This window comes from Eretmochelys imbricata, chromosome 1 (genome assembly GCF_965152235.1).
Source record: "Eretmochelys imbricata isolate rEreImb1 chromosome 1, rEreImb1.hap1, whole genome shotgun sequence".
Lineage (NCBI taxonomy): Eukaryota > Metazoa > Chordata > Testudines > Cheloniidae > Eretmochelys > Eretmochelys imbricata.
The window spans coordinates 88,259,803-88,331,891 of record NC_135572.1 but is presented as its reverse complement, the minus strand read 5'-3'; positions in this window follow the sequence as shown (position 1 = coordinate 88,331,891).

Below are 72,089 nucleotides of genomic sequence, written 5' to 3'. Positions count from 1 at the left end.
GTACTATGTTGGCGGGAGAGCATCTCCCGCCAACATAGCTTCCACCTCTCGTTCACGTGGAGTAATTATGCTGATAGGAGAGCACTCTGCCATCAGCATAGTGCGTCTTCATCAGATGAACTACAGCGGCCCAGCTGCATCAATGCGGTAGTGAAGACAACACCTTAATTATACAGGTGGGGAAATTGACAGGCAGAGAGGCCAAGGGACTTGACTAGACCTTCTGTATGATAAACATGTCTCTGAGCTTATCCTGAATGCTCCTATCTGTGAAATTATATGAGGGAATGGTCCTGCTCTTCTTAGGGTTAATTAAACTGTGTTTTAAAATGCTATATAAATTCAAAATATTATTAAAGCCAGACAGGGCCATGGGAAGGAATAGACTGAAGGACCATCCTTATTTATTTGTTGTGTAGTTTTTTTTTTCATATTGTTAGAACATGTAGCTCTTGGTGGGCACCTTTATCCCCTCCTGACAGCTATTTTAAAAGCCAAAGTGTGAGCTATTGAGTAAAAGGGCCTTTTGGAGGTGGGTTTTTTTCCAGATATCCTGGGAATGAAAACTGTGACAATCATGACATTTGCTGGTAGTAATTTCAGAGGGGGGATAAAAGCTCTCCTATTTTACAAAATATTTCCAAAATTAGAAATAACAATTATTTAAAAAAATGGACACAAATCAGACGTCAAGAATTATAACATTCAAAAACCAGTCGGAGAACACTTCAATCTCTTTGGTCACTCGATTACAGACCTAAAAGTGGCAATTCTTCAACAAAAAAACTTCAAAAACAGTCTCCAAGGAGAGACTGCTGAATTGGAATTAATTTGCAAACTGGATACAATTATCTTAGACTTGAATAAAGACTGGGAGTGGATCGGTCATTACACAAAGTAAAACTATTTCCCCATGCTTATCTCCCCCCCCCACCCCTCACCCCCGTTCCTCAGACATTCTTGTCAACTGCTGGAAATGGCCCATCTTGATTATCTCTACAAAAGGTTCCTCCCCTCCCTCTGCCCCCCCCCCCCCCCCGCTCTCCTGCTGGTAATAGCAAAGCTTACCTGATCACTCTCGTTACAGTGTATATGGTAACACCCATTGTTTCATGTTCTCTGTGTATATAAATCTTCCCACTGTATTTTCCACTGAATGCATCCGATGAAGTGAGCTGTAGCTCACGAAACCTTATGCGTTAATAAATTTGTTAGTCTCTAAGGTGCCACAAGTCCTCCTTTTCTTTTTACGGACACAGACTAACATGGCTGCTACTCTGAAACTTTTCATGGGTTTCACACCACAAAACCAAGCCAGGAGATTCCTTTCTCCTCCCCCCTCACCTCCCTGCTCCAAATCTAAGGCGTGAACTCCAAAGACTGCAAAATCATCATCGTGGTTGAAGTTCTGTTGGAAATTGATAAGTGGTTGTTACAACCATACCACCGGGCAAATGGAAGCTTTTAAAGATATTATATGTGCTTAAAAAGGATGTTTGACACAGAGCAATATGTGATGGGGTTTTTTGATACATTTTTCATCTATGTGATATGGGGGGCACTACTGCTAATGTTAGATTTAAAAGTGTACAAAGAGAAGCAAGTGATAGCTGAGATCCTGATAAAGTTACACTAAAAGAAATGAGAGCATTGTCTTGCTACAGTACTTATAGCTTCTGTGAAAAACAAGTCTATGACTAATGTAACTGAAATGCCTGAAAATCAAATCTTTATAAAAAATATATCAGCCTACTAGAGTGAGCAGAAATTCCATTTTCATTCCCAGAAAACTGAGCCCTCCATGGACTGAATCTCCATATGTTAGATGATTCGATTTCTAAACAGATCTCTGAATCAGCTTTAAAAATACAGGGCCAAATTATCAGCTGGTGTAATCTAGTAACGCTTCGGTGGGAGCGCTACTGATTTACCCTGAGGCTTTCATTCACTGAATCTGGCACTCAAACAGAACCATAATGTTCAAAGTCACAAACTTGCAGGAAATGGAGCTCATCCTGAGCAATGCAAGGAAGTTATTCTACAAAAATGTCACTCTAAGTATCCCTCCCCATCACAGATTTAAGCCTGTGCCTGTATTCGAAACACTGGACTTTCTCTTTAGCTCCTGTCACTGTAAACAAAAAAAGTTTTAAGGATGAGGGGATATACATTTCCATTTAATGCCTGAATAAACTAGGGGTCCATTATTACATTAAGGAATACCTGCTAGGAAAAAAACTCTGCTGTTACTATCACCATCATAATATTAACCTTTTCAATACTGTTGAAAACTGATATGTCCTGAATAAGCATTCAAAAGTAGAATAAGAATCATTATTTCCAGTTCAGCGAAGCTGTTACTTTCTAGTAACTTCCATTAGTACTTTCTAGTTCAGGGAGGCTTTCTAGCACTGTACTTTCATTAATTCTACATCTGGGAGGCTGTTACTTGCCTGACATCACCAAGGAAGTCAGAGGCAAAGCAAGCAATAGAATCTAGGTCTCCCAATTCACAGTCTGTTAGCCAATGGACCATGTTGGCTGCCTAGAAAACTACTGAAGAAAGCACGGTGTATGATTCATTTGACAGAGGTAAATCCTAAAGGACTAAGATCCACTTGATCATATCAAGAGAATTGAGTAAACTTACCTTTTCCTTTTGGTTAGTGTAGAGCTTTCATTATAAATGGCTGCAGTCATCAAAAATGGTTGTAATCAATGTGTCATTAAGTGAAACCAGATTTGGGTGGAAACTATACTTCCCTGTGATCTCCAAATGTAGTGGGGACAGATTTTGATACCATAACTCACGCTGAGTAGCATATTACTCCACCAGTAGTCCCATAATGGTCACTCAGACTACTGGTGGAGTAAAGTTTTGCTTCATAATAAGTAAGGTTATCAGAATCCAGACCTATGCAAGTGATTGGGGTGAAATCCTGACCCCATTGAAGTCAATGGGAGTTTTCCCATGGACTTGAATGGAGCCAGGCTTTTACCCTGAAGGTTTAAACAATATATTTGGCCTTTTTGAGTGGGTGGGTAAGAGTCCTTTTTCTGTGAGGACTCAGTTAATGAGTGTGGCCGTACAAGCTGAGCACAGATATGTGCCAGGCTTGAGGATGATGAAATGTATTATGGAGGTATCATTAATGACATGGAGGGCTAGTTAGGATATTTTGTAATTTGAATTTACAGTGAGAAAAATCATATGTACCAAGACCAAATTTGCAATAAGCACATAAGAGGTTAATGATTCAGGTTTATTAATTTTACAACAAATTCTACAGACTTCCATCTACTTAACTCACTGCATTTTTCTCCAGGCATTTGGTTAGTGCAGCACCTGCAAAATAAAGGTCACTATGACCCACTCTATTTTTAGCACTGGAAAATATTTCTCAAACTACCCTCTCATATCTTGCCGTTATGTCTAGAGAAACATTTTTAGCTTTGTGCATTAGTACATTTTCAGAGGTGCTATTAGAAGAAAGAAAAGGAGTACTAGTGGCACCTTAGAGGCTAACCAATCCATTAGTCTCTAAGGTGCCACAAGTACTCCTTTTCTTTTTGTGAATACAGACTAACACGGCTGCTACTCTGAAACCTGCTATTAGAAGAGTAAATAGAAGTCAACATTCCTTTGTGGTTACATTATTGCAATGATTTTTTTTAAAAACGCAAACAAAAAAGGCAAGTGGCAGAATAATTAACGGCAATTAGTGATTCCTCATGGAAGATCTAAAGAAATAGTGATATTATGATTTATAAAGCACTGACCTTGTGCTCAGTGCTGAGTGATATACAAAATGAGATGGTGCCCTAACTCAGATTTTACTATCTGAAAGGTAAATACAGAGAACATAGGGTATACTGGGGAACCTGGAAGAGGAAGAGATGTAGCTGAGGTGTAGCTCCATTGCAGTCCATGAAGCTACACTAATTTACATCAGCTGAGAACCTGGCCCAATATATATTGCTCACTTCTCGTGAGCATTGGAAAAGAAGTGTTTATAAGGGGAAGCTGAATGATGAAGGGGAGGCAGTTTAGCAACTTTGATGTGGAAAAAGTTCTATAGGAAGTGCTAAGGCCCTTGCCAGAGGGTGAGTGTTTGTTTCCGCTCTTAGACGTGCATTAACATATAACCTATCAACCCGCCAATTCGTAAGATGTGCTAAAATAGGCCCTGATTTATAAGGAAAACATGAAGACTGAGCTCTTTAATGTGACATTTGTCCATATTTTCTATTTGAAATTAAGGTTTTGATCAGACTGGACAGTTTCCCTCCTGATTCCCATGCCTCTTGCAAAACCAAACAAAACAGTGACAAGAGGCCTAGGGACCAACTCCCTGTAGTTCACTTTGAAATACTTTTTTCCCATTGGATGGACATTTTTTTCTGCACATTGGTTGTTTAACCTCCAACTGCAGATCTAGTGGTAGAATATCCAGTTCCTAGTCTCTAGCTAAGGAAGATTAGAAATCATTCATATTAAAATGAGTAATATTTTGAAAAGAGACAGTCTTCTCCCACTCACTTCCAGCTTCTGCTCCCTACTTAACCCTGCAGTGGGAGAAGCTTCTGATATACTTAATATGTGGCATTTCCTTTGTTGGAAAATTCCCGTGTCAAAGGATCTCATGCCAGGGCACCCCTTTTCTTGCCTTCCTAGTTAAAGGAAATGATGAAATGAATGGTTTGTTAAGGGCTAGATTGTAATTGCACAAACATTCACAAGCAAGGGATGATACAGAAGGTGGAGTCCCAAGAGTAACTTCAGGATGCTTTGTGTCTTAGACACCATCTTCAGCACAATTCCGTCTCTGCTTCCCTCTTGCTCTAGGACAAATTATTATACCTTCTCTGTCAGCGCAGCTCTGTTGACTGCTGCTTTTGGGGGTGTTGTGCGAGGGGGGGGGGAACAAGGGGCTCAATTCACAAGAGGGACTTAGTGCCTAATTACAACATTTAGGCACCACTGAGATCCTCAAAACCCCCCTCAACTGCTGTCTAATCCTGGAGATGTCTAAAGTCCCCTAGTGGCCTTATTTCTGCTACTGGGCATGCACACAGCTGCCTAAATTCTGACACCATTCAGCAGCTTGGCATCTAACTCATGACTAAATCCTGCCTCTCTCATCCAATCCATTGTCTCTGCTTAGAGCACCCCTAAACTCCCACAAAAGATGGTTTACCCAATAGCCTAGTGGTTAGAGCACTCACTCTCTGTCTGGGGAAGACATTTGAACCTAGGTCTCCTGCTTTCCAGGTTAGTGCCCTAATTGCTGGGTTATAGGCTATTTTGGTCTTGGTCTTTCCCAGTATCTCTGGTTTGAACTGATTCTTTGTATAAATAATTAAATATTGGCTAGCTTAGGTGACTCCCTGCTCAGTGGGCTGGGTTCTGGGATTCCCTTTTTTGGATGAATAACTGTCTCCAGAAAGGAGCTTGTACATCTAATTGGGCATCCAGTCAATAGCAGGGTGCCTAATAGCTAAGCAGTGTTATGCCTAAATCCCCTTTGTCAATCTAGCTCTAAGACTATATATTCTTTGGAGTTCTCTGCCCATTACCAGCACACCTGCCCTGTAGGAGGATGTGGGAGCAAACAGGCATGGAACACTCGTTTACCCTATAAACCTGGACCAAAGATCCAAGTAGTTTGTGAAAGGTGTAAGTGCTGGTGGGCATGTTGTCCAAATCACCATCTAGTTTATGTTTCCTCACTGCCTACTGAGGACAGTAAGATAAAGCATGATTACTGAAAGCCTGGGCATGACAAAAGAAGTAATATTGAGTGAAAATGTTCATTTCAAGCCTCTTCTTCCTGGCATTTTCATCTTTCATTCCATAATGGCTGATTTTCACCTCTATAGGACCTTCACACATCTAGCTATACAGCATTTATTCTAGAAAGCAGATGTTTATATCCACACACCTGCCTAAAGGAAATATGCTGCTACAACTAGTGACTGAAATGGAGAAGGGAATAATTAAATGTTTTTGTGAACAAGTATCAGTAATTTGCTTAGTCAGTTTTTTATTAAAATGAAACAGTTGAAAACTAAAACATAATTATCTTATAACGCAAGATAAAATCCTCTCCTCCTTTAGTTGTTTTAAAAATATGTTATATTTTTACTAAACTCTGATATTTTACTAATCACTGCTTTAATGTTTACTTCTGGGAAATCCCCACTTTCAAAACCAAAAGAAAAGAAAAGAAAAAGTCAGGGCTTGCTAACTGATGGTTAGACTGGGATCTATTATAGCTCATCGAATAACTATTTTGAACAGAAAAAAAGCAATGGAATAATCATAATCAAAACGATTGTTTAATATATTTATGTTTCAACAGTAATAGGTGCCTACTGTAACCTCTTGGCATATGAACATCAGCTATAAAACCACAAGAATTAAAATATAACTGAAACTGATAAACTGTCAACACAAGGAAGATTCCCAAAGCCAAAACATAACCCTCCCTCGAGTAATTTAATCAGGATAATCCTGAGAGAATACAAAAGAACTTGCCGTGTGCCTGGGCTAATGGCTGAGCAACATCAGTTCCAGGGGCTCTGTGGTTATATTACAGTGCACTACCACACAAAGACTTGAGTTTGGGAACAGTTTCTGGATGCACAGTTTATGCACTGGTTGTAGTGCCTTGGTTTCAGGCTGAATCCATCTGAATGCCAGAATTCCTTGCTGCATAAAGAATATTTAAATGTGACAAAATGCATGAACAACGACAACAACAACAAAAGAGATTGAAAAGGCCGGATCCTCAGCCCCAGTATGGCTGAATTGCTCTGCTCTGGTGGTGCAAAATAACTGTAATGTTGGTTTGCCTGGACAAAAGATATTTCCCACAGGAAAGGGAAATTCTCAAGTGGTTTAGAGCTGCTGTAGCTGCTCTTTACCCTGTCCCCAAGCCTAAGGAATGTGTAAGAGAAAGGTGGAATGGCTGGGGGATTTCTGAATCCTGACAATCCCTAGCTTCTAGAATGGCCACTTGGGGCCAGAGGCAGCTGGCATAAATGAGAAGCTATTTGAACTGGTACCAGGGACCAGCTTGGTCTCCAGCCAACCATGGGCTGGGATGGGTATAAAGGTGTTATAAAACCACATTCCCTTGCCCTGAAACCAAGCTACACAAGTTGGGGCCACGTAATAGGGGATGGACAATAAAAGCTATTATAACTGATATTTTAAAACTGTGATATACAACTGTAATGCAAATGTAACCTTTTAGTATATAATGCCAATTTTTAGGCATGTCTCCAGACAGGAATACAATTTAATAATCATCTATTGCAATATAAAGCCAAAGAAAGTATCTTAAAATAGTAAATTGTTGCTTTTCATTTCTCCTTTTCATGTACTTTATCTGGAGGGCAACCAGATCAGTAAGCTTAATACTTGTTATTAAATATAAATATCATTACTGCAAGTCAAAGTATTGGGAGACTAGAATATTCTCTTTATCTGTACAGAATGAAGAAGCAAACAAAAAACAATGAAAATAGAGTACTAGTTTTTTAAATGACTCTAAAATCTGTCAAATTTAATGCCTTTATGGTTATTTTGAAAGTAAAAGAATATTATTGTGATAATAATTCACATTGCAAAAAGCTGAAAACAGTATTTTGATATATGTTCTGGCTTTGGCATGGAAAGATATCAGATGTAATGATTGTCTGACACAGATTACTTTCAATATAACACACAAATAAGATTGGGGGCGGGGGGGGGTAAAGAAATCTTAGTGGAAATCTTATTTATTACAAAAATGTAGAATGGAGCAAGCAGATCCCAGACTCTAAACTGAAAGGGAATGTCTATGTAAAGTATAGACAGAAACAAACTAGGAAACAGACTTATAGATGGGTCAAAAAAAAAAGAACCATAATCTGGGGAAAACTAAGGGTTTGGGATCTGAATCCCCAGATTCCAACCTATCACTAGGGGTTGGCTATTGGGTCAGATCTAAAAGTAGAAGGGGACTGATAACTGGTTCCAAATTTTCCATGATGGAAATTGTACAAGAACAGACAATCTTATGATCTATGGATACCAAGGAGTAGAAATCTCCTGTGACTGGTTGATCATATGAACGTTCTGACATTGGGGTCCCAAATCTCATGAGAAGAGCTTGCAAGATTTTAATTTTATAGAATCCAAACCTAAATCTTAACCTTAGAATAGAGCTATGTTTCCTTATACCTTCTTACAACTTTGTCTAGATCCTTAACATGTAAATTAAACCAAAAGGAACTCCCTTACTCATGGGTAGATATCCCTTACTCATGGTAATAGGTCAAAGACAGCCTGACTGAGCTAATATTTATAGCCTTTTGTCTCACTTCAGAATGTGTCCCCTTGGGCACTCCCATTGTTTCTGGGATGTTTCTTTAATACATAATTTCCTGCCCACTGGAAAATATAAACTTGATAATGATAAGGAGGATCTTTCGCTAGGTTAACAATTAACACAGCTTGCATCAGCTCCTTGAGCCATTAGGTCATAGAATCATAGAATCATAGAATATCAGGGTTGGAAGGGACCCCTGAAGGTCATCTAGTCCAACCCCCTGCTCGAAGCAGGACCAATTCCCAGTTAAATCATAGGTCACATGACTGTGATTTCCTGCTAATAGTCTACTAAAAATACTCTCAGGTTTTGACCTAATGCTGGCTCCTGGATAACAGTCTTGTCCCTTTCTCCCTTCCTATTGCAAAATGGAGAACAGTTTAATTGTTAGAGTACATTTAACTTATGATAAACCTGACCTAAATTCGAATACATTTTATACAACCATTAGAAAAATTGTTGTTGTTCATTCAGTAGGGTTGATTCCAAGTACACAAACAAAAAAAAGGAGAACACATTAATAAACATTTTAGCAATTGAAGATAAGAGTATTGTTATCTTCTACTTTGCCTAGCATTTTTGCAAAAAAATATACAGAAGGCCAAATTCTACTCTTGGCTACATTGATATATGTTCAGAGTAACTCAACTGAAATCAGTATTTCACACGGAAATCTGTTACACTACGGTAACCAAGAACAGAATCTGGAGTGGCCTAGAGTATCCAAATTCAGGTCCTGTTTATAGTAAGTTAAGTATAGTAAATTAATTAATTATAATATTATATATGTGCTGAAAAGATTACTTGTTAAAGTAAATGTAACTCACTAAAAAAAAACCATTAAAAATATATGGATACATATACTGTCACACAGAGGTAATAAAAAAGTGTACAGTCTAAAAGTAGAAGAAAGCTTCCATAATTCATGGTTGCATAATTTGCCTAGATAAACCATATTGTGGTTTAAAAGCTAAGGCTATATGAAGTCTGGAGCAAAATAAGGAACTTGGGAAACCTAGCTTCTTCTCATGCTCTTCCAGTTTACAGCTGTTCTGAAGTCATCATAATGACAAAACCCTGGGAACAGAGTTGGGGAACATTGTAGATTCTCAGAGCTATTTTTGGTATTCTGTGAATTACCTCAGAGTTTAGGTTTTTAGGGAAAGCAGAAAATTCAGGCCTCAACAATGATTTAGTTCCTTATCCCTGAGGTTTAATCTAATCAGAATTCATGCTTTCTGTAGCAAAGTTGTTTCATTAAAATATGCTCTATTTTTAATGCTGAGCCCCATGGCACTATATAGAGGTCATTATATTTCAGACTTATAGGAGCGGGAATTGGAGTCAGCATTTGTGTTATTTAATAAAAAGTTCTTGTGGCAGTTCAAAAGTCATATTTCATTGAACACTTACACTGCATTAACATGTTGAACTAGCTACATAATTTATTTTACAAGCCTTTTTGCTAACCAAATATGACAAGAAGAAAAAGATACTATATGATATTTTTCCCCCTTGGGTTTCTGGGAGAAATACTAATTTATATCGTGTTTCAACAGATGATTTTTTTTTCCCTGAAGAGCCAATGCTTCTATTGTAAGTCATTTCATTAGTCTATTTTGTCCTCTTCCACAGTGGAATCTGCATCGCATGGTGTCTAGTTATCTCAGGCAGGTCCTTGAAACTTGATTTCATCCTGGCTTGATGAGAACAATTTTGTTTCTAGGTAGTTTCTAGTCCAAGGCAATTATGACCCCCTCCCCAACCCCTTCTTCTGATTATCCATCTTCCCTTGTTCCTTTAGGAAACCAAAGTATCTTATTTTCAGGGGACTCATTATGAGCACAAGTTCACAGTTAAAAGTCAAAGGAATTTACCTGCTTGTTAGTGCTCTATATTACCGGGTCCAATAGACCCCAGTTAGATTCCTGATCCCAAGTTCTTGCTCTCTGGGCTAGTAGAGGATTTATAATAACCAGCCTATCTGATTTAGGAACACTGACAGTTTCCAGGGTGTGTCACATGCAACGCTCAGCAGAAAGGATGGCATCTGCATTGTGACAAAAATGGAGAGGTAAAATGGAGTAAAATTGGAGTGATGCTATTTACTGAATATTCCAGGATCCAAAACAGACACCTCTCATCTCATGAGAGTGGCATGTTATGAGCAAAAGACTGGGAAAAATAGACTGTTGAATTAAAACCTGGCTTTGACAGGAACTCTTTTGGCAGCTGAGAGCAAATCAATCTCTCTGCCTCAATTTTCCTGCCTGTAAAATTGGCATAATAAGACGCCTGACAATAATGCTGGGAGGACTAATTAGTTAATGGACTCGTTTCATCCTTAATAGAACCCCATCAACAACAGTAAGGAAGAATCCAGGGATGAATTTGGCCCAATGTCTGTAATCACTTTGAATTGGGGCGGGGATTATTATTTACTATCTATTTGCATGGTATCTAGCACAATCAATCCCCAGTTTATTTGCACAATATCAATATATACACATGAAAAGTATCATATACTGATCAGTATTTTAGCCCACTATACTTTGAAGTGATTTTAGAGTTTTAAATGTATATTTTGAAATTAAACCAGAAGAGTGTGTGTTCTTTATATGGGGGAAAAAAAGGTTCAGAATGTAACTGGTGATGTGGCAAAGTCTGCTTTCATGAAAAAAATATATATATTTTTTGTAATTAGTCAATATTTCCATTGATGTTAACTTTGAATTGATTTTTATTAGACAATACATCTTCATGATAATACTTTGCGGATAAATATTTTTCCCCATTTCTAGCAGTACCACTTCCATTGTCTTGCACAGCCTCTTCATTTCATTATTTGGTTCTATTTTTGTTTTCTAAATGAAATATCACATTTTACAAGATTTGTGCTTCCTTCTTAACTCCCTGAAAATCCCAGAGGGACTTGTCACATTATCTGTCCTTGCTGACATAGTAACAGAGGTACTGGAGTCCTTATGGGAAGTTAGTGACTCAGCATTGCCCTGGTCCTTATTGAGCCCAAGCATGGACATTCTAGGGAATATAATCTGGAGGATCAATGGGGGCTTTAGTCATGGCAGTAATGTATGGTGGGGAAAGGGAAGGGATACAAAGAGAAGCTGCCTTCCTTTTTTTAATAGAGAGATTGGGGAGAAACCAGACCTGTAGTGGGGCTTTCCACTGAGGAAGAAGAGATTAGGAAAAGGCAAGAGCTCTATTGGTTGATAAGGCCTAAGAGGAGTGGCCTGTAAATGGCCAGGGAGCAGGATGCTGGAAGAGACTGGAGAAGAAGGAATCCCCAGGGATGTGTGGTTCAATAGAGGGAAATACTGCTTCTGACCCCTGCACAAAGGGGGGAAGATTTAGATCTGCACCTTAAAGCAAATGGACATGCTCTGCTGTGAGAGAAGAAATGTGCACTTTAGGCCTGCCGTGGACACCTGCTCTTGCTCAGGTGACCTGGGTTGGAGTTTTCAGAGAGGACTGGAGCAAAAGCCCTCTGTGATAGAGGTCAGCCAAGTGTGGCACCACAGCGGAGCCCTGCCTCACTTCCCTTTACTCGGGTTATAAACAAGTCCAGACAAACCTTTTTAATCAAAGAGCACAGTTTCTAGTTTCCTGTATATCATCTATATATTCTAGTACATCCTTCCAGGTACTTATATGACCCCCATTGCCATCAGACTTTTATTCTCACATTACCCTCAGGAAGTAGAGAAATATCATCTAATGATAATCTTGTGGCAAATGGGATTTTCCTTGCCATGGTGGAAACCTCAGGAGACAAATCTATGCCAGCATTATGTCACCTCCTCCTCCTGTTCTGTGCCTCCCTTGCATAGAGGACAGTCTATGATGAGGCAGGAGGAGACAGGGCTGTAGTAAATTGCACTCTGGCAAACCTGGGCAGCATGGGTCCTTAAGGTAGTGTTCTAGCCTGCACAAGTTAGACTAGCCCTATAGGTGTTTGAATTTGTGCTGAAGCTGGGGGAAGGCAGTTTAGTTCTCAGACTGCTCCAGGCTTAGATGCAGTAGGAAGGAGGTTTAAAAAGCACCTTTTCCTCTCCCTTTCTGAGCTATATGTCAGGCAAAAATTTCACACAGCTGCAAGTCATGTCCTTAGATTTATCCTTGATTCAGTTGGTCACTTAGTGGCTTTATTTGCTCTGGCATTTCTGCCTGTTGATTGTCTGTCTGTGTTGATTCAACTTTGAGGGTAGTGATCCATCCTTACATTTCTGAGACAGCTTCTTGAACGTCTACTATTTTAGTGCTCAGCTTTTCTAATGAATTGTCTATTTTCGTTTCAAGCTTTACAAATGCTATGTGTAAAACAGTTGTACGGTTGGCGACCGTTTTGTGGTACAATGCTCCTGACCATCTATCTGTAAATTAGCTGTTACACAATAGTGATCTCTTGCTCTTGAGAAAGATTTTTTCTCTGCAGTTTTCTACAATCTTTCTGAATAAGTCAGCTAACATTAGGGTGCCCCAGATAATGAACTCCCCCTCAAATCATTAGCCAAGCCCTGTGATAATGTTGGATAGCATTGTGGATATCGACACTGCTCCATCTACATGGCCTAGTCTGTACCATGATTCTCCCCCCATCCTCTTTGAGATGGCTATTTCTGTCAGCAGCACTAGCCTCAAGAAGTGTTTGCAATGATCCTCCACAGTATGGCTGGTCCCTGTAACCTTCTTGTCACCCTTCCTTTCACCTTATGCATGTGTTCAGGACAAGTTATAATCTGGCCCCAAGTGGGTAACATTATAAATCATTAATAGGCTTGTAGAATCCTCTGCTACCAGGGTATGTCTACACTAAGAAATTAGGTCGAATTTATAGAAGTCGATTTTTAGAAATCGATTTTATACAGTCGATTGTGTGTGTCCCCACTTAAGACCATTAAGACCATTAAGTCGGCAGAGTGCATCCACAGTACCAATGCTAGCATCGACTTCCAGAGTGTTGCACTGTGGGTAGCTATCCCACAGTTCCCGCAGTCTCCGCCACCTATTGGAATTCTGGGTTGAAATCCCAATGCCTGATGGGGCAAAAACATTGTCGTGGGTGGTTCTGGGTACATGTCGTCAGGCCGCCCCTCCCTCACTCCCTCCATGAAAGCAATGGAAGACAATCATTTTGCGCCTTTTTTCCTGGGTTGCTTGTGCAGATGCCATACCACGGACCCCGCTCAGCTCACCGTCATCGTATGTGTCCTGGGTGCTGGCAGACGGGTACTGCATTGCTACACAGTAGCATCTCATTGCCTTGTGGCAGCAGACGGTGCAGTACAACTGGTAGCTGTCATCGTCTTCGTCTCCTGGGTGCTCTTGGCCAACCTCGGTGAGGTCTGTCAGGGGCGCCTGGGCAGACATGGGTGCTCCTAACAGACCTTGGTGAGGTCTGTCAGGGAGCTCCTGCACATAAATGGAGTGACACCAGGTCATTCTCTTCTTAAGTTTCGTCTCATGGAGATTCAGTCTGCCTGGAAACGATGATGGCTACAATCGTACTGTACCGTCTGCTGGCGAGCAACCAGGAGATGATGACAGCTACCAGTCATACTGCACCATCTGCTGCCAGCCTACCCCTTTCTCCCCCCTCCCTCCCTCTGTGAAAGCAACGGCCGACAATAGTTTTGTGCCTTTTCCCGTGCAGGCGCAATATTGCTGTCAGCATCATCATCCACCCATCGCTTCTGCTGCCACTCCGCTCTCCTGCTCTCCTGCAGACGCGATACCACGGAAAGCATGGAGCCCGCTCAGATCACCACAGCAGTTATGAGCATTGTAAACACCACGCGCGTTATCCAGCAGTATATGCAGAACTAGAACCTGCAAAAGCAGGCGAGGAGGTGATGGCCGCGCAGTGACAAGAGTGATGAGGACATGGACACAGACTTCTCTCAAAGTACAGGCCCCTGCAATTTGGACATCATGGTGGTAATGGGGCAGGTTCATGCTGTGGAACGCCGATTCTGGACCTGGGAAACAAGTACGGACTGATGGGACTGCATAGTGTTGCAGGTCTGGGACGATTCCCAGTCACTGCAAAACTTTCGCATGCGAAAGGGTACTTTCATGGAACTTTGTGACTTGCTTTCCCCTGCCCTGAAGTGCCAGAATACCAAGATGAGAGCAGCCCTTACAGTTCACAAATGAGTGGCAATAGCCCTGTGGAAGTTTGCAACGCCAGACAGCTACCGGTCAATCGGGAATCAATTTGGAGTGGGCAAATCTACTGTGGGGGCTGCTGTGATCCAAGTAGCCAATGCAATCACTGAGCTGCTGCTATTAAGGGTAGTGACTCTGGGAAACATGCAGGTCATAGAGGATGGTTTTGCTGCAATGGGATTCCCTAACTGTGGTGGGGCGATAGACAGAAACCATATCCTTATCTTGGCACCAGAGCAGCAAGGCAGTGAGTACATAAACTGCAAGGGGTACTTTTCAATGGTGCTGCAAGCACTGGTGGATCACAAGGGACGTTTCAGCAACATCAATGTGGGATCGCCGGGAAAGGTACATGACACTTACTTCTTCAGGAACTCTGGTCTGTTTCAACAGCTGCATCAAGGAACTTTCTTCCCAGACCAGAAAATAACCATTGGGGATGTTGAAATGCCTATAGTTATCCTTGGGGACCCAGCCTACCCCTTGCTCCCATGGCTCATGAAGCCATACACAGGCAGCCTGGACAGTAGTCAGGAGCTGTTCAGCTACATGCTGAGCAAGTGCAGAGTGGTGGGAGAATGTGCATTTGGACATTTAAAAGTGTGCTGGCACAGTTTACTGACTCGGTTAGACTCAACAAAAACAATATTCCCATTGTTATTACTTCTTGCTGTGCGCTCCACAATATCTGTGAGAGTAAGGGGGAGACCTTTATGGTGGGGTGGGAGGTTGAGGCAAATCGCCTGGCCACTGATTACGCGCAGCCAGACACCAGAAAGGTTAGAAGAGTACAGGAGGGTGTGGTGCACATCACAGATACTTTGAAAACCAGTTTCATGACTGGCCAGGCTATGTTGTGAAAATTCTGTTTGTTTCTCCTTGACGAACCCCCCCCCCCTTGATTCACTCTACGTCCCTGTAAGCCTACTGTCCTCCCCTACCCACTTCGATCACCACTTGCAGAGGCAATAAAGTCATTGTTGTTTCAATTCATGCATTCTTTATTAATTCATCACACAAATAGGGGAATAACTGCCGAGGTAGCCCGGGACAGGTGGGGGAGGAGGGAAGCACCGGGTGGGGTGGGGGAGGAGGGAAGGACAAGGCCACACTGCACTTCAAAACTTATTGAATGCCAGCTTTCTGTTGCTTGGGCAGTCCTCTGGGGTGGAGTGCTTGGGTGCCTGGAGCCCCCCCCCACATTCTTGGGCATCTGGGTGAGGAGGCAATGGAACTTGGGGAGGAGGGTGGTTGGTCACACAGGGGCTGTAGCAGCGGTCTGTTCTTTTGCCTTTCCTGCATCTCAACCATATGCCGGAGCATATCAGTTTGATCCTCCAGTAGCCTCAGCATTGCCTCCTGCCTTCTGTCAGCAAGCTGACACCACCTATCATCTTCAACCCACCACTTATTATCTTCAATTCATCACCTGTCCTCATGTTCATATTGTGCTTTCCTGGACTCTGACATTGCTCGCCTCCACGCATTCTGCTGGGATCTTTCAGTGTGGGAGGACTGCATGAGCTCAGAGAACATTTCATCGCGAGTGCATTTTTTTTTGCCTTCTAATCTTCGCTAGCCTCTGGGATGGAGAAGATAATGTGAGCATTGAACATTTACAGCTGCTGGAGGGGAAAATAGGGAGAGTAGTAGTTAAAAAGACACATTTTAGAGAACAATGGGTAGACTCTTTCATGGTGAACCAACCTGTTAACATTATATAGCACATGTGCTTTCAGTACAAGATCGCATTTTGCCTCTTATATTGATGGTTTGCCAATTTGGTGTGAGAGATCACACAGGCAGAGCCGGTGGGCAACAGAATTCTGCTTGCAGGCAGCCATTGTAAGCCACAGTTTTTTGGCTTCTTTAACGTTCATAACATGTGGGAATGGTTTCAAACAACAGCGCCCTCATTCCCATACCAAGCAGCTGTTGGATTGGCCATTTAAAATGGGTTGGCAATTTAAAAGGAGGGGCTGCGGTTTTCGGGTTAACGTGCAGTACAAACCCAACTAACCCCCCCGCCCCCCCCACACACCGAATTCTCTGGGATGATCGCTCCACCCCTCTCCCCACCATGTGGCTAACGGCAGGAAGATTTCTGTTCAGCCACAGGCACACAGCCCAGCAGGAACGCCCACCTCTCCCCATCCCCCCCCCCCCACAATTCTCTGGGATGATTGCTTCACCCCTCCCCCCACCGCGTGGATAACAGTGGGGAATATTTCTTTTCAGCCACAGGCACACAGCCCAGCAGGAGCAGCCACCTCTGAATGTCCCCTTAATACAATTACCCTATTTCAACCAGGTGACCATGAGGAGTGACCATTCAGGAGAGCTTTATGGAGATGTCCCTGGAGGATTTCCACTCCATCCCCAGACACATTAATAGACTTTTCCAGTAGCTGTACTGGCCACAAATGCAACCCAAGTCTTCAGAGCAAATTAATCATTAAACACGCTTGCTTTTAAACCATGTATTATATTTACAAGGTACACTCACCAGAAGTCCCTTCTCCACCTGGCGGGTCTGGGAGCTGCCTTGGGTGGGTTTAGGGGGTAGTGGCTCCAGATCCAGGGTGAGAAACTGTACGTGGCTCTCGGGGAAAATGGTTCCTCCGCTTGCTTGTTGTGTACTATCTTCAACCTCCTCCTCCTCTTCATCTTCCTCATCCCCAAAATGCGCATCCCTGTTGCGTGATAATCTATGACAGAGTCAAAGCACAGGGGTGGGTAGTGGTGGCTACACCCCCTAGAATGGCATGCAGCTCATCATAGAAGTGGCATGTCTGGGGCTCTGACCCCAAGCGGCCACTTGCCTCTCTGGTTTTTTGGTAGGCTTGCCTGAGCTCCATAAGATTCACACGGCATTGCTGCAGGTCCCTGTTATAGCCTCTGTCCTTCATGCCCTTGGAGATTTTTTCAAATGTTTGGGCATTTCATCTTTTGGAATGGAGTTCTGATAGCACAGATTAATATCCCCATACAGCGATCAGATCCTGTACCTCCTGTTCGGTCCATGCTGGAGCTCTTTTGAGATTCTGGGACTCCATCATGATCACCTCTGCTGATGAGATCTGCACTCACCTGCGGCTTGCCACACTGGCCAAACAGGAAATAAGATTCAAAAGTTCGCGGGCCTTTTCCTGTCTACCTGGCCAGTGCATCTGAATTGAGAACGCTGTCCAGAGCGGTCACAATGGAGCACTCTGAGATAGCTCCCGGAGGCCAATACCATCGAATTGTGACCACACTACCCACATTACCCCAAATTCGACCCAGCAAGGTCGATTTCAGTGCTAATCCCCTCGTCGGGAGAGGAGTACAGCAATCGATTTTAAGATTCCTTTAAGTCGAAAAAAATGGCTAGGTCATGTGGACGGGTGCAGGATTAAATCGATCTAACACTGCTAAATTTGACCTAAACTCGTAGTGTAGACCAGGGCTGAATGTTCCATTTGGTAATCTGGTTAAAGCACGTGCACATTATCTACTTTTTCCTCAGACCTTACAAAGAGATTCTCATTGTGTTGTTACTGTGCAGGTGCAGGTGCACAAATGAAATTCTCTCTCTGGTACATACTGATATAACAGAGCATCCTGGCTCCAATGAAACAATTACAATGTATCATGACAATTATCTGACACATCAAGGACTCGCCAAGGTCCCACTCACAGAATGGACACCACACACTTTTCTCGCACACGTACATATTCCCTCTGGCTCTCTCAGTGATTCCTTGCAGCCTTAGTGGTAGAACTGTAATGATTTTATTGAAATCACATTGCTATTGGATAGATATTAAGCTACCATTCAAATTAAATCAAGTTTGGACTGGACCCAGTATGATTTCAGTCAGAGTATATTAACCATTATTCTGGTAAATGGGAACATGCTCTGGGTGACATATCTTTCCTTTACAAATAAAGCAAACAGTGAACACTGAAAATTATGTTTAAGTAATGTTAATGGTCTAATTTACACCAATAAAAATATGCACCTTTAGAATTAAAGCTGTCACATTACGCTAAATTCTTCCCTTGTTTCTCTGCTGGCAATTGACTTCTTTAGGGATTCATGAGTTATTTGTCCTTCTGTTCTTAACTGTGATGTACCGTAGGTGTACAGAGGTCTTCCAACAGCATATGATCTTAAGCCAGCTACACCACTGTGGAGATGTGAATGTACACCTTTAAATGGTTATAGAACACCATGCAGTACTGTCAGGTGAAAAACTATCATACTTTGAGATACTGCTAGTTGTACTAGGCAAATCTGGAAATCAAAGTATTCTCTGCTTGGCATTTTTGTGTTCCTCACAGTTACTGATTTATAAATTCCAGCTCATAAGATTCAAACCTTGTGGTAAAATTGCAAGCTGAAGATGATTAAGAGCTTCAAACATCACACATACAGTAACAATTACATTTTAAGACAATCTTAGTGTCATAAATATAAAGGGAAGGGTAAACCCCTTTGAAATCCCTCCTGGCCAGGGGAAAGCTCCTCTCACCTGTAAAGGGTTAAGAAGCTAAAGGTAACCTCGCTGGCACCTGACCAAAATGACCAATGAGGAGACAAGATACTTTCAAAAGCTGGGAGGAGGGAGAGAAACAAAGGGTCTGTGTCTGTCTGTATGCTGGGTCTTGGCCGGGGATAGACCAGGAATGGAGTCTTAGAACTTTTAGTAAGTAATCTAGCTAGGTATGTGTTAGATTATGATTTCTTTAAATGGCTGAGAAAAGAATTGTGCTGAATAGAATAACTATTTCTGTCTGTGTATCTTTTTTGTAACTTAAGGTTTTGCCTAGAGGGGTTCTCTATGTTTTTGAATCTAATTACCCTGTAAGATATCTACCATCCTGATTTTACAAGGGGGATTTCTTTATTTCTATTTACTTCTATTTTTTATTATAAGTCTTCTTGTAAAAAACTGAATGCTTTTTCATTGTTCTCAGATCCAAGGGTTTGGGTCTGTGGTCACCTATGCAAATTGGTGAGGCTTTTTATCCAACATTTCCCAGGAAAGGGGGGGGGTGCAAGTGTTGGGAGGATTATTCATTGTTCTTAAGATCCAAGGGTCTGGGTCTGTAGTCACCTAGGCAAATTGGTGAGGCTTTTTACCAAACCTTGTCCAGGAAGTGGGGTGCAAGGTATTGGGAAGTATTTTGGGGGGAAGGACGCATCCAAACAGCTCTTCCCCAGTAACCAGTATTAGTTTGGTGGTGGTAGCGGCCAGTCCAAGGACAACGGGTGGAATATTTTGTACCTTGGGGAAGTTTTGACCTAAGCTGGTAAAGATAACCTTAGGAGGTTTTTCATGCAGGTCCCCACATCTGTACCCTAGAGTTCAGAGTGGGGGGGGGGAACCTTGACACTTAGTCTAGCTAAATTTAATCTGAATTGAAGTGAATATCTGCTTTCTTGCTCCTGATATATGTAAACTAAATGGTTTTCTTGGCTTTAAGATAAATTGTGGGTATTTTAATACTCCCATTAATTTATTTCTGTATTTAAAGTTCTGTTGTCCAACAGATTTTTAAAGATTTGTGAAAGATGCAAAGTTAGTCATGTGAATAGAATACTGCTGCTCTAAAATGTGTACCAAGATATTCAACAATAACGCAGTAAGACATTATTAAATTAGTTCTATATAATATTGTTATTGAATTAGTACAGCTTAAATACAGCTTTTCTTTAAAAATATAATAAGGCTTCTGTGAAACTAGTGTTTAGTATACATGTTAATTATTCTATGTGGGGGGGAGACTTACAATACACAATTAGGATGGCATATTATTCTTTTGAGTCAGGGCTTTCCCTTTTTTTATGCCAATCTGTTCCCTTTGAGAAGGGGCAATTTTTTTCATAAATGCAAAAAAAAAGAAGACCAAGAAAGCTTGTGGAGATATCTGTGGGAGTTAATTAATACACTTACAATAATGGCATCTGAACTCATATGTTACAAACTAAACTCTGTCCTCTCTTGACTGTGATGTATAAATGAATGTCTGTCCCCTGCAGCTTTTCCTTGTAAATAAGTAAAACTGAATTTACTAGTAATATTTTTCCATATACAACTTCAAGGTTTTCTCAGTAACCTAATAGTGTTATTTACGTGTTTACCTTTACACAGTAAAGAAAATACTACTGTGAACTTTTATCAGAAGTGTTTTTATACACACTGTCTAAACAAAGCTAATATTTTGAGAATCTAATTTTGACCCTAACTCCAGGATCCCATTTCACATGACCATTGATGGAACTCACTAAGGATTCTGGTGCAAAGAAGTGTGGGTTCTCATTGAACCCACCACACTAGATAATGGCTGGTAGGACAAAGGTAGATGCCTGTTCTCTCTGGCATGAGGACTGTAACTAACTGGAAAGAAGATACTGATAGGTTACTTATAGTATCTGCTCACCTGGCAAAAACCGGTGGAGAAACTGCTCTTTTGGCTCCTATGATTGTACCAACATTGGTATCCTAGCAATCAGTGGAGGCATTACTGGCCTGTTTTTATCTGATTATTTTCATAATAGGAAGGAGTCTCTGTTCTGTTACACCTGTAAACAATTTTCCATCACATATGCTCTACACATTATCCCAACTGAATTCAATGGCAAAACTCCCGCTAATGTCAGTGGAGACCACATTTCACCTTAGGTTTTGAGAAGTGTTTATATATGCATAGGCTTATGATCCTGATGTCTTATGAGGGCCACAGTCCTCCCTGGCAGAATGAAGCCTCTATTGATTCCCAAGCTTATATCTATGTTCATTATGATTTTGTTATGTGATATATGATACTCTGTTATGATTATTTTAAATATACAGCTACATTACTTCCTTTAAGATTAGTTGTTCAGTTGCATGTCATTGTGCTTGGACACCATGTACATGTCTCCCATTTTCTGTATCATTAATCATTACATTTGTCATGTAGCCCACTTCTGGAGAACCCATGATCCTTAACTGTGGTCATCTGAATTCCTCCCTACTCATGGCCCTGTATCCTCATGACCACCAGGCTTGGGTTGTCAGTGCTGCTTGGACCGGAGGTGGAAACAGTCCTTAGCTATCTGGTAGCTGGGAATAAACTGAATTCTTGGTGCATGGTGCCTTCACCTAGAGGTCAGGTGAATAAATTAATATGCAGCACCTCTGACCTGTAGAACTTGAATGAAAATCAATCAAGGATCAAGTTTAAAACAGAAAATCCACTTCCTTAAGAGAAATGACAATGTTAATTTAAAAAAAGGGGTAAGGATGGAATCTGGGTACAGGGAAAAGGAAGGAAAATCAAGAGGAAAAAGATAAATTATTGAACAGGTTAAACCCCACAACAATAATCAGACCTCACCTAAAATGAAAATATCCTCTCTAATAACTATGAATAGTCAAAATCCCCCACAGAACATAAAAAGCCAAGGGGTGAAATACGAGAGGCTGCCCACAGGTGCTGGAGTATTGGTTTTCATGCTGCTATGTGTATTGGACATCTATAGGGATGTTTTACTGCACGTACTTATCTGTATTCAGTCAAACACTGGAATGTTGCAAGCCTGAGCATTGCATTGTGGTGTGGTACCACACACCCTTTCAACTCTAGGTGAACCTTCACCTGGCTATGGGCCCAGTGACCAGAACTCTCCTCACCCCAAAGCCCTCTACTTGCTAGTTAAGTGTGGAATGCAATCAAAACTCACTGTTGTGATGTCCAACTGTGGGAAAAGCAGAACCCACATTGTGGGCCTTATGGTGTGAAGCATGTCTATGTGGCTCAAATCTTGACCTTCCCTTCCCTTCTAGGACAAGAGGGGAGAGGACAAGAGAGAGAGGGAGGTTGGCAGATGAACTTCTCCGTCTAGATATGGAGTCTTGAGGCTTCTTTCTCCTCCTGGGCCTGTCTTAAGGCTGGTTATATCTTGGGTGGAAGGCCTGACTTCTGTCCCTGCCTGCTGTGTTCAATAGCCAAGCTGTTTCAGACAGCTAGCTGAATGGGAACATCCCCTGGGAAGCTACAGGCTTCAGTTCAGGTGGACCCCTCTGGTTGAGAGCCAAAATGGGGTTTTAACCCCTACTCTTCAGAGTGTGAGGAGCAGCGTCTCATTCTCTTGCTAGCAGTTGACGTCCAGTTGACTCAGCATATGTCCAAGCAGTCTCAGCCATGTTCAGGCAGTTGGAGCCTGTAGTTGGTTGCCCTCGTATGTTGTTCAGGTTTCTGGCTTGGCAACTCCCCTTTTTGTCCTGTCCCTGGACCCATTTCTGATTGGGATCTCAAGCACAGGCTAAGGCAGTTCCAATTTCTGCAGACTCTGTCTGCATGAGCTGCTGGGAGCTGCATTTCTCAAGTCCCCAAAATAACACAGGTTTCAGAGTAACAGCCGTGTTAGTCTGTATTCGCAAAAAGAAAAGGAGTACTTGTGGCACCTTAGAGACTAACCAATTTATTTGAGCATGAGCTTTCGTGAGCTGTGAGCTGTAGCTCACGAAAGCTCATGCTCAAATAAATTGGTTAGTCTCTAAGGTGCCACAAGTACTCCTTTTCTTTTTGCAAAATAACACAGAATCTACAATCACATCTGTGATTCATTTGTCTTGAGAGTCCCTGGCAATGTGGGAGGGATATGGTGTGAGGTGGAATAATGTATTTGCTTCCCTAAGTACTCATACACTCGTATATACACTAGTGGCTGGGATATGATAAGTACTCTCAACATAATGCACTACCATCTATTTGGATGGCCCAGATTCTCTCATAAAAAGGGGCAACGATTTTTTTAAGGGCTTAACTTTTATTTTTTCAGCATTTTTTGAAAGGTTGACTACATTGTTTCTAATTACTTATCAAGATGACATTTTGTGCAATCTGGTTAATTGGAATGCCTTATAGTGCCAGTTTAGTTAAGAAAAGAACTGCAGAAGGGCGCTGTCGCTTAAGGATGAAAATGAGCTTAATTTTTCTAAACCACGTTCATGTCAGTGGCAAAACATCTGTAAGCCCTGTGGCCTGAAGCTCAAGGGAGTAAGGAGCTCTCTGGTTCCATCTGTTTGTCAACAGGGGGAAGAACTGCCACATAGCTCCTTAATGGCCATAAGCTATTTACCCAGAACTTGTGCTGGACAGAAGCTTGCTGAATGTACAGAGCTTTTTGCCACAACTGTTGGTGAACAGAGGGAAGTATGGCTCCAGAGAGCTTCATCTCCTTAAGATTTCTACCAAGGGTTCCTCCAAAGACACTTTGGGAGTCACCATAACTGACCCCAAACTAAAAATTGATTGAGTAGTGGACCTGAACTAAGGGGGAACAGCACTCCTACCTTGGGGCAAAAAGTGCATCCACAGCAATAGGGTCTTCATTCAATGGTTTTATATGCTACTACTGGTTCCTTTCTCCTGAGAAGCCTGTGCTACTTGAAGAATTCTTTGCTGAAGCTTTACAGGACAGCAGAAGAGATGAGTGAACTTCAATGAGGCCCCTCTTACCTAGCCACTAAATAAAGCTGATATTACTTTAGTTAGACCAGGTGGTAAAGCCTTATGACAGGACCAGATCAGACAAGACAGGACCAACCATCACTTCTCAAGGGACAGGAGTGCCCAAATGTACCTCAGGATTCTGAGACTATGCTACCCTCTCATACCAAACTCTGAGTAAGGTTAACAGATGAGGAAATGTGTTATGATAAAGGGATATTTGCCTCTTGGACACTTACACTAATGAGTGGGCAACTGATCTAATGTTCTGTTGCCAATATTACCATGGGTGAGTGTGTTATTTATCATCCAGATTGGTATAGTGTTGTTGTGTTTTCCAAGTTGATGTTATGTTCCCTTTTCCTCTAACAGCCTCCCTTGTTCCATACAAAGGCACAGTGCTTGTGAGTGGGGAAGAACCGTTTTATTAATGGTGCCCTGGAATGTTATTTAGTGATGGCAGAAATTCTGTGTTGGGGCTCAAGCCCATTGTGTTTGTTAGTTAAAACAAGTTCTCTGAACCCAGCTCTTGCTGCTACCAACAACATCTGGCAGAAGAGTTACACATCAGTCAAATTTTCAACCAATATGCACACAAATCCACAGAATTTCTGTACATCATATCTTGCAGTCTTAAGATTTTAAACAACATAATGAGACTATGGGTACTGTATGTTTGTACATCACATTTGCTTTGTAAGTGGAATAGACTATTCTGATTTCTTCCTTTTCATCTGAGATAGTTTCAAGTGCACTTCCAGACTGTATAAATATTCTCTGCAACATTCCCCCAAATCTTCTCTCACCCACATACACTGTGTATTTCTAATTATTCCTGACAATGTGCAATTAATCTAAATTGTCAAGGAGACCGCAATTTTGCACGGAGGAGATTTAATGTGATAGCTTCTAGGAAGGGTGGCTACAAGTATTCAGGGTCAAAGTGATGGATGAGTAGTGGTGTTATAGTGTCTTTTTTTTAAAAAAAATGTGTAGTACTCTGTAAATATAGTCTTGGCATGTAAGCAAAAAAACAGCATCAGAGTGGAACTAAAAAGCCCTCGCCCAGATTTCAATCTCCTTCTGCCAAAATGATCTCAAAATACAAGAGCAAACTTAATTGTTTACTTTACTTGACTACTGGTTACAGACTGAATAGATGTGACCTATGGAATAAGATTTGACCCGTTCTATCATGTACATCTTCCTATAAGTAATGCCATATTTTGAATTATATTGGAGGTTTTGTGTGAAACAAAATTCTCATGGAATCACTCAGCATCTTAGTACCTTTGTATAATAAAATAATAATTAATAATAATAATAATAAATATAATATAGCTATATCTTCTCATCAGCAGATTTTTATAGGAACATAAGAATGGTAACACTGAGACAGCCCAATGGTCCATCTAGCTTAGTATCCTGTCTTCCAATAGTGGCCAGAGCCAGATGCTTCAACGGGAATGAACAGAACAGGACAATTATCAACTTATTAATTCCCCTTGAACAGTCCCAGCTTCTGGCAGTTAGAGGTTTAGGGACATTGAGGCATGGGGTTGCATGCCTGCCCATATTGGCAAATAGCTATTGATGGATCTATGCTCCATGAACTTATCTAATTCTTTCTTCAACCCAGTTATACTTTTGGCTTTCACAATATCATCTGGCAATGAGTTCCACACATTGACTGTACACTTTGTGAAGGCCTGCTTCCTAATGTTTCTTTTAAACCTGCTGCCTATTAATTTTATTGGGTGACACCTGGTTCTTGTGTTATGTGAAGGGGTAAATAACACTTCCTTGTTCATTTTCTCTGCACCATTCATGATTTTACAGACCTCCGTCATATACTTCCTTAGTCATCTCTTTTCTAAACTGAACAGTCTTAGTCTTTCTAATCTGTCCTCATATGAAACTTCCATACCACTAATCACTTCTGTTTCTCTTCTCTATACCTTTTCCACTTCTAATATATCTTTTTTGAGATGGGGCGACCAGAACTGTACACAAGTATTCAAGGTGTGGGTGTACCATGGATTTATATAGTGGCATTTTGATATTTTCTGTTTTATGACCCATCCCTTTTCTAATGGTTCCTAACATCTCAAAATGTTACACAATCTTTTAATGTATTTTTCCTCACAACACCCCTATTAAATGACATATTTAATTATGAGCTTCATTCCCAGCAGAAACAACATACAACTGGGGGAAACTTATGTTTATTTTTTAAATTAAAAGTAAGGAATGCTCTCCCCTTCTCTGAGGTCTGCTTGAGCCCAATAGGTGGCAAATTTAATACAACAGGATGCAGCAACAAAATTCAGTGGTGGTGGGGAGAGATGATTACTGCAAAAAGATCAGAATTTAAAGCTGGCAAAAGGAATACATTCTTATTGCTAGGGATACAATGGTTTATCACCCAATAACACCTAAGGGCTTTATGTATTCTGATAATAATACAGCAAGCTGTTACATAGCACTTGTCATCAGTAGATCTCAAAGCACTTTACAAAGGAAGGTTGTATCCTTATGCTCATTTGACAGAGGGGGAAATGGAGGCACAGAAGTGAATTCACCTGCCCACTCAGGAAGTAGGTGGCAGAGCCAGCAAAAGAAACCAGGTCTCCTGGGGCCTATTCTTGTGTTCTATCCAGTAGGGCACAAACCACCTGTGCTTTCTGGGTTGTGCATTAACATACCAGCTGTTGGCTTCCAGAAACGATAATATGAAGCCAAATTCCTGGAAATGTTAATGAAGGATTATAGGGCCACATCCCGGAATATCAGAGTAACTCCATTGATTTCACTGGTACTATGCTGATTTATTCCATCTAAGGATCTGGCCTAGTGCCTCTAGTTATGGGTTACTGTTTGTGTAATGAAAGCTTTCTGTGGGAGATGCTATATTATTCTTTTAGAAAAGTTAACTATAGACATTTGTCCTTCTTTTCCCTGAAATAAGACAAGATAAATACAGCCTGAAATGCATTAGGTGAGAAGTTACTCACAAATTCTTTTCCCAGCATAGGTACTGCTGTTACAAAAATGAGGTTGGATGTTGCTGCTCACACTGTTTCTTATGATCTCCTTTATTGCTTTAATTATGAGAAACATTGTACAACTTCTTGACAACAGTGGGTCTCATTTATTACTACTCAACACTTTAGTAAAAGTTCTGTGTTTTTTAATTGTCATTTGATGTTGGTGTTAAAGTTTTTTTTGACAAACACAGTAATTTTTCCAATGCTAGACTGGCCTAAAATATGAAACCAAAATTGAAAGAACAAACCCTAATACATCTAGAAGATAACTGTTTCAAGGTAAATAAAAACTTGGGTATATCTGTTTTGTTTGTTTTGTGCATATGTAGGTACCTAGCACCATCATGACCAGATGACATTATAAGCAAATTATGACAGATTAAAGGGTTTTTGTTTTTTAAAAGAATCACTAAAGGCCAGATTCTGCCCCCCATTAGTAGAGGAATGGTAAGTAGATTTTGGATGTCAGTGAAATATTTGATACTGTGCCTTAAGAAATCATACTTGAAAAATTAATTTTGCCTTGAGTTATTGTCATGTGGTTTGAAAATTGCCTGAAGGTGCATACACAAAGGATAACAATAAACAGTACTGTGTCAGGTAAGTGTGGAGAGGTGGGGAGTTGCAGAGATTCTTATGGGGTTCAAGTATTTTGTTAATTAGATGATCTAGAAAAGATAACTTTGTAGTTAATAGTAAATTTGGAGATATTGCAAATCTCATTGAGGAAAATCCAAAGGAACCTGGAGAGATCAGAAATATGGGTAGAAAAGAACAAAAAATATTAAACCTTGAAGAATGTAAGATAATATGTCAAGAGGAAAGATAATCAGAAAGACAGATAGTGCTGGTAAGACTGCACCTGGAATATCATATTTAGTTCTGGGTTCCTTGCTAATGGAGCAATGCACCAAAAGATGACAAACATGATTAAGGAGTTGAAGAAATTCACTGTAAGAGGGAAAGTTAGCAGACTTAAGATGTACATTTCCAGTCAGCCTCCATTTTTTAGGGTACAGTTTGCACCTATATTTTCCCACCACACAGGTAGTCAGTCATATTTCTGCATGCAGTTCAACTGCAGGAACTGAAGTGTGAGAGCAAATTATGATTGCAATAGAGAAGCCACCATTGTGAAGGTATACAAATGACTGTATACAGCCTGGCTAAATGATAAAAAGGGAATATTGCAGCTATCTGAAACAAATTAATTACCTATAAGACTTCTCATTTTATTATAGGCAGCCCAGGAAGCAATGCCTATAGTTAACGTTGCCCAACACTCTCCCTTATAAGACCCTATTTTCAGTTGTTTATAAAGCTGCAAGACTTAAACCAGCCATGCAACCTTGACTTTGCCCCTTTGAGTATGTCTGCACAGCCATTAAGCACCTGTGGTTGGCCCAGATCAGCTGACTTTGGCTTGCGGAGCTTTTGCTGCAGGGCTGTAAAATTTCTGTGTAGACATTTTGGGCTCCAGCTGGAGCCTGGGTTCTGAGACCCAGGTTCTGAGGGTCGGCATCGATCTCCTGGTGACTACTGAAAGCAACCCAGGAAATTTTAATAGGATATTTTAAGAAAATGACATTATGTCATTCTGGGGGAAAAAAAATCTCCCGGAATAACTTCAGTCAGAGTTGGTAACCCTACCTGGGGAGTGAAGGCACTAAGTTAGGTTACCATCAGAATTAGCTTCCCAAAAGGAGACAGAATGAAGGTGGGGTGGAGCCTTTATGCTACCCTCAAACCATTCACACTAGCAAAGCAGTGCTGTTTCAAGTAATATATGCTTCACTTTTTTATAGGATGGTGGAGCTCCCTCAGAGCTTCCAGAGGAATATGTGCTGAGGTGGACATAACTGTTCCAGGGGGCTGCCCCTGATTTACAGCCACTCCCCAACAACATTACTTTTGGTATTAACCTAAAATCTAATCCAAACTGTTAAAAACACGAATATTTTATATTTGCAAAGCAATCAGTTTGAAACATAAAGCACTATGGGTCTAATCCAGTAATGCACTTAAGCACATGCTTGACTTTACTATGGAAGTGCTAAATAGTATGTTTATTAGCTATTTACAACCCAGTTGGAGTTGAACTGGGGTGGGGTGAGGGAAAATAATTCTAGTATCCTTTCACACACTTAAACACAGGAGCCTGAAAAATCCTGTTCCCCTCTCCCAGCTGGGCCAAAATAGGCCCAGGAACAGAGGGGGTAAAAAGATGGAATAGAACCACAAAACATCACTTGGGTCCTGAACTGAGATCAGGATCTGAGGACTGGGCTCCTTACATGGTCACTTACACCTGTGCAAAATGAGTGTCACTTTGCATAGCGGTAAATGATTAAACAAGCTGCATGGCAGTGGAGAATCAGGCTCTTCAAGTCAGTTTTTCTTTCACTTTATCATTTCAAAAGATGGTCCCAAATACCATAACTCAATGGACGCTCTAGAGACTGCAAACTTGGAAAATCATTCAGGCTACTTTCAAAAAAATGTTGCTTAGTGCAATTTTGAGTTAATTACATGCCACTTTAGATTTCTCTGATATTTATTCGCAGAAATTGAGTTTCTTAAAAAAAAAATATTTTGCCATAAATTAATTTCTCAACCTGCCTCCACAAGAATCATTTCAACACTAGCTCTGGCAGGCTGCATGCAGTTACTTTCTGTCATCTTGTAAATTAAATGTTTGAGACATTTCATTTACAATGTTTTGATTTTCTTTTTTGTTTTCAGTTGGAAAATTAATAATGCAGTTGCATCCAGGATATCATCTTCTCTGGTAGTATCGTTCTTGTTAATGGTGAAGTGATCTGACAGATGAGGGAGAGAGATTAATTTAAAATGAAAAAGACAAGTAAACTGTAGGTTCCAATCAGCAGCACAGCCATAATGGAATAGATGTGCCAAACACAGAAAGAAAGTTTAAGACAAATTCATAGCTGTGTGAGTCAAGTTCACACAGAATTTTGCTCATTCAAGACAAAAACTAAAATCAACTGGAATGAGCAAATCTTGCTTATTAGCAGTAAAGGCAGCATGTATGTTTAATCTTCACTGTCTAAGAAGTTAAGGAAACCATATATATTTGAAATAAAGATATGTGGAAGGAAATTGGTGTGATAATAGTAGACTTCCTTCTTCTATTGTACTAATTCAGATCAGAGTTGACCTGAGAATGGATTCAATTAAAGAATCTCCTCACCCCATTCACCTCTTGACTTAATTCTACATGGCATAAACAAATATTTTATAATGTGAATCCTGGTCTGAGATGGATTAATTCGTTAGTTGTTGTCATTTCCCCTTCTGCTGATCCCCTGCTGGCCTGACAATCTTCCTCATCTGATTAAAAACAGCCAGCCCTTCAGCAATATTTTTCATTTTGTTTTTAACCTTCTCTGCACCTATGCAGAACAGACTTATAGTTCCCTCTCCTCTTGTCTAATAAGGGCATCACTGCACATGTGATACACAGGCCAAAGGTGTGTGATCATGTTTCCTACTAGCGGCTCACTAACCTGAATGAAAACAAACTGCTGATGCTACCAGCTAACAGAATTACTCCTTTAGATGAGATGATAAGGCCTGTGTTGAAGGCATCAGTTTCCATCCCCAGTGATATCTGTGGATGGTGGGATGTGGGATAACATATGATCCCTGACACTCACTACTAACTTCACAAGTGACTGACTATGTTTAGACACGTATTTTCATCCATAAAAATGAGTTTTGACAAAAATCCAGAAATTATTAATCTTTTTTTTTTCCAACCACATTTATAGTTGGACAAAACTTAGAGATTTTCTAAAATCGTTCACATTTTGTATATATAATTTTTATGAAAGTGTTTACTTGTTTGTGACAGACTAAGTATAGTGGAATTTAAATATAACCCAAATGTACTCCGTGGTGTTTGTTGCTTATGTTAATGAAAACTAAATTATTCTACACTATTATTTTAAAGAAAGTATCCAACATTCCTTTCCCCAACATCTTTCTGCTGAGAACAGGGGAAGATATTTTACCATCTGTTGAAAATAGTTTCATACACATGAATGATTTTTCTTACAATTTTTTCCAAGATTGATAATTTTCTTATTTGTAATCCCCTTTAATTTAGAGACAACTAACAGAGATTGAGCTCTTGATTCAAACTTCAATTCCATATGGATAAATCATCCATAATCTGCTCTGTTCCACTTGGAAAGCAAGAAAACATACTGAATTTGCCAGAGCTACCTCAGTGCAGAGGTATATATTAGATGGTTTCTTGAGGTTTCTTCCAGCCCTATATTTCTATGTATCTATAAACTTTCTACATCAAAGTAAATAAATAAGTAAATAAATAAATAAAATTGAAAACACTGAACTATACAAGAACAGTTTCACACATGGCTAATCATCTCATCTTTTACACCAATATGTGCCCTATTTTGAAAGTATTTTATTTGTTGTTCATAGCTGAAATACTTGAAAACGTGTCATGGTTGTAATAACAACATTGCTGTAAAAGAAAGTTGCATCATGAGTCTTTCTTCAGAATTTAGGATCTAATCCTGCTCTCAACATCAGCTACACTGATTCTAAACGTTAAAGTATGGAATCAGATTATCTGTTGTTTTTTTCTCTGACATTTTCTATTAATTAATATCCATTTTTTGCATGTTGAGTTTGTATAGCCTTCACCATTCCAATTGTTTTAAAATTAAGACTGACATATCTTTTAATACAATTTCTAGGATGTACTCAACCTCATAATCTTTCTATCATTTATAACATGATTTATTAGATGTATGTATTATCACCTTCAAATAACTTCTGTGACCCTGTTTGTTGGTACAACATCGATCATTTGTCTACAGAACTGCAGCTGTGAGCATTTCTGTACTAATTTGCTCTCACTACTGAAACATATGGTTGTTCAGTTTTTTTATTATTATTGTTAAATATAAAGGTACTATTAGTTTTAATCTCAATAGAATAGTTAACATCATGATAATCCCCTATCTGGATTCATTTAAACTAATAAGGCGTTTGGAAGCTGGGGGTCTTGTGTAAGGGCTAATGTTTACTTAAAAACTAGCTTTATACTATACTGAATATAAAGTATGCCCACCATGTATATATAGGGTTTGAACAATTCCACTGATTTCAATGGGTTTTGGATCAGCCCTATAATGTGTGTGTGTGTGCATATCAAAGAGCTATATTGCCACAATGCTTTTTTTTCCTTTTTTAAATTGTGACTAGTTATTTTGGATGCCCAAATTCAGACAGCATAAAGGGGACTAATCTTCTTAGGTGGATGCTCAGCACTTTTTAAAAAACAGGCTGTATTTAAGGTTTTTCAAGTGGGGCACCTAAAATCTGAGGCTCCCCAAATAACTAGTCACTGTTGAAAATTTAGGCCTCTATCCTTATACCTCTCTATATAGATTGGGACCAATTTTATTTAACATTTCCATTCATGACCTTGCCACAAAAAGTAGGAGTGTGCTAATAAAATCTGTGGATGACACAATGTTGGTAGGTATTGCCAGTACAAAGGGGGACTAGAATCTGGAGAACCTTGAAAGCAGGAGTAATAGAAATGGGATGAAATTGAACAGTGCAAAGTGTAAGGTCATACACTTAGGGACTAACAACAAGAATATTTGCTATAATATTGGAACATATCACTTGGAAGAAACATAGAAGGAGACTTGGTTACATTGGTCGATCACAGGATGACTATGCACTGCCACACACTACTGAGACCTTATCAGGAACACTGTGTGCAATTCTGGTGCTCAGTGTTTAGACAGGTGAATTCACACTTGAACAGGGCAGAGAAGGCTACTAGGATGATCAGAGGAATGGAAAAGCTACTCAAGGACCAGCTTGGCTTGTTTAACCTAACCAAAAGAAGGCTGAGGAGAGATATGATTGCTCTCTATAAATACATCAGAGGGATAAACCAAGGAGGGAGAGTTGTTATTTAAGCTAATTACCAATGTTGACATAAAGACAAATGGATATATACTGTCCATCAACAAATTTAGGCTTGAAAATAGATAAAGATTTCTAACCATCGGAAGAGTGAAATTCTGGAACGGCCTTCCGTGGGGACCTCTGGGGGCAAAAAACCTAACTGACTTCAAGACTGAGCTTGATAAATTTATGGAGGGGATGGTAGGATGAGATTTCCTATAATGGTATATGGGACACCTAGGACCACTAGTAGCAAAAATCCCTAATGGCCAGAGATGGGGCATTAAATGGGGACAGCTGAGTTATTACAAAAAATTCTTTCTCAGGTGTCTGGTTGGTGGATCTTGCCAACATGCTCAGGGTTTAACTGATTGCCATATTTGGGGTCAGAAAGGAATTTTCCCACAGGTCAGATTAGCAGGATCTGGGAGCGGGGCACCTCCTCTGCAGCATGGGGCACAGGTTACATACTGGTTTAAACTAAAGTAAATAGTGGATTTTCTTTAACTTGACGTCTTTAAATCATGATTTGAGGACTTCAATAACTTAGCCAGATGTTATGGATCTATTACAGGAGGGGATGGGTAAGGTTCTGTGGCCTGCAATGTGCAGGAAGTCAGACTAGATGATTGCATTTGTACTTTCTCACCTTAAAGTCTATGAGTCTCTTCCTCTCGGTGCCAGAGACACTCTCTGGGACAGAACACCACACCCAGGAGGTGTGTGGGTTACAGTACTACACAGCATGTCATGAAAACCTTGAAGACCAAAGGAAGTAGGCAAATGAACACAAATGAAAAACAAGAGAACTGATATGAAGCACACAAAGAGCCAACTGCTTCTCTGTGTAGAAATCAGTGAAGCCATATGTTCTTTGTAAGAAAGAGTATGTGTGTTATTTGATAACCGTTTGTGAATATCAGTGCTAGAAATGTACATTCCTAGAAATTACCACCTAGCATACTTCTCAATATTACGACTGGATGGGCCTCAGCCAAAATCTTGAAACTAAAAAATGCTAAATTTTCAGACTATATATATATATATATATATATATTTGGTCTGGATCCTTAGCTAAAATTTGCAGTGTGGCTCTCTCTCTGTCTCTCTTCCCCTCCCCCCACCTTCTCTCTTCAAGTATTTATCTATTTTCTCTTTCCTTACAATATTATTCTCTTTTTTTCAACACATCCACAATAGTCAATAATCTAATTTCTATATATATAATTCTTACTTAATTATATTCTTTCTAAAATATGACCTCTGGGGTTGCAACACATGAAATTGCTAACAAATTGCAAAGTATTATGGGAGTCATGTGATGAGTTAGGAAGCCCCAATTTGAAAACTCTGGCCTGAATGTGTGTAGTTCACCTCTTCAGAAAAGTGAGAAAAAATGAGGTCTGGAGCAATGCTAACCTATCAAGTTGCAAACACAAATTAGTTAATCCTTTCTGAGTAACTATAGATAAATTCCGTAAGTACTTCCTGATGTTTTCCCATCCAGATAGTACATACAATTGTCTGCTTCTTTGCTAGTGTATTTTAGTGGACTGATTATGGGATTAGGAGCAAGGAACTTGTGAGTTCTAAAACTCATTTGTTGTGTGACCTTAGACAAGCTATCTAGGCCTACACTTTCAGAAGTGTCCACAGACTTTGATTATCCCAAAACATTGTTTTTTGTTTAAATCCTTTCTTAGTAAATCTTTCTTAGCTAGCTTATCATTCAGAAAATTTAGAACTTAGATCTCTGTACCACAATTCATCTGCATCAGGAAAATTGCATTCCCTAGTGCCTTTTGTTTCTAGTGTATAAATTATATACGTGAAATATAACAAAACCACAAGCATATGATTTACTGAAGTAAAATGACAGAGTGTAGCAATTTACTGCACTTACTGGGCCTACAAATTATATGTTTTGGTCAAAAGCTCTCATATCTCTAGCTGGTGCATTATTGAAAATGAGCGGAGAATGGAATTAAAAACAAACTAATTGTGAGAGCTCTCCAAGCTATGTAAGCATATTGCTACAATGCAGATTTAAAGTGGTCTGTTGCATAAGTATCTGTTCACCTAAGAAGGTATCGATACCATACTCATCATCATAATATCAGTCAGCCTTGCAAGATCAAGAATAATGGAACAAATCCTTAGATGGGGCAAAATTAACTGAGAATAGATATGGGGTTGATGGGCAAACAAGAATACACAGCTTTCCCTGGTCCTCCTGATCTTTGTGAATTAAACTTGGTGAACAGAGTATCAGGTCTGGTGTGGCCACTTTATTCTGCATCTGCAGCATAATTTGGTCATAAATCTGGTCTAACATCTCAATGAGGATCACCTCATTGCAATGGGGATCCTCATACACTGCACACCTTCCCTGCTGAAGGCTTAGAGAAAAGGAGGGATAGAGAAAAACGTGGTGTGTTGTGTGAGGCACTGCTCTTGTTTTGTGAAACTACTGGATGGAGCTGGAGAGTTCAAAAGGTCACTCTTCCCATAGCAAGACAGGACTCTGAGACCTGACCAGACCAGAGAGCTGGCTGCAGTAGCTAAAGGGCCATGGTTTGTGCATTGTTTGATGGATGTAAAGCTAAGAATAAAAGAACATATTTGTGTGATGTGAGCTGTCCTTGTGTTAATGTGGAGAACACCATTGCTAAGACACACCTATAGCCAGATTGCTCCTAGATTGCATTTCTGTGCTTTTGTGACTGTTAAAATGTCAAGTAAGCTAGAACAACTTGAGGACTGCTCTGGCACAGAACAGACCAAATGGTAAGCACTGGGTCAGGGCACTATAATTGAGACCTTTAAGTATTGTTTGTACAACACTCCCCGCAGTGTACTCTCTGCCTTTTGGCTGTGCATGGCGCACAAGCAGCTCCATGTGGTTCTCGCCCACAGGCACCGCCCCCCCAGCTCCCATTGGCCGGGAAATGGTCAATGGGAGTGCAGAGCCGGTGCGAGGTGCGAGGGCAGCACGTGGAACCCTGCAGCCCCCCTGCCTAGGAGCCGGACCTGCTGCTGGCCGCTTCCAGGGTGCAGCACAGTGTCAGAACAGGTAGGCACTATTCTGCTTTAGCTGGGCAGCACCGCCGACGGGACTTTTAATGTCCCGGCTGGCGGTGCTGACGAGAGCCGCTAGGGTCCCTGGGTGCTGAGCAAGGGATCCCAGGGCCTTACATGCTGTGACCCAGTACTGGGTCTCAACCCAAACTTTGAAAAACAGTGGACTAAAATATGCCCAATTTTTTAACCTTTTCTTGTAGGTCAGACTTGCTAAACCTTTTATCATTTTTGTTGCTCTCTCTGGACTCCCTCTGTTTTATTCATACCTCTTGTAGCGAGGCGGTGTGGCTCCCCGCCGCCCCGGAGAGGGTCGAGCCCCTCCAGACACCAGAGTGGGTGAAGCCAGGAAGCTCTGAGCCTGCCCCTCAGAGGGACAGGCGGTGACTCAGAAGTAGAAAGGCGGACCCTCAGAGCTCACTAGAGGACCAGCCACCGGGGAGGCCAGAAGCAGCCAGCCTAGCCCACGACTGGGAAAACCCCATGGCCCCAGGTCCACACCAAGACTGGCCTGACCTGCCCTGCACCTGCTATCCAGAGGAGTTACCGGGCTTGCCGCTTGCCGACTACCCCGAGGACCCCATGGTGCTGGACCCCCCGGAGAACACCGCTGTGACCCAGGTACCAGAAGGAGGTGAGTTAGGAAGCAGCCCAGGGGCAACCGATCCTAGTCTGGCTGTAACTCTGCCAGAACCCGTGTCAGTGTGTTGCGGTCAGGATCCCCGCTGACCCAGCAGCAGGTCATTTGCCGCTGGTAGGGCCCCGGGCTGGGATGCAGTGGAGTGGGTGGGCCTGCGTTCCCCCTGCCACCCAACTCCTCCAGATTCTTGGAGGCCTGGGCTAATTCACACATGCTGTGTTGCTCAGACCCTTCTTGAGGGCCTGAGCTACTGACTGTTCATTGGTCCGCCCTTAACCAGGGCCTGGCCTGCTAACATTGGGCTATTTGCTCAGCCCCGCCTGGGGGCCTGAGCTATTGACTATTTGGGGCTCCGCCCTGACTCAGGGCCCGGGCCTAAGGTGCTTGTTCCAGTTACCGCAAGGGCTGCCGAGGGAGACTCCGGTGGCCAGACAAATTCCCCCAAGGTCAACTGTGTGTAGCGAGCCAGTGTGGCTCCCCACTGCCCCGGATAGGGTTGAGCCCCGGCCTAGCCCCTTTACAGCACTCCTAAAGTGTGGTACCCAGAACTGGACATGATACTCCAGCTGAGGCCTCACCAGTGCTGAGTAGAGTGAAACAATTAACTCCAGTGTCTTACCTATCACACTTTTGTTAATACATACCAGGATATATATTAGTCTTTTTCACAACTTTTTTTTTTCTTGTTTACATTGCAGTAAATCAGAATCCATTGTAGTTAATGTAAAGCCAGCGTGAAATAGAAAACCCCCCTAACTCACTAACTGCATATGAAGTATATGGAGTATTGTGTAGTACAATAGGGTACAATATGTATTCCATCTAAATCTTCCCAAAAGCAGGAACCCATTTCATATGTACAGAGTTTTCAACTGGAATATCCCATGGGAAGAGATGAGATCTAAGCAATACTGTATTTGTCCTTTTCATAAAGTATGAGACTATAAAATATAAACACTGCCAAATTCCAAATATTACAGGAAGCTGTTATTTTATTAAAGAATAAATCTAAGTGTCTAAAGCACTGTCTGTTTTTACAAGAAAACAAAATTTATTGAGGGAAATTAAAAGATACAGTCAAGGTGTGAGATTTGGGGTTGAATAGCAGGGGAATAGGTGAGTGGGCTTTCTACAGTAGTGGAGTATCTGTATGTCCTTTCTTACTGGGAGGTTTTTTTTGTGGGGGGATGTCAAATTGCTACCCCCAACACCCCTCCTGGCCAACTGTTGCATTTCAACAGCTCTGCTTCAGTTTCCCTACCCTCATTGTCCTTTAGTCTTCTCCAGCTGTAGGAGCATCCTGGCCTCTGGCCAGACAATTTGACACAGCCCTGCCCCTTCTGGGGCCCCAGAGTCCTTTACCAGACTCCTAAAGTAATGTACACAAAAACTAAACCTTCAGCCCACTTGGGATCAGCTAGCATCCATGCCATCAGACTTCAATCCACCCAATGATCCAAGGGCTGGCACATTCCTTCCCTTACACAATGATTTAGGCAGATTCCAGCTAGGCCTCCAGCTTGTCCTGCGAGAAGCCTGTATGATTTTTCTCTCCTTTTTGCCTTTGTTCTGGGTGCCTCTCAGAGCAGCACTTCCTTTCTCTAGGCTTCTTCTTCCCAGTTAGGCTCACCCAGCTCTTTATGAAAGAAGCCCTGCCCTCCCCCAGCTGGCCTTTATTTCTAATTACACTTGGCCCGTCCTCCAGCTACATGGCTGCCTTTGGCTGAGAGGAAGTTGATAGCTGAGGAGTATGTTAACTGTACATGAGGTGTTTAGCTGCTCGTATGGCTTCTTCTGCTCTGTAGGTGAGAGTTGTGCCTCAACATGGCTCAGATGCTGCACAGAAAGAACTGAGATGAGGAGGAGGATGAAGTGGGAAGACTGGTCTCTCTCTGTGGGATTCTGCCATGATTTTGGGAAGGTGGGTATTGTGGAGACCTGAGAGTATCAGGTTGTTCAGAGAGGCTCTCTGGGCTTCCACAGGGGATGTGGCTCTGGCAGAGGGATCTGGGGAATGGGATATTAGCACAGCAGCTGCTGGAACTGGGGTGTGCCTGGTAAAACCTGTAGCTAGAGAACAGGGGATTGATAGTGTCTCTGGTTTAGGGCCAATCGGAGAAGCTGAGTAGCCAAAGGGAGTGCAAGTAATGGCAGCAAGAGGAATAGAAGTGGGAGCAGCTGAGGCAGGACTGCTGGTAGTAGGTAGAGGGGTTGCAGCACTGTAGATAATCACAGAGGGCTGTGGATTGGTGACTGCAAGTAACCCAAACACTACAGTGCTATGTGGAGGACAAGTAGGGTACCCACTGGCAAAGTTAGAGTATACGCTGGTGGCTGCAGGAACTGCTGTTGGGGGAGCGAAAGCATGGATGGTGATTTATCTGCTGGTGGCTGACACCTGGAATGGGCAGCAATAGCTACAAGTTGGACACACTCCAGGGTGAGGAAGAGAAGAGATGGGTCCCATAACCAGTACAGTGGAGATACTATTGGCAGTGGTAAGAGGGATGGCCAAATAGAGGAAGAAAATATGCAGTCAGTTGCTTGGGGTAGCAGAGCCACTGCCCAAGCATGAGGGGAGGAGGGGTTGGCCATGGGGCCAAACACAGATGTTGCCAGTATGGTGCAGGCAGAAAAAGCACTATTTTAGGGAAATGATAAGGGAGTGTCACTATGATGTACTGAGGGTATTAAATAAGAGACAGTGGCATCATACAATTACCTCTCTCCTCCCCTACCTATGCTGAAGACAACAACAACTCTTGGAAGACAAAGACTTTAACTGAGGAGACTGGTCCCAGGCTGACAAGGGAAGTCAGCCTGTGTATTAAGGACCATAATGTACCTGCAACATCCAGAAAAAATTGCTCAATCCAAATACTTCTTAGTCTAATAAGATTTAGGATTTGGACGGCATGCTTGCTTTTTATTTGCTTTTGTAACTATCTCTGACCTTTATGCCTACCACTTATAATTAGTTAAAATCTTTCTTTTCTGGAGTTAATAAACTTATTCCAGTGCTTTATCCGTACTAGTGAATTTGTCTAACATGCTTGGGAAATCTGCTCAGTTACAAAGGCTGATGCACATCCACTTTTCTTTGACAAAGCGATGAACTAATTAATAAGTTTGCACTGTTCATGTGAAGGTCTTGAGCAGTGTGAGACAGTATATTTCTGGGGTTGCAAGGCTGGGGGCTTGGAAGATTTGCTGGTTTCCCTATGTATGGTTCATGAGTGGCTTGGGGAGCCTTCATGCAACTTAGCTGGGTGTGCCTCTGCATGCTGTTGGCTGAGAGATAATAGCGCCTGGAGTGCTTTGCTGCTTGTCACTGGCAAAGCATTGTGACAGCCAGCCTAGGCTGGAGAGTTAAGGGGGCACAATGGTCCCACAGTTTCATGTTGTACCCCAGGGGTCCCATGACAGGCTGTTATAAAGAGGATGATGTTCAGTGATGATCAGTTGCTCTCCAGGTCCACTGAAGGTAGACCAAGAAATAATGGAGTTAATCTACAGCAAGGGAGATCTCATTTAGATATAGTTTAGATAAAACTTTCTAACTATAAGGGTAGTTAAGTACTGAAATAGGTTACCAAGGGAGGCTATGGAATCCACATCATTGGAGGTTTTCAAGAACAGGTGAGGCATCCCTGTCAGGGATGATTTAAGTTTACTTCATCCTGCCTTAGTGTAGGGGACTTGATGTCTGCTCCAGGTCCTATATTTCTATGGTTTCTATATTCCAGAGGCTGCCATTGGTTGTGACAACTTAGGGAATGGGGAAGGAGAGACAGGAGAGGTTTTCCTGTGGAGCATTGCTGTCTGAGAACCAAGGGAGGGCTTCTTTGTGAGCCATGGAGCTGGAGATAACAGCAGAGAGACTAGAGGATGGGCAAATGGGAAAGGGGGACCTAGTAATTAGGGAGGAAATGCATTTTAGGATGCTGCTATTTTGTTCTCTCTCTCTTCTTTCCTGTCCGCAAGGGGAGAGGGCTATGGAGAAGAGTGTGGCATGTAGCTTGAGATGAGTAAGGGGAAAATCAGATAAGGAAGGAGAGGAAAGGGGACTTGGAAACATCAGTAACACTGTGACCATGCTTTGAAGATAAGGAAGCTATCAAACACGAGCAGCTAACGGGAGTTTTGCAAGGACTTTTCCAGTCCTTTGTAAAGGAGAATGATTATCTGACTCTTGCAGTAAGTTTGTTGTCTGCAATTGTTACACTAATAAAAATTATACCAACAGGATCTTGTAAGAGGGACAAGGCAAATTGCCACATTTATTGTAAATACAACAAAATATTCCTCTATGCAATTTCTATATAGATCCATTCACACACACAGACATTCACACACAGGTTCTACATAAAGGTTGTTATAGTTACCAGCCTAGATGTTGCTCATGCCAAGTCACTGTCTAGGTGGCCTGGACATGAGAGTGGAGCCGAGACATTGTCAGATGTGCATCCGATGCTCCTGAAGGGTGGTCGCGAACCAGACGCAAAGAACACAGTCCCTGGACCCAATTTTTATAGGTCTCTGGTTCAATACAAGTCTATGGAAGTTGCTTCATCATGCTGAATTTACAATTGAGATGACCATCAATCAGCTCAATCAGCAGGTGGTACATCCATGATGGCTCCATGATGGTTAAGTGTTATCTTCTTGTTCTTCCTTGATGCATTTTGGGTGGATTCCGGTTCACCATCCGCGGGTCATCTGGTTATCTCCACTTTGCATATTCTTCGGCCCATCAATATCAAGGTTGAAATTCTTAGGATTAGGCTGGCACCATTTACTAGCCAATTATTTCCCTGCTTGAGGCTCTCAATTCCATGCACTCATCATTCATTCTTTTACTTAACAACACAATCTATGACTCTTGATTAATTTGACAAGTTTTATCCCACAACCTATTTTTTCCTCTTTAGATACCAAGATTTACATAGGCATGACAAGGGGCCCCTGTGGGGGAAGATGTCATAAATATAAAGGGAAGGGTAAACCCCTTTGAAATCCCTCCTGGCCAGGGGAAAGCTCCTCTCACCTGTAAAGGGTTAAGAAGCTAAAGGTAACCTCGCTGGCACCTGACCAAATCGACCAATGAGGAAACAAGATACTTTCAAAAGCTGGGAGGAGGGAGAGAAACAAAGGCACTTGGTTGCCACTCCTTACCACCATCAAACAAATGGCATGGTGGAGAAGTTTAATGGAACTTTGGGAGCCATGATACGTAAATTCGTAAATGAGCACTCCAATGATTGGGACCTAGTGTTGCAGCAGTTGCTCTTTGCCTACAGAGCTGTACCACATCCCAGTTTAGGGTTTTCCCCATTTGAACTTGTATATGGCCGTGAGGTTAAGGGGCCATTGCAGTTGGTGAAGCAGCAATGGGAGGGATTTACACCTTCTCCAGGAACTAACATTCTGGACTTTGTAACCAACCTACAAAACACCCTCCGAACCTCTTTAGCCCTTGCTAGAGAAAACTTACAGGAGGCTCAAAAAGAGCAAAAAGCCTGGTATGATAAACATGCCAGAGAGCGTTCCTTCAAAGTAGGAGACCAGGTCATGGTCTTAAAGGCGCTCCAGGCCCATAAAATGGAAGCATCGTGGGAAGGGCCATTCATGGTCCAGGAGCGCCTGGGAGCTGTTAATTATCTCATAGCATTCCCCACCTCCAACCGAAAGCCTAAGGTGTACCATATTAATTCTCTAAAGCCCTTTTATTCCAGAGAATTAAAGGTTTGTCAGTTTACAGCCCAGGGAGGAGACGATGCTGAGTGGCCTGAAGGTGTCTACTACGAAAGGAAAATTGCTGGTGGTGTGGAAGAGGTGAACCTCTCCATGACCCTTGGGCTTATGCAGCGACAGCAGATCAAGGAGCTGTGCACTAGCTACACGCCAATGTTCTCAGCCTCCCCAGGACTGACTGAATGGGCATACCACTCCATTGACACAGGTAATGCTCACCCAATTAGAGTCCAACCTTACCGAGTGTCTCCTCAAGCTAAAACTGCTATAGAACGGGAGATCCAGGATATGTTACAGATGGGTGTAATCCACCCCTCTGAAAGTGCATGGGCATCTCCAGTGGTTCTAGTTCCCAAACCAGATGGGGAAATACGTTTTTGCGTGGACTACCGTAAGCTAAATGCTGTAACTCGCCCAGACAACTATCCAATGCCACGCACAGATGAACTATTAGAGAAACTGGGACAGGCCCAGTTCATCTCTACCTTGGACTTAACCAAGGGGTACTGGCAGGTACCGCTAGATGAATCTGCCAAGGAAAGGTCAGCCTTCACCACACATCTCGGGCTGTATGAATTTAATGTACTCCCTTTCGGGCTGCGAAATGCACCCACCACTTTCCAAAGACTTGTAGATGGTCTCCTAGCGGGATTAGGAGAATATGCAGTCTCCTACCTTGACAATGTGGCCATATTTTCGGATTCCTGGGCAGACCACCTGGAACATCTACAAAAAGTCCTTGAGCGCATAAGGGAGGCAGGACTAACTGTTAAGGCTAAGAAGTGTCAAATAGGCCTAAACAGAGTGACTTACCTTGGACACCAGGTGGGTCAAGGAACTATCAGCCCCCTACAGGCCAAAGTGGATGCTATCCAAAAGTGGCCTGTCCCAAAGTCAAAGAAACATGTTCAATCCTTCTTAGGCTTGGCCGGTTATTACAGACGATTTGTACCGCACTACAGCCAAATCGCCGCCCCACTGACAGACCTAACCAAAAAGAAACAGCCAAATGCTGTTCAGTGGACAGAAAAGTGTCAGAAGGCCTTTAACAAACTTAAAGCGACACTCATGTCTGACCCTGTACTAAGGGCCCCAGACTTTGACAAACCGTTCCTAGTAACCACAGATGCATCCGAGCGTGGTGTGGGAGCAGTTTTAATGCAGAAAGGACCTGATCAAGAATTCCACCCTGTAGTGTTTCTCAGCAAAAAACTGTCTGAGAGGGAAAGCAACTGGTCAGTCACTGAAAAAGAATGTTACGCCATTGTCTACACTCTGGAAAAGCTACGCCCATATGTTTGGGGACGGCGTTTCCACCTGCAAACCAACCATGCTGCACTGAAATGGCTTCACACCATCAAAGAAACTAACAAAAAACTTCTTCAGTGGAGTTTAGCTCTCCAAGATTTTGATTTCGACATCCAACACATCTCAGGAGCTTCAAACAAAGTGGCTGATGCACTCTCCCGTGAAAGTTTCCCAAAATCAACTGGTTAAAATTGTCCTTGAGATGTAGAAAATATTGTTAGTCTTTATGTACTTGGTAGTATATTTAGAGATGCATGTGTCTTATTAACTCTGTTTTTCCTAGAGCTCCAGGAAGAAATCCCAGCCAATGTTTCACCCTAGCTGAGATTTGGGGGGCGTGTCATAAATATAAAGGGAAGGGTAAACCCCTTTGAAATCCCTCCTGGCCAGGGGAAAGCTCCTCTCACCTGTAAAGGGTTAAGAAGCTAAAGGTAACCTCGCTGGCACCTGACCAAAATGACCAATGAGGAGACAAGATACTTTCAAAAGCTGGGAGGAGGGAGAGAAACAAAGGGTCTGTGTGTCTGTCTATATTCTGTCTTTGTCGGGGATAGACCAGGAATGGAGTCTTAGAACTTTTAGTAAGTAATCTAGCTAGGTACATATTAGATTATGATTTCTTTAAATGGCTGAGAAAAGAATTGTGCTGAATAGAATAACTATTTCTGTCTGTGTATCTTTTTTGTAACTTAAGGTTTTGCCTAGAGGGGTTCTCTATGTTTTTGAATCTAATTACCCTGTAAGATATCTACCATCCTGATTTTACAGGGGGGATTTCTTTATTTCTATTTACTTCTATTTTTATTAAAAGTCTTCTTGTAAGAAACTGAATGCTTTTTCATTGTTCTCAGATCCAAGGGTTTGGGTCTGTGGTCACCTATGCAAATTGGTGAGGCTTTTTATCCAACATTTCCCAGGAAAGGGGGGGTGCAAGTGTTGGGAGGATTGTTCATTGTTCTTAAGATCCAAGGGTCTGGGTCTGTAGTCACCTAGGCAAATTGGTGAGGCTTTTTACCAAACCTTGACCAGGAAGTGGGGTGCAAGGTTTTGGGAAGTATTTTGGGGGGAAAGACGCATCCAAACAGCTCTTCCCCAGTAACCAGTATTAGTTTGGTGGTGGTAGCGGCCAATCCAAGGACAAAGGGTGGAATATTTTGTACCTTGGGGAAGTTTTGACCTAAGCTGGTAAAGATAAGCTTAGGAGGTTTTTCATGCAGGTCCCCACATCTGTACCCTAGAGTTCAGAGTGGGGGAGGAACCTTGACAGAAGAGCATCAGGGTGTTGTTTTAAAGAACAACATTGTTTCCTCAAAGTTCTTATCACTTTCCAGCACAGATTCTTTGTCCTGTGCCGGCCTGAAATAATTCGCACTTTGGCCTTGCATTTGTTACAGAGTGAAATTCAACAGCATGGAACTGATGTTCATACCTTTTTACAATACCTATATACTCTTTTGTATATCTTTATTTCTACTACTACATAATTATAATTCTATCATACTTATATAACTTTGAGGGCAACCCAACACAGTGTGTGTGCTTGCTGCTTGACTGAAATATATCATATGGTCTGTTTGTTTGGGGGACCATGTGCTGAACCTAGACCATGTACAGGCTTTGGAGACCAGAGTGGCTGAACTGGAGGAGCTAAGAGAGACAGAGAGGTACATAGATGAAAATTTCCAGGGCACAGTAGAACAGTCCCACCCCAGGTCTAACAGCCTCTTTGCTGTTGAGGAGGAAGAAAGTCTCAGGGAAGGAGAACATCCAACTGCAGCAGAAGAAAATGATCCCATAGTTGGGACCCTCCTTCCAGATGATGCTGTGATATGGCCTCAAGCAGTGGCCTCAAGCAATGGCCTCAAGCAGCGGGAGAGATCTAGGCTGGATATTAGGAAAAACTATTTCACTAGCAGGGTGGTGGAGCATTGGAATGGGTTACCTAGGGAAGTGGTAAAATCTCCATCTGTAAAGGTTTTTAAGGCGCGGGATGATTTAGTTGTGGTTGGTCCTGCTTTGAGCAGGGGGTTGGACTAGATGATCTCCTGAGGTCTCTTCTAACCCTAATCTTGTATGATTCTATGATTATTAGGAACAGACAGGCAATAGTTATGGGTAGGGCCCCACCGAATTCATGGCCATGAAAAACTGTGACATCTGGTCTCCCACCATGAAATCTGGTCTTTTGTGTGGTTTTACCTTATACTATACAGATTTCACAGGGTAGACCCGTGTTTCTCAAATTGGGGGTCCTGACCCGAAAGCGAGATGCAGGAGGTCACCAGGCTATTTTAGGAACGGTTGTGGTATTGTGACCCTCACTTCTGCACTGCCTTCGGTGTTGGGAGCCGGAGAGTGGCAGCTGTTGGCCAGGAGCCCAGCTCTGCAGGCAGCAACCCCTCCCCCACCAGCAGCAGCATAGAAGTAAGAGTGGCAATACCATACCATGCTATCCTTACTTCTGCGCTGTTGCTGGCAGCAGCACTGCCTTCAGAGTTGGGCTGTCCAGATGCCCAGCTCTGAAGGCAGCGCTGCTGCCAGCAGCAGCACAGAAGTAAGGGTAGCGGTACCACTACCCCACTTACAATAACCTTGTGACCCCGCCCTCCCCCCCAACACACAACTCCTATTTGGGTCAGGATCCCTACAATTACAACATCAGGAAATTTCTGATTTAAATAGCTGGAATCATGACATTTATGATTTTTAATATCCTATGACCGTGAAATTGACCAAAATGGAGCATGAATTTGGAAGGGCCCTAGTTATGGGGGTTTAAACGATTAGAAACATAGGTAGCTGGGTTTGCGATGATTGGAAGAACAACGGGGTGAATAGCCTGCCTGGTGTGAAGGTTGTGGATCTCTTGAGACCTCTAAATAGACTTCTGTGTAGTACTGGGAAGGAGCCGGTGTTCGTGGTACATGTAGGTACCAATGACATAGGGAAGAATAGGAAAGAAGTGTTGCAGGCCAAATATAGGCTGCTAAGTAAGAGATTGAAGTCCCGGACCTCCATGGTAGCATTCTCTGAAATACTCCCAGTTCCACGCCCAGGGCCAGTTACACAGGTGAACTGCAGGGTCTCAATGTGTGGATGAGATGATGGTGTAGGGAGGAGGGGTTTAGAGTTATTAGGAACTGGGGAAACTTTTGGGAAGGGGAAGCCTACACAGGAATGATGGGCTCCACCTAAACCAGAATGGAACCAGATTGCTGGCACTTAAAAAGTTTGTAGAAGCCAACAGTTGTGGAGTAGCACGTCGTTTGGACAGAGATATCCCTTAGGGGAAGGTCTATTAATGGAGATTTTCTATGTCTAGTAAGGAGGAAAGGATGGAAGATGATAAAATACTGGTAGGACATAATGAGAAAAAGTCAAATGAAAAAGAGTCCCATTCAATTACATCATATAATGGCAGAGAGCTAAAAAGTGATAATTTTTTTAAGTGCTTGTATGCAAATACTAGAAGTCTAAATAATAAGATGGATGAAGTAGCATGCCTCACATTAAAGGAGGATATTGATATAAAAGGCATCACAGAAGCTTGGTAGAATGAGGATAATCAATGGGATACAGTAATACCAGGGTACAAAATATATCGGAAGGACAGAATAGGTCATGTTGGTGGTGGAGTGGCACTATATGTGAAAGAAAGTGCACAACCATAGTAATTCTGTGCTTGAATAATAAGAATATAAGAATAAGGATATACTACCAACCACCTGACCAGGATAGTGGTAGTGACTGAGAAATGCTCAGAGAGATTAGAGAGGCTATAAAAATTAAAAACTCAATAACAATGGGGGATTTCAACTGTCCCCATATTGACTGGGTTCATATACCCTCAGGATAGGATGCAGAGGTAAAGTTTCTTGACACCTTAAATGACTGCTTCTTGGAGCAGCTAGTCCTGGAAAACACAAGAGGAGAGACAATTCTTGATGTAGTGCTAAGTGGAGCACAGGGTATGGTCCAAGAAGTAAATATAGCTGGACCGCTTGATAATAGTGACCATAATATAATAAAATATAACATCCCTGTGACATGAAAAACATTACAGCAACCCAACAAGGTGGCATTTAATTTCAGAAAGGGGGACTACACAGAAATGAGGAAGTTAGTTAAACAGAAATTAAATGGTACAGTTCCAAAAGTGAAATCCCTGAAAGCTGCATGGAAACTTTTTAAGGAAACCATAATAGAAGCTCAATGCCAAATTAAAAAAAAAAAAACATAGTAAGAGAATCCCAAAAGGTGCCACTGTGACTAAACAACAAAGTAAAAGAAGCAGTGAGAGGCAAAAAGGCATCCTTTAAAAAATGGAAGTTAAATCCTAGTGAGGAAAATAGAAAGGAGCATAAACTCTAGCAAATGAAGTGTAAAAATATAATTAGGAAGGCCAAAAAAGAAATTGAAGAACAGCTAGCCAAAGACTCGGAAAGTAATAGCAAACATTTTTTAAAGTACATTAGAAGCAGGGAGCCTGCTAAACAACCAGGGGGGCCGCTGTATGATTGCGATGCTAAAGGAGCACTCAAAGACAATAGGCCCATTGCAGAGAAACTAAATGTATCCTTTCCATTAGTCTTCATAGCTGAGGATATGAGGGAGTTTCCCAACCTGAGGCATTCTTGTTAGGTGACAAATCTGAGGAACTGTCTCAGATTGAGGTGTCATTAGAGGAGGTTTGGGAACAAACTGATAAATTAAATAGTAATAAATCACCAGGACCAAATGGTAATCACCCAAGAGTTCTGAAGGAACTCAAATGTGAAATTGCAGAATTACTAACTGTGGTTTGTAACCTATCATTTGAATCAACTTCTGTACGAAAGGACAAGACGATAGCTAAAGTGATTTTTAAAAAGAGCTCCAGAGGTGATCCCGGCAATTATAGTAATTCCTCGCTTAATGTTCCTGGAAAAATGCTACTTTAAGCGAAACGATGTTAAGCGAATCCAATTTCTCCATACGGATTAATGTAAATGGAGGGGAGGGGGTTAGGTTCCAGGGACATTTTGCCAGACTAAAGACATTATATACATATACAGTATACGTTTTAAACAATTTTAAACAAACAATTTAATACTGTACACAGCAATGATTGTGAATCTTGGATGAGGTGGTGGAGTCAGAGGGTGCAAGAGGGTGGGATATTTCCTGGGAATGCCTTGATGCTAAACGATGAAATACCACTCGGCTGAGCCCTAAACGGTTAACGCATTGTTGTTAATGTAGCCTCACACCCTACAGTGTGGACGAAACACAATAGACACACAGCAGTGGCTGCAAACACTTCTCTGTGGAAACTGAATGTGATGATGAACCCAGGCAATCCCACTGGAGTGCACCACTCATTGCTCTGGATGGCGCATGCACGGCTGCACAGGCGCTGACTTTCCAAATGCCAGGGGATGCGTGTGTGTGTGTGTGTGACAGAGACACACACTCTGTGTGTGTGTGTGTGTGATGGAGACACATGTTGCCGATTTACGTATGGTGACCCGACTTTAAGTACGCTGCCCTTTTAAGTAGATAAGCAAGTTTAAAAACAGCAGCAGCTTCCAGCAAGCTCCCTCTGTCCTGAGTCCTGTCTTGTGTCCCCCTCCCCCGACTCTGTGGAGATGGGGTACAGGAGTGGGGGGCAGGAGTGTTGGAAGGGGGATACCCTGACATCAGCACCCCTCTCCCTTCCCCCCGCACAGCAAGCAGGAGGCTCCCAGGAGCAGCTCCAAAGCAGAGGACAGAAGCAGCACATGGCAGTGGTGGGAGGGACACCTGAACTGCCCAGCAATTGATAGCTTGCTGGGCATCTGCCCAGCCGCACACCTACTTACAGAGAATTTAGGGGAGCTGATAGAGGGGCTGCGGTTCCAAGCCCCCACGATGATGGGCTGCTCTTCCAGAGAATCCTGCACCAGTGGACAAAGCAGGCAGCCAAATGATGTTATAAGGGAGCATTGCACAACTTTAAAGGAGCATGTTCTCTAACAGATCAGTGACATAACAACAAAACAATGTTAACTGGGATGACATTAAGTGAGGAGTTATTGTACAGCCTGGTAAGCCTGACTTCAGTACTGGGCAAACTGGTTGAAACTATAGTAAAGAACAGAATTGTCAGCTACATAGATGAACATAATTTGTTGAGGAAGAGTCAATATGGTTGGTATAAAGAGATACCATGCCTCACCAATCTACTAGAATTCTTTGAGGAGGTCAACAAGCATGTGGACAAGAGGGATCCAGCAGATATTGTATACTTAGATTTTCAGAAAGCCTTTGACAGGGTCCATCACCAACGTCTCTTAAGCAAAGTAAGCTGTCATGGGATAAGAGGGAAGGTCCTCTCATGAACTGGTAACTGGTTAAAACCTGGGAAACAAAGGGTAGGAATAAATGGTCAGTTTTCAGAATAGAGAGAGGTAAATAGCGGTGTCCCCCAGGGGTCTGTACTGGAACCAGTAATATTCAACATATTCTTAAATGATCTGGGAAAAGGAGTAAACAGTGAGGTGGCAAAATGTGCAGATGATAGAAAACTACTCAAGATAGTTAAGTCCAAAACAGACTGTGAAGAGCTACAAAGGGAAACAAAATGTCAGATGAAATTCAATGTTGATAAAAGCAAAGTAAAGCCCATTGGAAAACATAATCCCAACTATACATATAAAATTAGGGGGTCTGAATTAGCTGTTACCACTCAAGAAAGAGACCTTGGAGTTATTGGGGATAGTTCCCTGAAAACATCCACTCAATGTGCAGCGGCAGTCAAAAAAGCAAAGAAAATGTTAGGAATCATTAAGAAAGGGATAGATCAGAAAATATCATATTGCCTCTATATATCCAAAATGATTAGAGGTACGGAACAGCTTCTGAAATATATTAATAAGACTGGGACTTTTCATCTTGGAAAAGAGATGACCAAAGGGGCTATGATAGTGGTCTATACATTTATGACTGGTGTAGAGAAAGTAAATAAGTAAGTGTTATCTATCCTTCTAGTAACACAAGAATCAGGGGTCACTAAATGAGATTAATAGGTAGCAGGTTTAAAACAAACAAAAGGATGTATTTCTTCACACAACGCACAGTCAGCCTGTGGAACTCTTTGCCAGAAGATGTGAAGGCCAAGACTATAACAGGATTCAAAAAAGAACTAGGTAAGTTCATGGAGGATAGGTCCATCAATAGCTATTAGTCAGGCTGGGCAGTGATGGGGTCTCTAGCCTCTGTTTGCCAGAAGCTGGGAATGGGCAACGGGGATGGATCACTTGATGATTACTTGTTCTGTTCATTCCTTCTGGGGCAGCTGGCATTGGCCACTGTCAGAAGACATGATACTGTGCTAGATGGACCTCTGGTCTGACCCAATATAGCCTTTACAATGTTATGATGTTCTTCGGAACCCAGAGATGCAGGCCAAAACTCTGCAAATGTGAACAGCGATTGCAATGGTCCCAGTTGGCATGGGCACAGTAGTCTTTGCCTCAACCAGAACTTCAGCAGCACCAGGAAGAGCAGAGCCCAGGTCACATGGGTGCCCAGGAACAAAATGCCAGAGCCTTCAGGTTTACAGACTGTATCGGGGTGGCTGACAAACAGACCTTTGAATTCTATGCTGCCACTGTGGGTGGCAATGTGTGGGGAGGAGCTAGCCAGGGAAGTGTAGGGTGTGGGATTACTGCAGATGGTGGGGAGTGATGGAAGGGGCTGGGGAGAACAAGGAGGAGCTATAGAATTGAAATTGGTGGTGAAATATATAGCATGGTTATGGTACACAGTGGAGGATCACCCCACAATGGAGAGGGATGTATCTGTGAACACTGTAATACTGAGGGGTACGCAGTTCTCTCTCATGGACCTTGTAGTAGTGATTCAGCTATCCGAGTCCTGGGAAATCCATGTGTGCTTCTGGACAAATAAAGTAATGGAAATGTTTTGGAAGGCATACGCAAGTGTGTGGGTAACAGGGACTGGCAGCTGGTGGTGGCGGCTCCCCTCATGTGACCACATACTAGGAAGGTCACCAAAATGTTTCATAACCCTAAGAGTTGATTGTAGACTGGCTAAGTACCAGATGACTCTCTTGGGCCTAAGAGAGAAAGTCCTGAGTCAACTGGGGATTTAGACAGGGAATACACATTCATAGTGTGCTTGTCTGGATCCTTGTACACCCGTAAGGTTTTTGCATGTACCCATCTCTTTCATGGTAGAAAAATAACAGAGGATAGCCCCAAATTTGTCAGAGATATGGGGCTGTTGAACATTTTGCTGTCACTTGCCATCTTGTACAAGGTAACCACTGTGGGCATCTGAGCCACTTAGCAGCTGCCTAGAGAGCACACAAACCTGATGGAGATAGTGTTAGAGAGAAATAGAGATATGGCGATAGCAGTTTGTCTCTGGAAGTCAGTAGGAAGCAAGATATGGCACCTGAGGCTTTGTCTACACTTATGGTGACGTGTAGAGTGCATACATAGCACAGATCCTTAGCACGGGTACAAATAGCAGTGTAGATGATGAGGCACGGCTTAGATGAATAGAGTAAAGACCATAACAGAATCTTAATGGTATGTACCCTACATAATGGCTCTCTACATGCCAAGTCTCCCCTGTCCGCACTGTTACTTTTGACAGTGTGTATCTCTGTTTTCCTGCTGCCGGAGTCTTTTCCCTGACACTGTTGCTGTTGGACAAAGCAGGAAAAAAACTTGCCAAAGACACTCCCCTCTAGAGTTGAGGGGTGGTGCATGGATAAAGATGGAAGGGGCTAAGCACAGGAAGCTGCAGAAAGTGCCACAACAGCAGGAACCACAACAGCAGAGACACAGAGAGAGAAAGGGTGACCCTGACATGAAAATAAAGAGATTGCAGGGGGTGGTACAGCTGATAAAGGATGAGGAAGGGAAAAATGTTGTAGCCTCTGAGATGGTGGCGGGAGTTGAGGCCAAGGTTTCTAAAGCCTCATGTTCTTTGGTAAAGATGGTGGAAACTGAAAGGAAGGGAAGGAAATGAGTCCTCTTTATGTCTAATACTGGCTGAGAGTGGGGCAGAGACACCTGTCTTAGATGACCAGCCCCCCTCTACTGGTTTCTGCCCCCTCTTATTCGCCCTGTGCTCATCTAACTTTGGAAAATAAATTTGCTTTGATTAATTGGACAGAAGATATGGAGGCCCAGGAGGCAGCGTAATGTCTGTGGATACCAGTGCTGAAAAGGCCAAAGGCTAAATCAGGAGTCCAAAGCTAGGTTTATTCAAATGAAATGGAGGGTGATGACAGCAGTCAGAACCTTCTAGCTGAGCTCGTTCTGGGCAAGGTGCTGTGAAAAGGGGAGCTGGGTATAGTTCCCTTATTCCTTTCTAGACCTATGCTTTCAGTTGGGAAGGGAGATAGTTTGGAAGTATTAGTTCCTACAGACCAGTAGGCAATTCAGTCATTGTTAGAGGATTTGCTGAAGTCTCCTGAATCGAAAGCCAGCACCAATTTTTGTGAGGCAGATAAACAGAACTTGGGGATGGAGGAGATGTTGGGAATGTTGAGTTTTCAGAAATGGGTGGTAAAGTAGGAAGTAGCTCCCAGGGTGGAGGGAGTTGAGTCAAGGAGTTCACAGATCCCTGAGGAAAGGAGTCTTGCCTTGGATACTGACAGTGAATTAGGGTGCAAAGAACGACCAGTCTTCCCCAGGGCTGTGCCCCTGGCCGCTCAGGGGTGCTCAGGAGGACAAGGAAAGAAGGAAGAGGGAGGGAAAAGGGAGTGAAATGGTGAGGAGGAGGATGTTGTTTTTTTTTTCTCTCAATAGTGGTTTTGAATTTAATTAGTGTGACTGAGTTAGCCATAACAGATGCTTGAGCCTCAGTTTCTCAGGTTCAGAATTGAACTTGCTCAAGTGAACAGAAGACCCCTTTGGTAATAGAAACACTGAATGTAAAACTGTCCGGACCTGGTGATCCAGGTCACGTAAGCTGACTCCCCTTCATTGCTTGCAAGACATTGATGTTCTACTGCTTCAGGAGATGAGGCTCCAGAGAGCTGAGGACTGTGAATACATGTCTTCACTGTGGATAAGAGGCTGGTCCTTCTGCTATGTTAGTAGAGATGCTACAGACAGCATAGGAATTATTTTCTTCATGTTTAAGATGGCCAAGCCTGAATATGAGATATTCATCCTTGAAGAGCTATGATGTTGGAAATAGTGAAAGAGGTATCTTAAAACTAATAAATGTTGTTTGAAGTCCTGGTCATTAGTCAAGGATACGAGTCCCTATTTCTTTACATCTAGGTTGGTAACATTCAGGGCGGGGGCATTTTAACTTTCTGGTGGAGGGTAGAAAAGAATGAGAAGAATTCAAGGATTCAGGTAGGCAAAGATAAGATGCAAAGTTGCTGCACCAGTGCACCCAGCAAGCAGATCTGAAAAATGTGTTTTTTAGTGCAAAAGCCTCATTTCCTGGTCGTTCCAATCCTAGATCAGAGCGTGAGAAAGGCCTTTGTCCAGCAATACAGGCCCACATACAGGATTTACTTTTTTTTAGGGTCCTGAGCTGATAGGATCTGCATAAACAGGGAGATACCATGTGAAAGTTATATTGCCCTATCTATGGAAATCTTGGACCATTGTTCGGTTCATATATCTCTGCATATGGACTTCTCCATCACATTTGTGAGAGGTATGTGGAAGCTAAACCCAAGACACTTGGAGGGAAGTCAGGATAGTGTCTGAGCTTTTGCATTGCTTTCTGAATTTGGGGATGCCAAAACCATCATAGGACTTCATTTAAATAGCTATATTTCTGGGGAATGTGTTGATAGGAGGTCCAGGATAATGTAGGACAGTGGGGGAGAAACATACAGCTCTGAATGATGAAATAAATATTGAAGTAGGGGCAGTTCAACCTGGGTTGTTTTTATTCTCTCTGTTCCTTTGTTTTCCTCAGTGCTGGAGGGAGAACAGCCCACATGTTATTTTAGGGGTATTATCTCAGAACTGCAACACTACTGAGGTGATGATTGTTGGTTTGTTGGTTTCTTTTGCTGTACTTGATGGGCCTATTTTGTATTTGCATCTTTGAAGTTGGTGTTTATTTGTGCGTTATAATAACTTTGTAAACCTGTGGGCTGCACTGGGCTGTTGTAAGTGCCAGTGTGGGTGTGTATGACTCAAGATTTCCTTTTGATGTAAACTATATGAAGAGGTTTTACTAAAGACATCAGGCCTTTATTAATCTTTTCATGGTGTGTGTGTGTGTGTGTATTCACATCACAGTGGGTATTCCCCAAAGGTGGGGTCAGAGTGAGAGGACATATTCCTTGACATTTTCCTTGGATTTATCAGACTACATTCAATGGCAGGATTGCTTTGTTTATGTTGCCTCCTCCACTCTGAAGGAGTGAATTCATCAGAGTGATTTGGGAGCTATGTAGTAGGGAGAGTGGTTCATGCCGTGGAAGGGTTCCAAATAGATATCCCCTGCCTATTGGGGAAGTAATGCTCTACTCCTGAGGGGAATTCTGTGCCAAAAAATGACAAATTCTGCAACGAAAATATAAAAATTCTGTGCATATTTTAAAATTCTGCAAAATTCTGCATATTACATTTGTCAAAATAACATAATATAATCACACCAGTTTCAATTATTTTTAGTCATTCCTTTCAAAATACCTGTCAGCAAGTATGTCTGTAACAATACAGACAACAAAAAAGATTCAGGAAATGCTTTTTGACGAATAGATTCCTTACTAGGCATATTAATACAGAACTCAGAGAAATTAATTTAAACTACAATACAGAACCATATTTCCCGCACTCCTCGGAAGCAGTGCAAAGGCTTAGGGGAGTCAGGGGTAATGGAGGAGCTGAGGGAGAGGGAAGTACATTTCTGGGAAGGAGTCTGGGTATGACTATGGAGGGTTGTTGGGTATGGGTGGGAGAGGTATGAAACAGTTTTTTGTGGGGGGCGGGGAGGGATTGTTAGGTAGCGTCCCCCATACAGACCCTGGATCACCCCCTAGTCTCCCATTCAGTAACTCACATCTGCCCTGTCCCCATGTGTTCCTGCATCCCCATGTGTCTTTGCACCCCCTGTTCACATGTGTCCCTTTACCCCCACTCAGACACCCCATCCCTATGTGGCTCTGTATCCCCTCCCCTTGTCCCCATGTGGCTCTGTACACCTACCCAGCCACTCCCCTGTTCCTATGTGTGCCTGTATCCCTCCCCTGTTCCCATATGTCTCTGTACCCCCACTCAGCTACTCTCTGTCCCTATGTAGTTCTGCTCCCCCTCCCCCATCGCCCTGCTCCTCCCTCTCTCTGTGGCCCTGTGCCTCCACTCCCATTCAACCCCTGCCTCAGTCTGTTCTCCCCCACTAGCGCTTATGAGCCCCTGTCTGACTCCCGCCAGGAGCCCCATGCTGTCTGTCTCCCCATAGCCCGTCTCCTGACCTGGCCTGACATGTGGGTTGACCTCCTGACTCTGACCTGTATGATGCAGGTCAGAGAAACCCCACCCACCCATCCACCCAAAAAATCTTAGAGCATATCTTTTAGAAAAATGCCCATTCTTGATTTAAAGTTTGTCAGTAATGGAGAATCCACCACAACCCTTCATAAGTTGTTCCAATGGTTACTCACTCTCACTATGAAAAATGTTTGCCTTACTTCTAGTCTGAATTTGTTTAGCTAGAAATTCCAGCCATTAGTTCATGTTATATCTTTCTCTGCTAGATTAAAGAACCCATTATTAAATATTTGTTCCCCATTTAGTTACTTAGACTCTAATTAAGTCACACCTTAACCTTCTCTTTCTTAAGTTAAATAGATTGAGCTCCTTGAATCTATCACTATAAAGTCATGTTTTCTGAAGAACAATCAATCTTGTGGCTCTTCTCTGAACCCTCTTCAATATATCAACATTGTTCTTGAACTGTGGGCACCAGAACTGCACACAGTATTCTAGTAGCAACACAGTGCAAATACAGAGAGAATCTCTCTACTCCTACTCAAGATTCCCATGTTTATGTATCTCAGGATTGCATTAGCTCTTTGGTCATAGTGTCACAGTGTCATGTTCCCAGTGGACCATCCACCATGCCTCTCTTTTTTTTTCCAGATTCACTGCTTCCCAGATTACAGTCCTCCATCCTCTAAATGTGGCCTACATCTTTGTTCCCAGATATATACATTTACATTTAGCCATCTTAAAATACATATTGTTTGCTTGCACCCACGTTACCAAGATATCCAGATTGCTCTGTATCAGTCTCCTTCATTATTTATTACTCTCCCAATTTTTGTCATCTGCAAATTTTATCAGTGATGATTGTTATGTTTTCTTTCAGAGTATTAATAAAAATGTTAAAGAGGATAAGGCCAAGAAAAATCCCTGAAGGGCCGTACTAGAACTATACCTGATCGATGATGTTTAACTATTTTATAATTACATTTTGAGACCTATCAGTTAGACAGCTTCTAATAAATTTAATGTGTGCCATGTTAATTTGATATCTTCCTAGGTTTTTTTTAGTCAAAATATGTGGTACCAAGTCAAATGTCTTAGAGAAATCTAAATATAATCACACAACACACAATACTATTACCTTTATCAACCAAACTTGAAATCTCCTCAAAAAGATAGAGATTTATTTTGACAATATCTATTTTCCATAAATGTATGTTGAATGGCATTAATATTACCCTCCTTTTATTCTTTATTAATATTAGTCATTCCATTATCTTGCTGGGATTAATGTCAGACTGACAGACCTATAATTACTCGAGTCATCCCTTTTTAAAGATATTGGCACATTAGCTTTCTTACAGTCTTCTGGAACTTCTCCAGTGTTCCAAGACAAGGTCTAATATAGAGTTTCCCCAGTGTTGGATACAATATTTTTTGGAATTAGAAAACTGTCTTCTATAATATTTGGAAATTCCAAAAATATTTGAGTACTGGCAACAGAAGACAGCCAGCATATGTCACTCTAATTATAGTATCCCATGATCACACAACTTGTTTGCTTATACATTAGGTGTGTAAGGAATTGGTCATCCTATTCTCTAATGTGAACTGGTAGTTTGAAGCAGACACCAGCTAATACCCCATCTTGTGATTTATCTGTTATGACATAGATCTATAAGCATTCAAGATCATTTTTTTTCTGAGTTAAGGGAGGTCATTCTGTTGGTGAGGTGGACTAATGCCTGGACATTGGTTTTGTCTCGAGACTGAATCCCTTAACTTATCAGTTTCTTTGCTTTTTAGCATTTGTATTGTGAGAAAATATAATAGAGATAATGTTGCTCAATGATAACAAAGTTTTCTGCATGTAAGAATAAACCTTACTGATGCTGGAACATCCTTGACATTCTGAGAGCTGTTGAAAGATTTGACCCTGAATTAAGATCTGAATTCTGTGGATCGGTTCTCTCTCTGTTCAGATTAAATTTAGGAAATGGAAAAACTAGGAAGGCAATATAAGGATGGAAAATAAATGCACAAGGGGTTGTTTAGAGAATAATCCTGATAACACTTCTTTGGGAGGTGGATGAAATGGTTTGGCAATGGTTTGGATACTTAATCTATTGAAGATTGCCTGGGACACACCTTGTTAGTATGGATGCTGCATATGATGACATACCATTTGTCAGATTCCTTTTGTTGGATCCATAAGGTGTGACCATTAATGTGCTCATGGCATGGCACTGAAGCAGCTAATTTATGGACAAATTCCTACAGCAATCTTATTTTTCATACTAGCTTTCCATTTCTAAGAAACTTACATGGCTGAATAATAAATTGTGTCTTTAAGCACCAGAGGAAATACAGATGTACCCTTTGGTCCATATTAAGTAGGCAGTTAGTTGCAAACTTTACAATATGCAGTCATTTTTACCAAAGTATTTAAGTATCAGCTTCTGAATGAGATGAGAATACTAGAACAATAAAATGTCAGGTGGAAACTTGGCACAATACTGGCTCAAACTAAACTCTAATATGGGCAATAAACTCTTTAATATTGCATGCCCCATAATCCCACTTTCAAATGATCATCCTTCATCAGTAAATTGTGATGAAGTATAATAATAATGTTGGAACAAATTGTAAAAATATCCTGTAGCACTCTTGAATTTTACCAGAGGATATTTATCAAATTAAAATCTTATCCCCTATCATAAATTTATCATCCAAGATGACAATGCTGTTGTCTGAAAGAGATAATGATATTTCTTAAACTTCTTATAATGTACGGTCATACAAATAGTTACACTCTTTGTTCAATACTTCTACCCTAAAGCAAACTCAGCTGGGAATGACTGCAAAGCTAAATGCATCTAATACCCGGCCAGTGCTTGCAAAACACCAAGTATGTGTCCTCTTGGAATTGTACAATGTTATTTAAACCTTCCCCTACCACTCAAGGCAGAACCAAAATATCCTCTGGAATGTTCATGTGCCCTCTAAATATGCACTTACTGTAAAAGATGTCATATACCTGATGGCAGTGTCTGACCGTAACAAAATAGTACCCGGGAATGGAAAATACTCATTTTGTCTGCTGGAGAAAGCAGCTACCTCATGCAAGATGGTTACAACAGGGAAATGGAGGCGAGACTAGGCCATTTTTTATTTCTGTGGCAAGCTCATTCAGTGTGTAAGGAGGTGGGCTAACTGGAAATCATGAAAGACTTCAAGTTACAGAGAGTCCACTATTAACTATAGTTCAAATCAGCAAGTGACTTGTGCCCCATGTTGCAGAGGAAGGGCGGGAAAAAGATCTTCTGACTTCTGGGAAAATTCCTTTACAACCCCAAATATGATGATCAATTAGACTCTGAGCATGTCAGCAAGACCACCAGTCATGTTAGCAAGGCCACCGGCACTTGAGAGAGAATTCTCTGTAGTATCTTGCTTCTAACCTAGCAGTCCCAGATGAGCCATATGCCATTGTAGGCAACCTCATCCTACCATCCCCTCCATAAACTTACCAAGATCAATCTTGAAGCCAGTTATGTTTTTTGCCTCCCACTGCTTCCCTGACAGACTTTTCCACAGGGTGGATTTGCTTTAAATCAAATTAAATCATGATTTAAATCACTAGGCAGGAAGACTCAATTTAATCATGGATTTCTACATAAAAGTGCATTCTTGTTGGTTGTTATAACCTTAATACATATTCTTCACAACTCAGAGATAGATGTAGGTTTCATTTTTAGAAGGTACACACTATACATTTTTACACTGATTTATTCTGAAAACTTTTCAGATTAGTTTTACAGCTATATCAGAAAATGAATGATTGTTTGGTTATTTCATTTACTAAAGGTAATTGAAGTAGATATTTATGAAGTCATTGGTAGGTGAACTATCTCCAATTCAACAGGTTAATCATTAATATTTGGAGGATTTTCTTGCCATGTTCTATTAGGAGGAGAACATCACCAGACAGACATTTACATTGTTTTATTTAACTAAAACTACAATGTTATGTATTCTGGATTTTTTTCTTAAACAGCAAACATATAATATTTTAACAAAAGAAGCATATGATTTTTTGAATTTAGTTAACATTCAAGTTTTTTAAAATCAGGTTTGTTTTTGTTAAGATTGTTTTTAACTAAAATAGTTAAATGAACTATTTTAAATAAGTAAATAGACTATGTCACCCAGGTCAACATAAGAAACTTAAAATATTGGCTTCTGCAGCTAACTCAGTCATCTTCAACTTCATTTTCTGTTTGTTCATAATCTGGAACAGAAAAACAAGCTTTCCTGCTTTTTCAGGTCCCAAACGATTTCTCAATTTGGAATTAATTAGTCCAAAGGAAGAAAATATTCTTTCTACACCGGCAGAAGAAGCTACTGCTGTTAAAAGTGAGATTATCACTTCAACAGTCTCTGAATCCAAGTGCTTAAGTGACTTCCACCAGTTCACTGGTGTGACTTTCTTTAAAACATCATCAGCAAACATATATTTCTTGAATGGTTCACCCTTAGCTCTGAAGTTTATTATAGTTGGCATTATGGAGGGATGATTGCTGGACGTCCATGTCATAGCCAACTCCTCTTCATCAGCAGTTAAGGTTTGACCCTGGTACTGAGTACTGAGAATATTTGCAAGAAAATGAGCTGGAGATAGTGCTTGTCCCATTCAGGATTTTTTTAGTGCTTGTAATTTAACTCTGTCATTGCATATTTCTCTTTTTAAGATCTCACTCAGTTACTTCCAAATTTCAACAGCATCAGCAATAACACAGCTATTTCCCTGCATTTTGTTCAGGGCTACAGAAATAGGCTTCAGGGTACTCAGCAGGTGTTCAACATTTCTCTTAAGCCCAATGTTGAGAACTTTGACTGTGACAGTGCCATCTATTTTTTCATGAATTTGTTCACAAACTGTCATCAGATTCGGCCAGTTCTTGATATAGTGCTCAAACCAGTCCACTACTGAGTTCCATCATACATCTTGTGGGAGAGTTAGCTTGGTTCCTCACACTTTTTTCCGAGCAGCTGCTGAAAAGTGGTTGTTACGGAAGTATTTCGCAATTTCAACAACATTAGCCTTTATTTTTGTAACACTGAAGTCTTTGGCTAGGAGGGACATCAAATGAGCACTGCAACTGTATGCTATTAGCTTGGGACTCTCTTCACTCTCTTCTAAATAATTTCTTCTCATCTTGGATACATTTGCAGCATTGTTTGTGACCAACCTGCATACTAGACATTTGAATTTTTTTCAGCTTGTTATAGCTTTTACTGCTACTTCTTGTAAGTATTCTGCTGCGTATGCATTTCCTGATGTATCAATTGTTTCTGTAAGGAAGACATTCCCTTCTTTTGTTGTCACAAAAGCACATGCAAGAAGATCATTGTGGACATTGCTCCACCCATCAAGACTCAGGTTAACAATTTTACCCTCCAGAACTTTTGCACACTGCTCCATTTCTCTTACATATACTTTATCAAGCAATTTGCCTGTGACATCTACTCTGTTGGGTGGACTGTAACCTGGTTTTAATGACTGAACTATGTTAATGAAGTGTGGGTTCTCAATCATGCGGAAAGGAGAGTTTGCTGCATAAACAAACTGGGCAATTTTTTTCATCAATTACCTCTTTTCATAATCTGCTGGTTCTTATCACAAACTTATCTATGGTTGTTTCTGGATGATGGAGATCTTTTTTTCCTTTTTGCTACAGGTGACATACTGTGGCCATGTGACATACATGATGTGACTAAAACTCTGATTCTGAACCTATAGAAAATGATGGTGATCTTGAAGGTGGATAGACTTCAAAATCCTGTATGTTGAGGATGGATTCTCCTAAACAAAATAAGTCTGTGCAGTTATTTAATTATTATTACCATACTGCTCATTTAGTTTTACTCATTGCATTCACTGACACTCAGTACTAGTTTAAAGGTGAAATTGTAAAAAGAAGATCTGCCTATTTCAGCTATTTATTTTTTTTTTACCACAACTGCATCTAAAATGATAGTACCATAGAGTAACAACTATGTGTTGCTCATACATGAGAATTCAAGAATAATCCAGAAGGAAGACAGGCAGTTCTTAAGAAAGAAGTATGAAATAAAAATGTTTACCAACTTGACGATCCTGCATGTTCAGACATGTTCCTTTTACCATCTTCGACGCAGCTTCCTTCTGAGAAGGAACACTTGTCCTGATGTTGTTTCATTTGGGCAACCAGGCCTTGCATTTCTGTGTTGCACTGTTTGCATTTTGCAGACATGCCTGTCTTACCCACAGGTAGAGGAACTTCATTAAAATAGTCCCAAACTGGGTCTCTTTTACGGCCTGCTGCCATTATAGGATTTCCCTTCTAGTGAGATAATGGTATGGTCGATCTCAAATCAATGGCTACACTCAGAAAGACCTTAAGACTTCTGGAATATGCTGTTTCACTTTTGTTTCTACTGTCTGTTCCTCCCTTCTCACATTTATATCCAGACTTCTTCTCCTTGTCCAGATCTATTCTGCCCCCCAAAAAAATCTTCTATTCATTGAACTTTTTGAAACTTTGCACTTTTAGAGAGAAGAAAGGGATTGACTCTGTGTACACAAATTTGCAGAGGGACAATAGTGTTGAGGTCTGTTATTTCTCACCTCAATATTTTACTTATTTATTTAAAAACATTTTTGCTGTTAACAAGCATATTATCTCTGGAGATACAAATCCACAGTTTGAGAACTGCAAAACTGAGCATCTCTGATGGTATCTTCCAGACTGAACACTGAGTCCCATTGTGTAGATAGAAAGATTAACCTAAATAATCTATACAGAAGTCCCTGGAACCCCATGAGATTGGATCCCTAATCCATGAGCTATTGAAACTCATTTACAAAACTTTTCTTAAACATTACATGAATATATTGTCTCATCCTATAGAATTAGAATTTATAATCCCTATTCCATGATGAGATATCTTTCAGCTATAATGTATCTTAATTAAAACTATCTTTAGATAGTATTTTTTCCTCAAAAAGCATTTTATAAAAAAAAACCCTTATTTAAATTTTAAAAAATCAGATTTTTTTTAGATTTAAAAAAAAATCATTGATTTTTATCCACCCTGTTTTTCCCATAGTGTCATAGTGGTTATAAACCTTTGTCTGACATCAAGCCTAAACTTCTTGATGGCCAGTATATATCCATTTGGTTTTGTGTCAACATTGGCCATTAACTTAAATAACTCCTCTCCCACCCTGGTATTTATCCCTCTGATGAATTTCCAGAGAGCAATCATATTCTCCCCTCAGCCTTCGTTTGGTTAAGCTAAACAAGCCAAGCTCCTTGAGTCTTCTCTCATAAGGTAGGTTGTCTTTTCCTCTGATCATCCTAGTAGCCCTTCTCTGCACCTGTTCCAGTTGGAATTAATCTTTTTTAAACATGGAGAAGCAGAATTGCACACTGTATTCCAGATGAGGTCTCACTAGTGCTTTGTAAATGGTAATAATATTTCCCTATCTCTACTAGAAATACTTTGCTTGATGCATCCTAGGACTGCATTAGCCTTTTTCACAGCCACATCACACTGGAAGCTTATAGTCCTCCTGTGATCAACCAATACACCCTTGTCTTTCCCCTTGAATGTGTTTCTTCCAACTGATAAGTCCTCATGTTATAGCAAAAATTCTTATTGTTAGTCCCTAAGCCAGTGGTGAGCAACCTACAGCCCACAGGCCACTATTGGTCCATCAGGGTAAACCATTGGCAGGCTGCCAGACAGTTTGTTGACATTTGCATGGCTGTCCGCAGCTACCAGTGGCCACGGTTCACCGTTCCCAGCCAATAGGAGCTGTGGGAAGCTGCCCTCTTCCTTAAAATAAGTATCACATTAGCAATTCTCCAGTCATAGGGTATGGCAGCCATGTATATGGATTCATGAAAAATCTTTGCTATTTGGCATGCAATTTCACGTGCCAGTTCCTGTAATATTCTTGGATGGAGATTATCTGGGTCCCCTGATTTAGTTCTAGTAAGCTGTGGTAATTTCTACTTCCAAACCTTGTTTGCATTAGCCATTCTACCACTGCCCCTAAGCTCCTTGTTAGCCTTATTAAAAACTCAGGCAAAGTGTTTGTTTAGGTATTGGGACATGCATAGATTATCTTTAATTTCCATCCTCAGTGTTTATCAGTCCAACTTCATCTTTTCCTTTTTTTTTTATTTATATGGCTGTAGAACCTTTTACTATTCGTTTTCATTTCTTTTGCAAGATTCAGCTATACTTTGGCTTTTTGGCAGTTCTCAATTTTCCCCTATGCTTTCTGACCTCCAAGAGGTAGCTGTCCTTGCTGATCCAACCCATCTTCTACTCTTTGTAGACTTTCTGCTTTCTCTTAATAACCTGTGTAATGTTCTTGTTCATCCAGTTTGGTCTACAAACCTCCCCCATGATTCCCCCCCACAACTCCACCCCACGTGGGATGCTGGCTTCATATAGTTTCCACTACTTTGACTTACAGTAGAAGTTCCATGCCTCCTCCACATTCAGATTTTTGAGTTCTTCAGTCCAGTCCACTTCCTTAACTACCTTCCTTAACTTTTTTAAAAGTATGCCCTTTTGAAATCAAGGACCCTACTTGCAGACCTATTTTTATTTATCCTTTTATTTTGTTTAAACTGAATTAGCTCATGATCACTCAAACCACGGTTGTCCCCTACAACCATTTCTTATATGAGGTCTTCACTAGTTATCAACATTAAGTCCAAATGGCATCACTTCTTTTTTGTTTGGTGACTATTTAATGAACTATCACATCCAGGAATATCTGGGCCCTACCATTATTAGTAGCACTTGTCCTCCAATCTATATCTGGGAAGTTAAAGTGTCCCATAATCACATAATGTGTTCAACAAAATTGTGTTCATTATTATAGTCTGTATACATGTCTGTCTGAAAGGATGACAAAGACTGCCTCTTACCAGAGAGCCATACTGTTAAAAACATAAAATAAAATAAAAATTATAGGCCTAAGTCCATCTCTGGCTCTAAATACAACACTGTTGAAAGAAAAAATCTATGATAAATGTAGCATATACACGAGTATAATTATGGAAAAAAGGAAATAGCCCAATTTTGTTCCAAATACATTTCTCAGTAATTTCGTAGATGTGAAACATTTACGTGAATTTTAAACACTGATTCTTTTTAGGTTAACAATGCCATTTACAAAACATTGAACAAGATAATTCTATGTTTTCTGAGTTACACCATGTCAGTTTTGGTTAGAATGCAATTAATACATCATTTCACACTTGATGCATATAATTCCATTTGGTTTCATTTCAAAAAATCTCCAGGCTGCTTTACAGCAAGCTGTGATAGGTCAGTATTACCATTCAACAGAAGGGAATTCTAGTAAATTGAAAAGAAAAAACAGTGTTGTTTTTTTTTTAAGGGAGTTGGGAGAAGTATAAGAAACAAAGAAGGATTGGTCCCATGGGCAAAGATTTCTGCATATTGTCACTCACAAGGCCAAACTAACAAAGTATATTTTTTTAGTGATTCCCTATAAACATAAAGTGTTTCCATTTTAACAATATTTTGTGGAGGGGAGGGATTTCACCAGGTTGACCTCTATGTCCATCCACCTTCGCCCCTTCCAATACATGCACCTTATTTAAATTACAGATTATCCCAAGACTGGCCTGGTAAACTAATGATGGACACACCTGTGTGGATATGTATGCTATTTCTTTAAATATATAGCAGGAAGCTAAAACACTGAGGGCAGTGGGGCGGGGGTGTCATCCGAGGCAGACATGCTACAGTGAAGCAGAGAGAGAATGAGAATAGCTTGAGGCATTATAGCTGGGCAAATTGCTTTTGGTGAATAGATTATTTACCAAAAAATGTGATTTCAGTCAACCTGAAACTATTTATGAATTCTTGTCGAGTTCTCTGAATAGTTTTAACTGAACCAAGAAACTCAATGTTTCAGTAATGTTTAATCAAAATGTTTCCTTTTGACACAACCTGAAATTATTCATTTTGATTTGGGGCATTTTAAGCAAAGCAAAGCAAAGCAAAGACTAGATTCACAAAAAGCCCAACAGGGACGGGGAGGCCAACCCTCATAACCTGTAGCCCAATGGCTATTGTGTTCTTCTGGGGTAAATGGGAAATCCACATTCAATTCCCCACCTGTGCCTAATTTGAAACAGGAATTTGAACCTTTGTCTCCCCCATTATGCAAGTGTCCTAGTCACTGGGTTATGGGGATATTCTCTACCACAACCAAAGAGGCTACCTTAACCACTGTGCTAAAGGTTATACAACTAGTCTTCCTTTCTTCCCTTCCCTCACCCTCAGTATTTTGTTAATCTAGTTCTTTGTATGCTTTTCTGAAAATAGCTGAATTCAAAAAGAAAAAAAAAATGTGTTTAATTGTGACACAACTCAAATATTTTTGACTTTTTCAATTTGCTGAAAAATCTGGCTTTGGTTCAACCCTCCTCCCCCACCAATTATATATTATATTATTATTATTTTATTATCATTGTTGTTGAATTAGCAATGAAACTAAACATTATTATTCACTCAGCTTTATTAGGAACATTAGTGTTTTCCTTATTCTAAAAGTTCCTTGTTCAGGCATAGGTAGATTGACTTATTTTCTGTAATTCTTTACGATTGTCACAAAAAAGCTTATGCACAAATAAATTTGTTAGTCTCTAAAGTGCCACAAGTACTCCTCATTCTTTTTACATGGAACCTTGTGTCCCAAATCCATCTTTTCTATTCCTAAATTTTGGGAACATTCAGATCTAGTTCCAAACTTCATAATTTAGACCCATTGAAAGTAATGAGAAAATACTTTCAAAGAGACTTAACAATTTTTCCCAACTATCTTGTTTATATTGATTCTTTGGTAAATTACAGGTCTAACTTTAACATCTGGGCCATTGTTTCATTTTCACAGCAAATAAATTATGCCTCTGAAACCCGGGATTGCTTCATTCTCCCAAAAGGATATTGCTTTTTTTCTTTTAATAAAGAAACATCTATGAAGTATAGTGAAATTCAAATAGTTTGCATAGCTTTAGTCAAAAGTCCAAATTACAGCTAATGTGCTAGTTAGATGTTCCATTTAGGAGTGTGAGTGTTTGTGCTTCCAGATATTCCTGAGACTGTATATACCTGAAGACAAAAATTAAATACTTTTGAAGTAGAAGGAATAGTTATACATTTCTCTAAACTCTTTCTTTATGAAGGAATAAAGGTTTGTTTGTTTTTTTGTTTGTTTTGTTTGCTGAATAGAGACAGTAATTTCTTTGTTGTTTGTTAGGATGATGCCAGGAATCTTTTAAAAGCCAAGATAGTTAGAAGGAAGAACTGGTAAGGAATAATGTTGTTAAGAATTCCTTGCTGGCAAAATTTTAATGGAACATTACCCCTCCCCTCCCACCCCACCCCACCCCCATCTTCTGTCTTGTTTGAAGAGACGAAGCTTGGAAAATGAGCCTATATTTCTGTATTTTTGTTGTCTCTTTAACAAACAAAACAAAACAGAGTAACTTTTTTTTTCTTTTTGGTAATTATTTGCAGTGGATTTGTAATGTGTGGCATTAGAGGTAAATTTGTGTTAATTGTGGAGCTATGTTTTATATCTCTTAACTATGTCAGCTGAAAAATGCAAATACAGTGTTCTAAACCATAGGTGGGTATTGAAAATGTAGGGTACTCTAAGCAACTTATATGTATTTTTAAGGTGTATCAATTATATTTAAAGCAAGAGTGAGAAAGGAAACACTGGAAATGTTAAGAAAAAATATCAAATTGATCTCTTATCAGACCCTGATTAATATGGATATTATTGGAGGATATGTGGTGTTTCAACTGTTCCATAAATATACTATTAACAGCAGAGAAACATAGATCATGAAACAGAGAAGCGTTCCACAAATTTATGCTGGTAGACAACTTAAATATAGTACTCCTTGTTGTTGATGCCTCTTTCTTTGATCAAACTGGGGTCTTTGAAAGAGAACGTATGATAGAAATCCAGTACTGTCTGAACTTTCTGAAGTGTTGTATTTTCATTCATTATTTGAAGAAAATGACAGGAGCTATACATCTGTTTTTCATAATAGCTCTGTGAATAATGTCAGCAAACGTTACTACTCCAGGAAACTAATGTAATGACAAAACACAGCAGAAGTCTGTGCATATCATACGTCAAATGACCAAAACCAAAAATAAACAATATAAGTCAAAGATTCATTTGTTACCTAGGCACAAGAAAGAACAGGATTGTTTGTGTAACTCAGTCACTTGCCCTTCAGAAGGAAGGGTGAATGCACAACTGACAATTTGCCTCAAGCTTCTATTCTATTTTATCAAAGTGAGTCAGAGTCAGGGCCTAGTCTGTTCGAGCTCAGAGGAAGAAAAGAGAACATTAGCTAGACCAAAATGGGAAAAATGTGTGTCTATTGAAAATGGCTTGGTGTAAAACTAAATCCTTCAGCTTTTGGTAGAGGAGAACAAACTTTGATTAAATGACATAGTTAAAACACTTCGATTAAGGTTTACTCCATAAATCCTGCCATAGGATGAAAAGAAAATTCCTGGAAGTGCGGTATCAAGCTTCAGATTTATATTAAGATTCATGAAATCTTGCTCTAACCTCTCCTTCATTAATCACCCTTTTAAATGGTTTACATTTCATTAATTCCTTATCTTTCTTTGTGTGTATTCAACAATATATGAAAGTCACCTAGCACATTTTATTCTGAGGGATTACAAAGCATTTCACAAATTTATACTGTGTTCAGTGTAATTAGAAATCACTAATATAGAGAAATCACTTCACCCCTCATTGAAATGCAGTGAGTTCTGGGGCAAAATATCACACGACTAAACTGTACATAACAATCCTGGATAGGAAATTAAGAAGTTTCTGCAGAGGGGATTTAGATAAACAGACTGGAATTATGAAAACTGAAATTTAGATGGGGTTAACACTTCTACCCTTGTGAAAAGTGTCAAGATCACTAAAAAATTGAATAGTTTGGATGTTGGTTTTGCATTTAATTAAGACAGCAGGCTTAACAGCATTGTTTTCTATAAAGTCATGTGCGAAAGACTGTACCAACCCCATACAGGACCTGAATGAATTAATGAGAGCCTGTGAGTGCAAGCAGTCTTGCCCTGCTACACCTGCAGTATGTAGCAAGCCTGAAGGGAGAAGTTAAAACAGTCGTGGGCAAACTACAGCTGGACCATCCTGCCCAGCCCTTGAGCTCCCAGCCGAGGCTAGCCCCGCCCCTCCCCGCTGCCTCTCCCTCCCCCACAACTACGCTGCTGCGTGGGCAGCACTCTGGGCGGCAGGGCTGGGCGCTCCTGCAGGGCAGCACGGCAGTGTGTCTGGCTGCAGCGCGGCTGCCAGACATGCTGCTGTGAGCGGCATGGTAAGGGAGCCAGAGCCAGGGGGGTTGGATAAGGGGCAGGGGGTCCTGGGAGGCAGTCAGGAGACAGGGAGCAGGGGGCGGTTGGATGGGTTGGAGGTTCTGAGGGGGGCAGTCAGGGGGTGGGAAGTGGGAGGGGTCGGATGGGGGTGGGGGCATAGCCTTCCCTACCCATCCTTCCATACTGTTTTGCTACCCCGATGTGGCCTTCAGGCCAAAAAGTTTGCCCACCCCTGAGTTAAAAGGACTGAACTTTGCTTAGTCAGGGCTTGTTTAAGAAGGAGAGCAGATCTCTGGCTTTTATTCAGTGAGAGAAGGCTATCTGGAGTCAGGGAGTTGAACTTCTGACAGATAGAGCTTGCCTGAAGGAAGGTACCTCTGCAACAGGAAATCCAAGGCAGGGAAATAAAGCAGCAGGAACTGAGCCTTCCTAAAAGGAGGTGGCTTGCAGGGATGTGGAATAATGTGCTGAATAATGTGGCCTGCAGAGGGAGTGGAGAAAACTTCCTTCCAGCAGAATGAACTGCCTTGCAGAAACTGAGGCTCAGCATTGAACTGGAGGAAGAGACTTAGAGACAGGGGAGCTGATACAATGAGAGTCTGGGAGAAGGCTGAGGCAAAAGCCCAGGACAGGGCAACATAGGAAACAGTCCACGGAGGCAGCCAGGAGTTTGTGTAATCTGGCCTGACAGCCTATTTGAGTATCTGACAATCATGTTCCTAAAATAAAAGGTTATACCTGCTATCACTGATGTGATCAAAGAATTAACAGTAGCTAATCCTGACTTTTGATTCTGACCAAAATGGTCTTCTTCTGATAATCTATCATCTGATGAGTCACTTTTTACTCAAAGTGTGTGATACATACAGCTGTGTCAAAAGGAGCAAATGATTCACCCACCATGGTCAATAATATTGATAGTTCAAGCCTGCTTAGGGGGCATTTCAACAGTCTCTGTGAGTCAACTTCATCAGGCCACAGTTATGAGCTAATACTACGACAAAGACACAGAATGGGTTGACTTGAATTCTGTAAGGCTGGGATCCAGAACAAAAATAAGCTTTATTGTACCCAGATTTATTTGTTGCTATAATAGATGAGATTTACAACTGTATAACCAAGTCAGTTTGGGTGAATTCAAGTTGATAATGAACTCATGGCAATATTAATCAACAGATCCCCTATATATGTTAGCACATTGTTAGTCCCATTTATGTGAACAGTGTAAACCATAGGCTAGTGAGATTCATGTTAAACATTTCTAAATTTATTGTAATTTGGGGTTGTGCTGGTGATTAGAAAATGTATCTTACCCCTAGAAATAAATAAAAAGCTCGAGCTGGAAGGGATCACATATCTTATGAAGTCCAAGCCTGTTGCACTTCATGCACATTGTTTTGTTTTTTTTTAAATCAGAACTTGTTTGGGGTGATGGTTTAGTTTCATGGGACCTAAATATCTAAATTACTAGCAGACAGTATCACTAGAACCATGCAAAGTCAGCTGCTACAGGAATGGGGAGGCAGGCTCCAAGGTCCTTTCTGAGGATTAGGGGATGAGTGAGCTACTTTGATGCCTCTCCCAAAGTTGAGTGTAGAAGCCAGTTCCATGCCCCACAGACAATACTGGAGGAAGGTTTTTAAGCTTCTACCCACACCCAACCAGAAGACAGCAAAATGTAAATGGGGAATACATTTAATGAACTTCACAGAACCTCATTTTCTGACAAAAATCAAACTGTTAACTAATGTCTCATTCCAGCCATAGATTGCATAGATTATAATATGACTGGCGCCTCCCTGTACTGGGGGGGACAAGCTAAAGAGGAGGACGCATGATCTGCTTGGGCCCCCATGCTCTCCCTGCCCCACGTTACCTGCTGGGGATGGGTGGGGAGGGGCTCTGTGGTCCTGCTGCACCGGATCCCCTGCCCCCCCGGCACGTTCAGGTGATCTCTGTGGCAGCCGGGCCTGGGGGGTGAGGCGGGGGAGTGGGACAGAGCCACTCCCAGTTGCTACTCTGTGCAGAATAGCCAACTGCCTGGGAGAGAGCCTGGCTGGGGAGGAGAGGCAGCCTGCTCCCTGCCTGGGCTCGACATCCAGGGCCAGGGACCGAGCATGCCGGTGGGAAAACGGGGAGCTCTGGCTCGCTTGACCGCTGTCCCAGGAAGCTGAGCCTGGGCAGGGAGCCAGGTTGTCTCCCGGGCAGCTGGTTACGCTGCAGTGGGCAGTGTCTAGCGCTCAGAAGAGGCTCTGGCCCCGCCCCTTCCGTTCCCTGCCCAGGACAGCTG